General features: G+C 40.7%; 1 protein-coding gene across 1 annotated transcript; it reads left to right on the top strand.

Annotated features, from left to right (window-relative positions):
- Positions 1-22,626: 22,626 nt before the first annotated feature.
- Positions 22,627-65,110, top strand: LOC145389910 (neural-cadherin-like; the record flags this gene model as incomplete). The annotated part of the gene is given in 20 exon segments (XM_080265025.1): positions 22,627-22,749; positions 28,217-28,405; positions 28,702-29,018; positions 34,848-35,040; positions 36,290-36,451; positions 37,362-37,514; positions 37,516-37,578; positions 37,780-37,883; positions 38,597-38,758; positions 40,898-41,094; positions 42,670-42,859; positions 43,727-43,869; positions 44,592-44,687; positions 46,235-46,432; positions 58,146-58,367; positions 58,839-59,087; positions 60,078-60,243; positions 60,941-61,095; positions 64,050-64,117; positions 64,957-65,110. Coding segments are annotated over 20 exon segments (3,304 nt in total), but the record flags the coding sequence as incomplete, so codon positions are not given.
- Between the last annotated feature and the right edge of the window lie 6,979 nt (positions 65,111-72,089).

The raw sequence follows: 72,089 nt of genomic DNA, 5'->3' as shown, positions 1-72,089 counted from the left end.
AACGAACGAACGTCTCAGGCAAATTAAATAGGAAAGCAGTACTGCAGTGTCAAGGAGATAAAACTAAGGCCTAGTTCCTGCCACCACGTGTTGTCGTCGTCCTGGTTGCATTACACTCATCACACATATACACAATCATTCTTTACCTTCCTTCCTTTCCCCCCCTTTTCTATACGTCATTGTTGTTGTTGTTGCAGTGTCAAATCCAACCCTCCCCTTACCAATTCACGCCGATGTTGATCATCCAAGCCCGTGGATCATTCCTCACCCCTGTTCTCTAGCTGAGACAGACTCAGAATTCCCAAGATAGACTTTGGTCCTTTTAGGCTCGCCCAGTATTCTCTTCCCGGCAGCCGCAGCGGTAACATCTCTCCCGCTCGCTCCCGCTCTGCATAGACTCGGCGCTCATAGTAAAACGTGGATAGCGCAAGCTAAGACTTTCACTGCTGCTTTTCCCAGCACCTTACCGATTACGACTTTCCCATCATTCTGCAAGTCTGTCAGCCCGCTCACCTTGGCTGAAAATCTTTTTTACTACTTAAGACTACCTTTATTTCTTAGATTTTACTTTGGTCCTGTTAGGCTCGCCCAGTAGAGGCTCTGGTGTGGTACGAAGCCGAACCCCGAGGCCAGTGGCACGAGGGGACCCCGTTCTGGGGTGGTTATAGGAAGCACTGGACTGGGTATTTTCTTTAATAGGGTTAGGGATCAGGGGTACTCCTTTGACCTTGCAAGTGGTCACTCCCTTTAGAGGGGGGGGCGGTAGCACAGTGGTAGCGCGCTGGACTTGTAATCGGGGGATTGCAGGTTCGAGCCTCGCCCGGGCTGCCGTGCCGGGAGGGGTAGCTCCCTCCTGTAACCCTAGCGGGGCTATATAGTCCAATACAGGGCTTAGCTCGGGGGAACTCCAATTCTCCCATTTCCCTTTAGAGGGGGGGGAGTTTAGGTTACAAGCCCCAGATCACAGGTAGATTGGACCAACTAGGCGGCCTGTTAGTGGCCTATCAGGATTTTTTCCCCATGTTGAAAAATGGGTAAACTTAAAATCAAACACAGTAATCCCCAAGAAAATCAAGTTAAACTGAAATTGCTTGAAATAGTTGCTCCTCACAACATAAAAATAACAGGACTCCATGATTCAAAAGAATTCATCATCGCAACTACAGCCACAGAAGATGACACTAATAAGCTCCTGTCTCATCCTCTGAAAACATCTTTACAGGACAATGGCTTCACCCCAATCCTCCCTCCCGACCTAAAAGCTAAAAGGAGCATTATATGCACCAAAGTAGATGACATCATCTACTGCCACAGTGAAGAGGAGATTGAACATGAAGTCATTAAAGAAAACTCTTGGGCCAAAATCACCAAAATAACCAAATTTGGCAACAGAAACACTATGAAAATAGAATTTGATGATATCAAGATGGCAGAAAAAGCAATAGAAGGGCTGAAATTGTTCCATCTGTGCATCAGCAAAAATCAGATCCAGGCTGAGAAATATATACATATCATAATGTGTATGAAGTGCTATGAAATGGACACACATAACATCAACGAATGTCCTAAACCCAAAGATTTTAAAATCTGTTCTGAATGCTCCAGTCTTGATCACACTTGGAAGAAATGCAACTCCAACTTCAAAAAGTGTATTAACTGCGAAGGAGACCACCGCACTATGGCTATGAAATGCCCTAAAAGAAAAGAAATAGTAAAGAAAGCAATAAATACACCCCCCCCCTGCCACAGTACTACCAGGTCTAAGCTTTGCACAAGTAACAAAACCAAACCCTAACACCCCAACAGCTGCTATACAAAATGGATCTCCCAACGACAAGTTTGCAGACTACATGCTTCTTATCATGAATGCTCACATGCACGAGCTTGCAAACCCAGGCAGCTTTAATAAAATTCTGGGGGAAAGTTAAACACTTAATGGACTACCAATTGTCAAACTCCCTCCTAACCCCCCCCCCTCTAAAAAAATTATACAAGCCATTCTGCCATCTACAACTAAAAATAACCTGCTGAGTCATCCCTTTACACACAAACCATCCCTATCTCTGAAGAGAAAAACGAAGAGGCTATGGCGCTTGACACACATGAAGATGAATCCATCCCACATGGAAGTAATGACATCTCAAAATACCAAACAGACAGCGAATTAGACGAACACCTATGCTCCTCTGACGAAGACGAAACCGAAAATGACAAGGTAGAGGTCGTAGTCCTCCCCTCAGTTTGCAAGTCAAACAAAGAGTACAAACAAAGAGAACTAGCCAAAGCTATAAAAGAAAACAAAGCCTTATTCATACAAAATCACAACATACTGAATCCAGATTTAGCACTCAACCAACTAAGAATCACCTGTGAAAAACTAGAAACCTTCCAACATCTTATTCGGCCAGCTAACACCGAAGAAGAAAGACTTCTCCTTCGCCTAGGGGATCAGCACACAAAGGCTTCCCAACCCTCTCAGTCCAGACCCCAAAGACATAGACAATGAAAATCATTCAACATAACGTCCTTAATTGGCATGGTCGAAGTCTAGGTCTTAGCAATACCTACCGTAATTTAGATCCAGATATCATTCTTATAAATAGCCACGGCACTACCTCACCAAATTCACTCCGTATCCCTGGGTATAAAACACATAGTAAAAACTTTCTCAATCGCCCTATGGACGGCACAGCCATTGCACTGAAAAACAATTTACAATACAAAATCATAGACAATTTTATCTCAGATCTGATTGCAGTAGAGTTACAAACACACACTGGAAAAATCATTATTGCTACAGTATACCTCCCCCCTAGCCGCCCTTACCTCCCAACCCCCGATTTTATTAACTTATTCAGAAGAACCATCCCTGTATACCTCATTGGTGATCTTAACGCTAAACACCGCCTCCTGGGCAACAGAAACTCAAACGTCGTAGGAAGACAACTTCCAAGACTCATCCAAGACACCACAGTAAGACACATTGGTCCCAACTTTCCTACATTCCTCTCACACAACTCTACCTCCACCCCAGACATAGCTCTTTGCAACCTAACAGCTTATCACAACACCCATTTCTCTCCCGGCCCTCTCACCACTAGTGATCACATCCCCATAATCGCCACTATCTCCACTGCCCCAATAACCGTCCCCATTCCACCTCGACCTAACGGCCAACTGGAATGACTTTAAACAAGATATAACCACAACATTTACTAACTTTCATATCCCCGGTGATGGAACACTAGAGGAAATCGATCAATCTCTTGAAAGATGGTACTCCAACATAAATATTGCAATCAACAACAACATCCCTACAACCACACATAGAACAATCACTACTCCTAAACACAACAGAGACACACAGATCCTCATCAATCAATACAATGCATTAAGAACTCACTCCCAAACACATGGTTGGACACGAGATCACTTTAGACTATACAAACTACTTCAAACTCAACTACACACATCCCTTCTAACAGAACACAACACACATTGGGCAAACACTATTGCAAACACCGCCAATCGAAGTGGAGGAGCCTCTTCCACCTTCACCACCGCCTGCCGCCATCGCTCTCTCTTCTTCTCCCCCTCCACCTAAGGAGAAGAGGAAGAAACAAAAGAAGAAAGGGGGAAAGACCAAGAGCGACCCCTCCTCCGTTGCTCGCCGGATCGAGGCCCTCCTTCCACCACTCTCAGGGACTCGTGATCTCGATGCCCGCACGGATGCGGACCTAGAAGAGCTACTCTTCTGCCTCACGGATCCGATCAACGACGACGATACACTGCCTCTCGTCTACCAGACTCTGTATCAGAAGATCCGTGAGGCATACATCTCCAACTCCTTCTCTCCATCTGAGGAAGCCGCCATCCGTGAGGGCATCGGGTTTGATCCACCACGTGCTGCCCTGGTCAACTATATAGCCACCAGACTGCTCTCTTAACTGCTGAGCCACGCCTGATCCTGTCCTGCCTTGCTGCTTCGGCTTGCAGTTATTGTCACCGCTATGCTCTCTTTTGAGAGCTTTGTTTTTGCCATTCCTCTGACGGGCTCTCTGTTTGCCCGTGTCCTCACCTTATTGTGAGGCAAATATCACAACAACAACAACAAAAAAAGCTGCCCTCGTCAACTATATCGCCACCAGACTGCTCTCGTAACTGCTGAGCCACGCCTGATCTTGTCCTGCCTTGCTGCTTCGTCTTGCAGTTTTTGTCACCACTATGCTCTCGTTTGAGAGCTACTCTATGCCACTTCTCTGACGGGCTCTATGTTTGCCCGTGTCCTCACCATGTTGTGAGGTAAATATCACAACAACAACAACCGCCAATCTTTATAATGATCCCTCCACATTTTGGCGTCAAATAAAAATCCTCTCAGGAACTTCAACCCCCGACCCTCATTACGTATTAGATCATCTGGGAAACAGACAACACTCAGCCTCTGAAAAAGAAAGAACACATAGGCGACACTGGGAGTCCATCTTTCAAGAGATCGAAGAAGAACAGGACAACAACAGACACGACAATACGGTAAAAGAATTCCTTACCAACAACGTAGATAGATTAACACCGTACCACTCAGCTCACCCCGATAGATTAGACTCAAACACAATATTTACCACTCCTATCACGGCAGACGAAATTACCTCTATTATTAAGAACTTAAAAAAGACTTGCCCGGGAGAAAGTGGATATAATAAAACTATACTATCCAATCTCCCCAATATAGCCATTGAAAATTTAAAAAACATATTTAATGCAACCATCTCTGCAGGATATTTCCCCGACAAATTTAAAGAAGCCATCATAAAACTAATCCCAAAAAGAACAAGAACCCACATCTCGTAGAGAATTACAGACCCGTCTCTCTTTTAGAAGTCCCTGGAAAGGTACTAGAGAGAATAATTAATAAAAGGCTCAGATTACACCTTGAATCTGAGAATCTATATAATAAGAATCAATACGGTTTTCGACTACTAAGGGGCACCACTCAAGCAATTGCAATAGCATCAGAACATATAGCAATAAGTAAATCTAACAAAGGACAATGCCACATCATCCTTAGAGATGTAACAAAAGCCTTTGACAAGGTGTGGCATTTAGGCCTTAAATATAAACTACTGAATCTCAACCTCCCAACTATAACCGAAAAAATTCTCTGTGATTTTCTTGACGATAGGGAGGCTAAAATCAAAATAAATAATTATACAGGTACTAGCTTTGCTCTAGAAAGCGGGGTTCCTCAAGGGAGCGTACTCTCACCAACTCTCTACTCCATCTTCACCAGTGACTCCCCACAAGCAACTCATGGAATCAACATAAGCTACGCTGACGATATCTCCCAAATTGTTAACTATCCTGGACCATCTAGAAGGATCATGAATTCAAGAACTCAAAGCGAAGTCGAGAAAATTAATGAATATGAATCTAAATGGAGAATACAAACTAACATAAATAAATTTTCCATCATTCAACTTGCCAACACCAAAAAAGAACCTTTAATAATTAATGAAGAAATAACAGACTTCAAAGAAGAGGGTAAAATACTTGGTTTTAAACTTAACTCAAGAGGCTATCTTCCCAGTGTACAGGATAGAAAACAAAAAGCCACTGGAGCATTATCCCGCTTACTCAGATTCAAGAACATGCCTACAAAAGTCAAATCCCACCTTGTCAAAGCACTGATCCTCCCCATTCTAGAATATCCCCCCATTCCCACACACACCTTCAGCTATACCCAACTTAAAAAACTACTAATCTTACAAAACAAAGCCCTCAGATTTGCAACTAATCAGCAGTACCCTTACACACTTAACACGGAACAAATACACGCCATAACCAAAACCAAACCATTAAACATAATATTAGCCTACATAACCAAGCCAAAAAAAAGTTTGGAGTAAAATCGAGGAAATTAACCCCGAAACATACAACGCACTAACTTACAACATCAATGAGGAGAATCGCTCTTTTCATAAATGGTTCCCTAGTAGTTTAAAAACCATAATAAACAACCATGACCCTATACCAATTTACTAAACTCAACCAAAACCGATAAGTGACGCACTGATTTGTATCCAAACTACTCAATCTCACAATACAAAAAAAAAACACCTAATTACGACATAAACCCAAACAACCCAACCAAACCCTCAAAAAGCTAGCTAGCTAGCTCAATTCAAACATACACAACATATGAACGCACACGCACGCACACCCACGCACACGCACACACACGCTCACATCCACACGCACATACGCTCACACACAAACATACACAGTCAAAACCACTATATGTACTTACCAAACTAACACAATATACAAAACAAAGCACTTACCTAACTAACTCAATAAACAAAATAAAAGCAGTTACCTAACTAATACTATAAACAAAACAAAAGCACGGTGGCCAGCCCACCAACTGTCTACTCCCCCTTCCTTCCTCTTTCTTACTATCCCTTCCCCTGTTCTCTCTTCTTTCCTCCACCTTCCTATAAAAAAAAAAAAAAAAAAAAATGCGGCGGTGCCCCTCAGTATCGCTCTTGCAGGGGAGGGGTGTACATGTAAGTCAGTTAGATCCGTGGCGCCCAACTGTCTACCTGGACGCATCACTGTCCCATGCACCAGGCACCAGGTTCAGTTACCGCATGTCAGAGGGGGAAGGCAGACGTGTGATACCCAACTCCGCGGTGCCTGGCTGCATGGCCACAACATACCAGTGCCACATCAGCCTTGTTATGACAAGTGAGGAATTTACAGTGTGATCTCGCATCTAAGGAGTTCACATCTAACGACACCATTGGACCTCTACCCATATTCGTATCTAACGTGGAAGTTTCCGTCTAACGAAAAAAAATCCCGGGCGAGCGGTTCAAATCTGTCGCCACCTTGGTCTAGTGCGTGGACGGGAAAGATGTTAGCTTTGCTACAGAAACTAAACCAGGAGCTCAGTGAAACCTATGCCAAGAAAGTGAATGAAAGAAGATAAACAGTTACCGGTATCACCGAATATTTAAACAAACGCCATGAGCTTGGGGAAGTTGTGGCAAATCTCGATCGAAACGAAGGATAAGAGTGTGAGTGATGATGGAAATGAAGGATAAGACTGAGTGATGATGGAAATGAAGGATAAGAGACTGAGTGATGATGGAAATGAAGGATAAGACTGTAAGTGATGATGGAAATGAAGGATAAGAGTGTGAGTGATGATGGAAATGAAGGATAAGACTGAGTGATGATGGAAATGAAGGATAAGAGACTGAGTGATGATGGAAATGAAGGATAAGACTGTAAGTGATGATGGAAATGAAGGATAAGAGTGTGAGTGATGATGGAAATGAAGGATAAGACTGTGAGTGATGTCGATGAAAACACAGGGAATCTTCATGGTGACATTCATGATGACTTTTCTGGATTTGTTGGGAAGGAAAAGAATGCAGACAAAAAGATAACAAAACTCGGGGAGGCATCGCGAGAGGCAATGGAGAGCGAGAGGTGGGAGGAGGGTGGTTGTGCTGGTGGCGTAGGTGAGAAGGAGCGGCCCAGTAGCCTTCCTTCCCGCCTCGGATACCACCTTAAGCACCTCATTTATCACTCACAGGTGAGTTATCGATATTATTTCTTCTTTATTTTATATTTTATGTCACTATGTATGATTATATGACAAATTAACGACAATAACTTACATAATGAGTGAAAATAGGGTCAAAATAGGGGTTAGATCCAGTTTTTACCTATTATAATTTTCCCCATATGTTTATGTATCGGCATCTAATGAAGTCGCATGTAACGAGTGGTTTTTGGTACCTATTACACGTTAGATGCGAGATCTTATTATTCAGGGAGTTTCCAAACGCTGCTCTCTCTCATTAGGGCTGCTCCAACATCCACTGCCCTACCTTGTATCTCTTCTATAACCCCATCCATATACAGACTGAACAACCATGAGGACATGGCACATCCCTGTTTCAATCCAACATTCAAATAGAAAAATTCACTCAGTTCACTATCCACACGCACCGCATCCTTAGCACCCTCATAAATACCCTTCACGGCCTTCAGCAACTTTCCATTTTCTCCATATATTCTTAATACTTTCCACAATCCTTGTCTGTCCAGTTGTTGTTGTTGTTGTTGTGATATTTGCCTCACAACATGGTGAGGACACGGGCAAACATAGAGCCCGTCAGGGAAGTAGCAAAAAGTTGCTCTCAAAACGAGAGCATAGCGGTGACAAGACTGCAAGACGAGGCAGCAAAGGCAGGACAAGATCAAGCGTGGATCGGCAGTTACGAGAGCAGTCTGGTGGCTATATAGTTGACCAGGGCAGCACGTGGTGGGAAAAAAACATGCACTTTAGACAATGCAACCAGGACCAGAGCTCTCAGTAAGGCCGGGAGATAAAACTAAGGCCTAGTTCCTGCCGTTGTGTCGTCGCCCTGGTTGCATAACACTCATCACATACACAATCATTCTTTACCTTCCTTCCTTTCCCCCCCTTTTCTATACGTCATTATTATTATTATTATACGTGGTGGGTCAAACTCGATGCCCTCACGGATGGCGGCTTCCTCAGATGGAGAGAGGGAGTTGGAGATGTATGCCTCACGGATCTTCTGATACAGCGTCTGGTAGACGAGAGGCAATGTATCATCGTCGTTGATCGGATCCGTGAGGCAGAAGGGCAGCTCTTCTAGGTCCGCATCTGTGCGGGCATCGAGATCACGAGTGCCTGAGAGTGGTGGAAGGAGGGCCTCGATCCGGCGAGCAACGGTGGAAGGGTCGCTCCTGGCTTTTCCCCCCTTTCTTCTTTGGTTTCTTCTTCTTCTCCTTAGGTGGAGGAGGAGAAGAAGAGCGAGCGATGGCTGCTGGCGGTGGTGAAGGTGGAAGAGGCTCCTCCACTTCGTCAGGAGCAGATGGAGAAGGCAAGGAGGAGCGCTCTACTACGTCCAGATGTACTGAAGGGACTGGAGACGAGACACGCTCCTCCTCAGCTCCTGACGAAGGGAAGTGAACCTCCACGACAGTCTCCCCATGCTCGGTGTCCATGGCCTGTGACGGTTCCGGGTCGGTGATCGTAGTTTCGATGGTGGTGGCGCCAGTCGTCCGGTTGAGAGGGGCATCCAAACACAGCCGTTTTCGCGGTGTCGTGCGAGGTGGTGGTGGCTGCTGTCGCCGGGCCCTGACGCTCCTGACGAGGGGGGAGACGAGGATCGCGGGTGAAGCTTCGGGGAATAGCAAGGCGTGGAAGGCCGTTCTCCTCAAAGATTTGAGGAAGGAGAACAGCCAGAACCGCCTTGCTACCCCCACTGAAAGCTTCAGCCGTCGCGATACACATCGCAACGAGTGTGTTTGTGTTGCCAGAACTTCCAAGGATCCCTTGGCTGGCGTCTCTGGGCAGGGGGACGCCGCCGTGCACGGGCAGAGCCCTGCACAGCAACACCACCCGGCCCAGTGACGTCCTTAGCCTCGGGACCCTTGGAAGCCTGTACGACACGAAACTCCGCCGTCTCTCCCTCGCCAAGTGAGCGCTGGAAATGCCGTGGATTTGGTGCAACGATCTCAGAAACGTGTACGAAAACATCAGCGCCAGTGTCGCGGCGCTTGATGAAACCGTAACACGATCTCACGTTGAACCAATTCACGGTTCCCTGGATGGTAGTGGCTCCTGGCGGCACGGATCTGCTGTTGGATGCCCCCCTCAACGGGTCGCATGCACGAGCAGAGTCGCTGGAAGTCTCACGGAGCTCGGGCATAGTGACGACTGGCCAGGCCAAGCTATGCGAGAGGAGTCGTTGTCTGTCCACCCTGTCATATGCTTTCTTCAAATCCACGAAGGCCGTATACAATTTCTTTCCCTTCTCTAGAAATTTTTCCACTAAAGACCTAAGAATATCTGATCTACACAACCTCTTTCCTTCCTAAAACCTCCCTGTTCTTATATCCCTAACTCTGTCAGTATCTTACCACATACTTTTCTTGTTACGCTGAGACAAATGCCCTGTGATTACCACACACATCTTTTTCCCCTTTTCCCTGATCACAGAAGAATGTAGTACCGGAGCAGAATCAGAAATAAACCGGTAAGAAAGAGGTGTTGGTAAGCTTCATGACCGTACCAGAATACCGCCCCCATACTGCCTGCCAGCCTGCTCACGCTAAAGGTAATAGCATGTGTTTAGCCTAGAACTATATCACGTAATTCAGCTAAACAATTCATCACATTCGCTCGTGTGCCACGCTAAAATGTGGTGGTAGTAGTAGTACTACTACTAGTAGTAGTAGTTGTTGCCTAGGCAGTCTGGTCGAACAGCCCCGAGTCCCTAAGGAAGGCCACGGCTGAGACCGGGCTTTCCCACAGAGCTCTCAAGGAGTGTACAGTATGTTGTGTTGTTGGCGTAGGTGATTGTTTGCAATGCAGTCTTGCATAATGTGCTTAATAGTATGGGGTGCTGTGTTGCAGATTGTGAGCAGTGCAGTCTTGCATAATGTGCTTAATAGTATGGGGTGCTGTGTTGCAGATTGTGTGCAGTGCAGTCTTGCATAATGTGCTTAATGGTATGGGGTGCTGCGTTGCATCCTGGACAGGCATCAACGACGGAGTCATCCAGCCTTTTCTGGTAACTCAAGAGGGCTGGATGATGCCCACATCTCAGCCTGGCCAGGTGGACTCTGTCCTCACGAGGGAAATAGGATTCAGAAGGGTGGATATCAGGAGGCCGTGCATGCAGCTTTGTGTTGTCTTTAAGAACAAGGCCCTAAAAATAATCACAGGCTGCACAGCTACTACACCCACAGACCACCTACTGCACATCAAGAAACCAAAGTCTTCAAAGTCGAGGATCATCTAGACATGAGAGGCACACAAATTCTTGCCGCAGCCTCCACAAACCCACGCCATCCACTACACGATATGGCAGCACATCCACACACACATCAAGGAATATAAAAACAACACCCAGCACACGATATCATACACAAATACTGTCATCTCTCCCGCTTCAGACCAGCTTCCAGAAGCTAAAATATGATAAATAGCCTTGCTGGTACACACGACGATAGATAGGTGGCACCCATAAATATAAAGCATTGTTACAAACGTTTGGTGCTAGTTTGCGGTGTTAGGAGCGTAATGCTGTTTGGTAATGAGGCCTGGCAGTAAAGGGAGAGTATATTCGTAGACTCAGACTAACAGAAATGACAATGATTTGGTGGATGTGTAGTGTGTTCTTGAATGCGAGGCCTGAGGGGGCTAGGTTTATGAAGGAAGAGTTGAAAGGAAGGATGGGAGTGGATAGTAGGCCTACTGTTGTAATGAGGAGAGGTAGATTGAGATGGTTTGGGAGGAAGGATGGGGCTGGAGTGTATTGGTGTTGTGATGAGGAGTAGATTGAGATGGTTTGGGAGGAAGGATGGGGCTGGAGTGTATTGGTGCTGTGATGCAGAGAGGTAGTTTGAGATGGTTTGGGAGGAAGGATGGGACTGGAGTGTATTGGTGCTGTGATGAAGAGAGGTAGATTGAGATGGTTTGGGAGGAAGGATGGGGCTGGAGTGTATTGGTGTTGTGATGAGGAGTAGATTGAGATGGTTTGGGAGGAAGGATGGGGGCTGGAGTATATTGGTGCTGTGATGAAGAGAGGTAGATTGAGATGGTTTGGGAGGAAGGATGGGGCTGGAGTGTACTGGTGTTGTGATGAGGAGCGGTAGTTTGAGATGGTTTGGGAGGAAGGATGGGGGCTGGAGTGTATTGGTGCTGTGATGAAGAGAGGTAGATTGAGATGGTTTGGGAGGAAGGATGGGGCTGGAGTGTACTGGTGTTGTGATGAGGAGCGGTAGATTGAGATGGTTTGGGCATGTGGAGAGGCTGGAGGATGACAGCTGGGTGCGGAAAGTGAAAAGTGTAAAGGTCGGGGGCAGGCAGACCGAAAAAGACCTGGGACGAGGTCATAGAGGCTGCCAGAGATCGAGCAACGTGAAGAGCGTGGGTGACCAAGGCCGACACATGCAAGCATACTGGAGCCTTTATAAACGATACGGTATGAACGATACAATAAGAAATATCTCATGGAATTGATGGATTTAACCTAATTATACGTATAATTTGTGTGTTTTCATCTGACGGGACTGGGTAAACCGCCACACCTTTAATACTAAGTGGTGGTTGCAGGATATACGATGAGTAGTGGTTATGAGGGACGGGTGACTGTCCTTGATTACTATAGTCTATTTGATTGACTTGTGCACTTGAGATGTATGGGGCAAGTAGGGTGTTTTTGTTTCGCGACTGCAGATTGGCCGCAGATGATGTCACCGAAGTAAATGCATTCATGTATTGTAGTGCAACATGCGGACGTGGATGTACACCTTGGGTGGATATTATAGTGTAACATGCGGACGTAGGTGTACCCCTTTGGTAGATATTATAGTGCTACATGCGGACGTGGATGTACACCTTGGGTGGATAGTATAGTGCAACGTGCGGACGTAGATGTACACCGTGGTTGGATGCAGTGCAACTTCGGACGTGGGTGTAGGCCGTGGGTAGATATTTTGATTCAAACATCACTCATCGTTTTATAAAACTTTATAATCAAGTTTAATTTTCTTTGACAACAGCAAATACGAATGTATGTGAGCGAGGTGGACGGGGAGACCAAGAATGAGATGGAGGGATTGAGTGGCGAGAATGGAGAGTGAGAGACTAACTAGGAGTGTATGTGAATGTGGTGGAGGAGACCAGGGATGAGATTGTAAATATTTGCCCCACAACAGAGGTGGGGACACGGGCAAACATGAGAGCCCGTCAGAGAAATAGGCAGGAAAACTAAGCTCCCGAATGAGAGCAAAACACGGGCGACAGTGGCGGACGAGGAAGAGCGGTGATGGCAGGAGAAAGATCGTAAGGCAGCTGCTGAATAAAGGGTGTAAGGGGCAACTAGCGCGAGGACATTGATTCATCATCGACAGTCTTCTCCCAGCACTTGCAGCAGTAACATCTCTTCCCCAGTCCCCTGGTAGTCAAACTTGGAATCACATCTCCCAAGACTTTCGCGCTGCTATCTAGGCGAACTTGCAGTTAACTTCAGTCATATGCCTAACCCTATCAATGAGTATTCTACCATATATTTTACCAGTCACACTAAGAAGGCAAATACCCCTATGGTTACCACATACTTCTCTCTCCCCTTTTCCTTTGTATAAAGGAACAATTATACCTGATTTCCAGTCCTCTGGAACCCTTCCCTCTTCCCAAGCCAATCTACACAACTTGCATATCCATTCCACAACAATCTCACCCCCATACCTCAGCATTTCACCACACACTTCATCAATCCCTGGGGCTTTTCCCATCTTGATCTTCTTCATTGCTTCCACTACTTCCGCCCTACTGATCTCTTCCTCCCTCCTCTCATCTCTCCTTCTCCCAGCCATTCCCCAACCACTTATACTCGCACTGTTGTCACCCTCTACATTCAACAAATCCTCAAAGTGCTCCTTTCATCTCCTCACTGTAGTGGAAGGGTTAATGTAATGTGTGTGTGTGTGTGTGTGTGTGTGTGTGTGTGTGTGTGTGTGTGTGGGAGAGAGAAAGAGAGAGGTGGGGGAGTTGATGAAATGATGTGGAAAAATACTACGTGTCTTGTAATCACTCACCTGCATTGCCAAAATTCTGGTGTGCATCTCCCCCTGCCTTCGACCTCCATTTTTCTAACGCTGTGTGTCCAGGTACAGCATGGTCTTGACGTTGGCTTGCTTGTTTGACTATCTTGCGTTGGTGTTCAGCCTTTGGTTCCTTCTCTCTGAAAAATGAAATAGTGTTAGTATATTGTATTGCTAGCACTTACTGTTAGGAATTTGGCGGAGAGGAACACGCAGAGAACATCAGGAAAATGGTAATGAAAATAAAAAAGATAAGAAAACTGTATAAATAAATGAGGGAAACCTGTCATAGAGGTATCCAGGAAAAATGGCCTTGGGTTCATTCTTCCTTGCATTAAAAAAAATACACAGAAGTAATACAGACTCCTTCAATACTTCGTCTTAATTTAGTCCTTAATCTTAAAACTATGAGACCAAAGGAGAATTAAAGACCTCAGTTTTTCACGGTCACTAATGTAAGACTAGCAGGGATCAGATTTATTAGCCTGCATGCCACATTTTGAGTTCCTAATTAAGATATCATACAGGTAAAATCAACACATCAGTCTATCTATCTATCTATATACCTAGGCTGCTTCCCCCAAGGAAAGGGAGGTAGCCGAGACAGGACGACACACTCCCCATTTACTCATCCATCAGTACAGGTGCATAATATCAGTGATGGTTTTATGTGAAAATTCTTTACTTATTCAACATCATGACACCTTCGACACCTTCTTATTATCATTATTATTATTATTATTATTATTATTATTATTTAACTGGTACAACCTGATGATTATAATTGGCTCAGGTGTGAATTATGCAGGTAACTGGGTTGTCAACAGTCTCCTCTACTCCTGCCAGCGTCTAGAGATTTCTCCTAAGATGGGTGAAGCTCTACTGAAGGGAAGAGGCTGTGTGTGTGTGTGTGTGTGTGTGTGTGTGTGTGTGTGTGTGTGTGTGTGTGTGTGTGTGTTCTTCTTACCTAATTGTTCTTACCTAATTGTATCTTTACAGGAATGAGTCAAGCTCGTACTGTCCCGTGTCTTAAACCATATTTATCGTACATATCCTTAAATTTGTGAATTGTTTTGGCACACACTATTTCATTCGGTAGTGCATTCCATTGATCAATTGCTCTGTTTGGGAAACTGAATTTCCTTACGTCTTTATCACCTCTCTTCTTATGCAGTTTTTTGCAGTGTCCTCTTGCTGATGCTTCTCCATATGTTAAGTAATCATTTATGTCTATTTTCTTCTTCCCTGATATGCACTTATATAGCATTATCATGTCACCTCTTTTCCTTCTCTCCTGTAGTGTTGGTAGATTCAGTTTATTTAGTCTTTCTTCGTAGCTTAGATCCCTTAAGCTTGGTACCCATCTTGTAGCGGCCCTTTGAACTTTTTCAATCTTGTCTATGTGTTTTTTGAGATGAGGACTCCAGACTACTGATGCATATTCCAGGGTTGGTGTGTGTGTGTGTGTGTGTGTGTGTGTGTGTGTGTGGAGGTGTGGCTGTGTATGAAGGTGTGCCTGTGTATGGAGGTGTGGCTGTGTGTCTCTGTAGGATATTACACAAACCATCTCCATAACGTGGTGTCTAAATATGTATATCAACATTTCGTAAAGCCTCTTATTTCCTAAGTACAGAATCACCCACTGTCTATCAATAAAGATAATATATACTTACATATATTCACACCATATTACTTCTACCAATGACATACACACACTCTGACACATAAACATAACCAATACTTTACAATATTTCCACTTTCACAAACATCACACTCCCTACACACCCATCCCATTCCCAGATGTACTTTGCCAGCATGTGGTAGTTAATTCTGCCTTTCACTCTCCCTCATATTTCTCCACTTTCATATGCATCATCCCTCCTACGGACACCCATCTCCCACTGGCACCTCGTCAGCATGGAAGTTAATTCTGGCTATCACTCTCCCTCCGACTGTAAGGTCCGACCCTACACTGAACGTAGCATAGATTAATAAAGATATATATTCAAGGAAAAACTCCAGGATTATGTTAAGCTGAGAGAAGACCTTACAGAGCAACAGAAAAGAAAAATCATTTGACTCGCTACTATGGATGTATTTATATCTCGGTGCTCTTTCTTATATCTAAAACTAATCTCTGGAGGGGTGACCACAAACAAACCGCCTCCATGTTACCCTGTCATGCATCATCAGGCTGCCTCTCCTTCAACTCACACCAGCATCGTTCATATACCTCTCCACCGCATCCCTCCACCTCATTATTCTCGGTCTCCCACTACTCGTCTCTCCACCTAACTCACATACACTCTCTTATACTCCTTTCTCTCTAACTTGTCCTAATATTACTGTCTCTGTCTTCAGTTCTGAGCTGTAGCAATACGAATACCAGAATATGACGCGTAAAATAAATAAATAAATAACAAGCATCATGGTAGGTGGTGGTAGGTGGTGGCGACCATCATCCACTCACTTGATGTAATGCTGCCTACTTCTTCCTTAGTCTTTATCATTCTTTTTCTGTGCCTCCCCTCCTCTCTTCCTATTTCTCGCATCTTTCCTGTCACTTCTTATTGCTTTTCTTTCCTTTACAGGTGGCTTTACATTGAGTGACAAGCCAAATGGTTTCCTGTAAGCCAAGAAACCATTTACAACGCTGGGTGGTAACCATATAACCCAACCATACGTGCTCCCTACGTGTCAACAAGTGGGTTGGTGGAGGGTTAGTGCCCCTCCCCGTAAAACAAATAACTCAAAGTCAAATGGCCACCCATTACGGGATTATGGCGTCTGGCAATAGATAGATAGATAGATCATGGTAGGAACGTACGTAGAACCGTAGTACTGTATTATATTTTCCTGCCACTGAGCTACATGAAATAAGCTACAAAGGGACGAAAACCTGGGCCAAGTTAAGGTGGAAGAACTATAGGTAATCTCTCAGTCTTCATTGCACATGGCCAAACCATCTCAAGGTACCTCTCCCAACACCCTCCAGCGCATCCACATCAACACCACAGCGTATCTTTACTTTTTCAGATTAATACAGACGATTTGGCGCAGCGGCGAGAACTCGTAGCTATCAAAGAACGAATGAACAGTATCCTCGCTTACCCTTCTGTACCTCAAGAAGACGGGGAAGCTGTTTACACACTATAATCCTATCACTGAGTTAATATACACACAGCACCTGCGTACTACGCCTTTCTCGGTTAGAGGGTGACTGATGGGATTCGGAACTTCAAGGGTTCACAGAGTTCCAGTTAGAGACAGAAGACTCATTTCAATCATGCTCGGTAACATTTGCTTTACTGTATATTTCATTTTAACTATACTCTTTTCACTTATGTGTTATATACTTAAACATTATCATTATCTATACATTAACCACTTCACTCTGAGAACGTCTCTTTGCCTCTGTTCATATTACTGTCAGACGATTTTAATTATCTAGAGTAAAACCTGTCGAAAATGATCGCTTATAGCATCATCATCCATTAACCTCTACGTAAGATGCGCCTTTTTAATTATATCTGCCACCGAGTCTCAAGATATTAATATATATATATATTTTTTATTATGACATGCATATTAACATCTGACTGCCAGAATATATCTCAGCTGAATGAAATAATCTTAGTAAGTATTTAGGTGCGTTTACACTACCCATAAGATCCTCTCAGTATCCCACACATCATCTTGGCTCATCATCATCATCATCATCATCATCATCTTATCACCGTTATTATTAGATTACCCATCATATGACTACAACATGTGTGCCCATGCGTGTATTACTGCATGTGTATGCAGATATAAGATGTGTGAGTTAGAGAAAGAACAGAGGAATTAGTTGGAGAAGAACAGGGAGGCTTTAGGAAGGCAAGAGGTTGTGTAGATCAGGGCCGGTATTAATAAAAACTTCTAGGAGTACTTCTAAAATTATTACTAAATGTGGTTGTAGATGAGAGTTGCTTCTAAAAGTTCCTCCTAGGAGGACTCGTAGTAGTAATTTCGCTCCTACCATGAAGTGTTACCAGCACAAAGAATCTATCTATCTATCTATATACCTAGGCTGCTTCCCCCAAGGAAAGGGAGGTAGCCGAGACAGGACGACACACTCCCCATTTACTCATCCATTCAAACACAGTCATTCGCATCTTAGCCCCAAAGGGGAGAAGGGACAGATCCTCACCGCACCACACCACACATGGGTCAACTGCGCAGTGCAATCAGTGACATCCGCAGCAGGGCCCGACGGCAGAGCTGGTTTACCCCTGCCACATTATAATAGACCCATCCCTTTACTCGCACCTGACCTGACTAGCTGATCAGACCAAATGCGGGAAAATATCCCCTCAGGGCTGCGTCATCATATATTCATTCACAATTTCTCTCCATTTATTTCTGTCACGCACAGCCACTCTTCCTTGCTCAACAAACATCCCTCTCGCATCCAGCGCTCTGATCACACTGTCCATCCATCCTATTCGTGGTCTCCCTCTCAGCCTTACACCTCTCACATCAGATCTAGTTATCTTTTTCACCAATCGCTCATTATCCATCCTCTCCATATGCCCAAACCATCGCAACACCCTCTAATCAACTCTACCAGCCATCTCCCGAACAACTCCAGTTCTCCTTCGCACTTCATCATTTCGCACCCGATCCATACGCGTCACTCCACACATACTCCTCAGACACCTCATCTCCATTACATTCAAACTTTTCCTCTCTGCTACACCCATATTCCATGTTTCAGCCCCATATAACGCAATCGGTACCGCAACACCCTCATACAGCCTTCTCTTTACATCCATTCTAAGCGAACATCTAAACACTTTTTCGTTCCTCCCAGCACCTTTCCTACTTCATTTATTCTAAACTTCACTTCTGCATCTATTCTTCGATCCATAGCAACATGCGACCCTAAATATTTAAAACACTCCACCTCCTCAAGCAACTCACCATTCAAAACTATATTCATCCCCCTACCATCTACCAACCTCGTACACTTCATCACTTTACTCTTATTCTCATTTACTTTCAATTTCCTCCTTTCACACACCCTTCCAAACTCCTCTACCTACTGTCTTAATCTCTCCTCTGAATCAGCCACCAGTGCAATATCATCTGCAAACAGCAGCTGCTTAAGATTCCACTCTGCTTAATATATTTAATAAATTACCATTAGAAAGCCTTAGAGTATCAGTAAGTAGTTTAAAAATGAAAAACTACTTTTCATATATATATATAAACAACATCTATTTGATCATATATTATGGGAGCAGGGTAGTGAAATGGCGGGGGACAGGGCGACTTGGAGGCGATTTGTTTGTGGCCACCCCAAACGGGATTGAGGCGTCTGGCAATAGATAGATAGATAGATAGATAAAATGGATAAAATGTAAACACACATCATGTTGCTTTAAGCGACGTAAATAGAACTCACCCAGCGAAGCGTCGTCATGTGGAGTCCAGCATCCGATGTAACCAGTAGGAGCGAGGAGTGTTATGTACAGGATATTGAAAGCCAAAAGACTGTTACTGCTGTTCCCAGAAGTAAGACTGTTCAGCAACGACTAGAGAGTGTAAGAGGGAAGTGGAAAAAGGAAAGGGGTGATAAAGTGAAGGATAAGGAGGAAACTTAAGAGGATGCTGAGACCCCAGAAATTGTGATTGCTAGTGGCCTACCGTAGAGAAGAGAAGACATGGTGCGCAAGAGAAGGAGAGGGAAGGAGAGCACGACCATTCCTATGCAAGAAAAGAGGAAGATATCCATTAAAAAGAAGAGCCAGAGGAGAAAGAAGAGGATACCCAACAACCGGTAAGCTAAAGAGAAAGTTGTGTTGTTTGGAGACAGCATCCTGAAAGGAGTGAGCAGGGAGATCCATTTTTTAACAGATGGTTATTATAGAATTATGGACAGAACAGAGGGAGGAGCAGGCATAAATGATATTAAAGAGATTGTGAATGAGCATCTTAAGGAAATAGAGCCAGATGACTATGTTGTAGTGGAAGGGGGAGGTAATGGACTTATAGAAGTGCTGAGGGAGATAGATCAGATCAGATCAGATGATTGTCGTAGGTAATGCCTTTTCAATGGCACCTCCTGAACTCTATTCCTTTTCAATCATTCACTACGTTGTGTTTTGCTCCATTAATTTCTTTTTTCTTATTTCCCAGAGGTTATATAGGATACTTTTTTTCTGTTCAATGTTTATGTTACTAAATAAAAAATTTCCAGTTATTTCTTCTTTATTTTCAATGTAGGGTTTTTGTAACTCCACAGCATTCAATCTCTGTTCATTGTACACTGTGCACTCGAGCATACAATGTTCCAGATTTTCTTTTTCTGCACAGCATAATCTGCACTCTGTATTTCCATTTTCATGTCTCTTTCTATCGAATAATGGCAGGCAGTTTGTTCTTGCTCTATAGAAGATTGTTGATGCTGGTCTGTTATCATATACTTGTTCTTCTCTGATATTCTCTTTCCATTCTTTATATATCTTCAGGCTTGTTTTCCTAGATACTTCCTCCTTCCATTTCTGTGTGTCCCAATTCATTGTTTTCTCCTTTAGTCTGCTTTTTGTCATAATCATTAATTCTCTGTCAGCTATTCCTATTAATTCCTTGTACTTATTGGTTTCCTTCATCCAGTTCATATTCTGTATATTCATCATTTCTAGTATAGTTTTTAGTAATTCATTTTTGCCCTGAAGAATACCCCTGGTGTACTCTAATCTACCTGTGATTATTCTTCGTTTAACTAATGATGCTCCAATCTCTCCCCTTAGTGTGCAGTTTGCTGCATACTTGGGTGCTCCTAATATTTGTCTGTTTACTCCGTTCTCTATCCTTTGTAGCTTTTCAATTTCTGCTTCCGTGTAATTTATGATATTTGACCCATGAAGTATTGTAGGTACGGCTACATTTTTCCAGTAGGTTTGACCTATCATGACTTTATTACAACTCCTTGCTATTACCGAGTATGTAATATTTGCCATCTTTTGAGCTTTCTGTGCCATCATTTCCTTCTGTGTTATGAAGTAGTTTCTTTTGTTATCTATCTGTAATCCAAGGTACTTTATATTATCAGTTACTTTTATCCCTTCTATTTCATCTGGCTGGTTTTTCATATTATGGATGATGATATTACTTTTTGTTCTATTTATGTTTAGACCACATTCTTGACTATATTCTATTACTGTTTTTAGGCTGTCTTTTGCATCTTCTATCGAGTGTGCCATTAGCAGTCCATCATCAGCAAAGAATAGTACTCCTATTTTCAGTTTCTCATTGATGAATCCAATATTTTGCCCTTCCAATTTTTCTATTATCAGGTTGGTTATTAATTTGAATAATATTGTTGAACCTGTGCAGCCTTGTCTAATCCCGCTAGTTATGTCCATTTCTATTTCAGAATCACCTACTTTTATTTTTGTTTTGTCTTCTTTATATATGTTAACAATGGTATCTATTATCTTTGGGTGTACCTTGTATCGCATTAGTGCCTGTACTATTTTCTCTCTTTTAATTGAGTCAAATGCCTTTGAGTAATCAATGGATATTATTATAAGAGGTTTTCCCTTCTGGTAGCTATCCTCTATGCAGTATTGTAAGGTTAATAAGTTGTCTTCTATTTTAGCTCCCTTTGTGAAGCCTGCTTGTGTTTCTTTAGCCTCGTTATTTATGGTGATATGGCTATCCACAAAGTTTCCTATCAGTGACATACATATTTTGTACGAAATATTGGTCAACGCTATTGGTCTGAGCTGGTCTGATGTAGGTTTAGTTGTTTTCTCTATCGTTTTTGTATTTGACCATACCCATTCCTTAACTTCTGTCCCATCATCTATAATGTGCTGAAAGCAGTTTGTAAGGCTTTCTATACACTGCTCACTTTTTATCAGGACTTTGTAGAGTTCAGGCTTCTTTTGATCTGGTCCTGGGGCTTTTCTGTTTTTTAGCTTTTGTATGCAATGTTTTACTTGGTCTTGCGTAATATTTGGATATTCCATGGGTTTTATTTTGCTTTGTACTTTGCAGCACATGTCCATATGTTCTCTTATACTAGGAGGGAATTCATATGTTCTCTCTATATTGTGTCCTATTGGTATATCTATATTCATTACATTCAGATTACTTTCTAAGTCCAGCTTGTTAATGTATTCTTGCCTTGTGTCACTATTCCATGCTTCATTGATGTTGTTTTCATGCTTTTTATAGATTTTGTCCCAAAATTTTATTATTTCCTCACTAGCCTGTATATCATTTAGTTTGTTACCTTCTTTGCTGTATATTGCTAACTTGTCTAATTTTTTGTCTATACCTCTTAGTTTATTAACAGCCTCCCACAATTTTTTACCCTTTTCATTGCTTTCTTTTATTTCTTTTGTGAGCTTTTGTTCATGTTTAAACATCTCCTTTCTAATGAGGATTTGCACCTTCTGTTTTTGTTCCCTATAGAGCTCATATATTCTGTCTCTTTCATCCTGATTTTGTATGTTTCTTTTTTGCCTATTCAATCTTTTCCTCTCTTTTATTTCCTTTCTTATTTCATTGTTCATCCAAACAGGCTCCCTTATTTTATTTTCCCTTTCAATTACCTTTCTTCTATATCTTGTTTTTAGTGTTTCGCTGGCAGCTTCTTCTATTAATGTATTCATCTGTGTTATATTGAAAACTCTGACTTCATTAAGTTTTTCTTCCACTCTATTTGCATACTGTTGTAGTGATATCTCATCTGTCCTATAATACTCCACTGTTTCCCACTTTCCTTGTTTGTTGAAGTTTGTTGAAGGTGACATTTTAACTGTAAAGATTACTGACCTGAAAGAAGAATGGTGGGTGACGATAGTTTACGTGGGGGTGGAAGGAAAAGAAAACTATGAAGAAAATAAAAAGTTGTATGAAGTACTGCTGGAGATAAAGAAAGAAGTGGCAAACAGTAAGTGGATAATAATGGGGGACCTGAATGCCCATATTGGTTTAAATAATGAGAGGGTGAACAAGAACGGACAGATGGCATTGGACTTCACAGAAAAGACCCAGCTTAAGATAAAGAACTGGGAGCTGGAAGACCCAGTAACATGGAGTGACAGAGGTATAAAATCAGCAATTGATTATATAATAATAAGTCATGAGGTTGAGACATATGGGTGCAAGATATGGAAAAATGAGAATGTTGACATTTCTGACCATATAATGATTGCACCCTCTTAGCCCATCTTTCCACTCATGGCGGAAAACAGGAAAGACACGGAAGACCTTATGGAAATAGCTGACAGATTTGGGAGGGAATGGAACCTAAGATTCAGTGCAGGAAAATGCAAGGTGATGGAATTTAATAACAGGGAGAAGAACCAGTGGGTGATGGGGAACAACGTAATGGAAATAGTAGATAAATATACGTACTTAGGTATAGAAGTGAGTAAGGAAGGAATAGGAGGGGAGAAACAAAGAAAGATTAATGAAGGGAAAGCTCGGAAGATGGCAGGCATGATTATAAATGGAGGGTGTAGAGTGATTAACAAGTATAATGTGGGTAAGAGTCTGTGGAAAGGAATAGCAGTGCCTTTTGTCTCTATGGATCGGAAATAACAAACTACCAAGATGGAGATATCATGAAACTGGAAAAAGTACAAAACATAGTGGGTAGATGGGTCCTGGGGGCCCCAAGATGTACGGCAGTAGAAGCCATAAGGGGAGACATGGGCTGGAGCACATTCAAAGAAAGAATTGTGAAAGGAAAATTGGGGTTCACAAAGAAAATAGAAAAACTCAGTGTGGAAAGATGGGCTATGAGAATGCTGGAGGAAAGAGGGGCAAGATCATCATGGGGGAGAGAAATTAACAGATGGAAGAGGAGAGAAAACCTGGCAGAGGTTTGGAGTCATATAGAAGGCAAACAAATTAAGAAAAAGATTGAAGAGAACGGATTGAACAGATGGAAAGTGGGGTTAACAGGAAAGGTGACTCTGAAATGGTATAAAAGAAAGCAAAAACCAGAAGGGCTAAACTGGCATGTAGGAGACTGGGGAAGTAGACTGTTAGTTAAAGCTAGGACAGGTACTCTGGAAGTGAATGGTAGAAATAGAGAGGAACAGGACAAGAACTGCAAATTTTGTGAGGGGATAAAAGAAACAATAGAGCACCTAATTGTTGAATGCAACAACTACAAAGAGCAAAGGGAGAAGTTAATAGCATCAGTAGTAGCGGTGATAGGAATGGAGGAATGGCAGAGAAGACTTGAGGAAGAAGATGGGGGGATTTGTACAGTACTGGGACTATATGGGGATAAGGAAGAAACAGGGAGAATATTGAAGTTTGCTAAAATATTTCTAACACAATGTTGGAAGAAAAGGCAACAGCAAGAAGGACAGTAAATAAACATATAAAAAAGGTAACGAAAATTGAAGTGTGATCAAGAAAAGAGAAGAGGATAAGGAGCAAGAAGAGAAGGAGGACCTACGAAGCGATACAAAGCGACAGAGGTCACAAGAAGAAGAAGAAGAAGTGAGAACCTGTATTTTTACACAGGAAAAATACATAAAAACCTGAGAGTCCTGGGTTCGATTCCCGGCATATATATTGGTAATTTCTCTGCTCAAAACAACCGGACCGTGAGCCTGAGGCAAAGCGCTATTGTTTTTGGAAATTAAAGATGGAAGGAGAGGAGATAAGAGGTAGAGGGGAATTAATTTCTTTTTTTCAATACCACTTGTATTAAATAGGAGGTTCCCAAGTATACTATTTCCTCTATATATGGCTGTTGTAATTCTACCAGTTGTGTTCTTTCTTCCATATATCCTGTGCAGTCTAATAAAAAATGTATCAAGTCTTGTTTCTGCATTACACATTGGACAATTTGTCTCAGTTCCCTTGAATCTGTTTCTATTTGCTAAATTTAGTGTATTAGATCTGCATTTAAACAGGATTATGGAGGCTGGTGAATTATCATATATTTCATCTACTCCACCTATTTCTTTCTTCCATTTTTTATATACTTCTAAGCTTGATTTATTTTCCATGTCTTTTCCCCACCTTTTTGTGTCCTCATCATATATTTTCCTGGTTAGTTCATCTTTTGTTATATTTTTTAACCCTTCTGTATTTAGGTCAAGATCTTTTAGTGCCTTCTCACATTCCCTCATCCACTTACTCTTGCATTCCCTCAGCTCTTCTACAATTTCAATTAATAGTGCATTATTTCTTCTCTTTAAAATACCTTGGAGATATTGAAGCTTTGCCCTCTTTATTTTTGTTTCCATTAGTGATGCTCCTACTTTGCCCCTCAGGCAGCCTACTGCAGTGCTCATATTACCTCCCAGCATTGTTCTATACACCCCATGTTCTATTTTCTGTAGTTTGTCTATTTCTTCTTTATTAAAATCAATTACTCCTGCAGCATACAGAACTCCAGGGAGTGCTAGGCTCTTCCAGTAAGTTTTACCGATTAAAATTTTATTGCAGCTCCTAGCCATAACAGAGTAGGTTAAGTTTGCTAGTCTTTGTGCTTTCATAATGATGTTTTCTTTATGTCCTTTAAAGCAGTCTTTAGAGTCCACTACTGTTACCCCCAAATACTTAATTGAATTTACCACTTCTATACCCTCTATTTCTGTTGGTTTCTCCTTCATATTGAATATAATGAATTTACTTTTGGCTTTATTTATTTTTAGTCCACAGGTTTTATTAATATTTATTAACCTTCTAATGTTAGCTTTGGCCTCGTGTGCCTAACAGAAACACAAAAGAAAATTAGCAATATAATATTTAGTCAAAATATATGTGTTGTAGAAAATATGAGAGATTTAGAAGAAAAGAAGGGAGGGGGATAATGATTCTGTACAAGGGAAATCAAGGGATAGAAGTCAGTAATGTAAACACTAAAAATACTGATATGATACATGCTAAATGTTCAATAAGAGGTTGGGAGATGAAACTGATAGTGGTGTATTTTGCTGTACATGATAAGAATAGAAACAAAGCAATGAGGGAAGAAATAGAATCTATCATTGAGAGAAGTGAAGAGCCATTAATGATAGCAGGAGATTATAACGGGCATGTAGGGTTTAAAGGGGAACAAAGATTAGATGATAATGGAAGGATGATACTAGATTGGATGGACAAATATAGGCTTATAATGTTAAATGAAGATCAGAAATGTCTATCTATCCATCTGTCTATAGCCCGACGCCCTAATCCCGCAAAGGGTGGCTGCAGACAAAACCCCTCCAAGTTGCTCTGTCACCCACCATTTGACTACCCTCCCCCTCCCTCATGTACCTCTCAACTCCATCCCTCCACCTCATCCTCGGTCTACCTCTCCCTCCCTCCACCTCACCTACATACACCCTCTTAGTCAGTCTTTCATTCTCCATTCTCTTCACATGTCAGAAATGTACAGGAGAATTTACATGGTGTAGGGAAAAACTAAAAAGCACTATAGATTATACATTGGTCAATGATAAATTATATGATAAGTATATAAGTATGAACACTGACGAAGGTAAAGAGTTTTTTGATTTGTCAGATCATAATTTAATGGATATAAAAATAAAAGCAAAGAAACGAAAAACAATTCAGAAATACGGAATGGATAGTAAGAGAATATTACAAGTCAGATAATAAATCGATGAAAAAGTTTGAAGAAGAATTGGAAAAAAGAATAAAAAGAGAGAATATCAGAGACATAAAAGATTTAGAAGAAAGGATGAAAAACTCCCTGTACTGTTGTTTGCAGATGATACTGTGTTGTTGAGTGAAGACGAAGGGGAGCTGCAAGGCTTGGTGGATGAGTTTGGGAGAGTGTGTAAGAAACGGAATGTACAGGTGAATGTAGGGAAGAGTAAAGTGATGGTCTTTGAGAGAGGTGAAGTCAGTGAATGTACAGCGAGGTTGGATGGTGAGGAATTGGAAAATGTGAGTACGTTTAAGTACTTGGGTAGTGTGATGAGCAAGGATGGAGGTTTGGAGGGTGAAGTGCGTGGAAAGGTACAGCAGGGAAGAAAGGTTGCTGGTTCTTTGAAAGCAGTGATAAGAAATAGGGAAGTGAGCATGGAAGTGAAAAAGTTACTGCATGACAGTATTGTGATACCAACTCTAACGTACGGAAGTGAAGCTTGGACGTTGTTGGAAGGACACAAGTCAAGAGTGAGAGCAGTGGAAGTGAGTTATTTAAGAGGAGCCTGTGGAGTCACATGGAGAGACAGGCTGACGAATGAGGATATAAAGGAGCGTTGTTGTGTGGATGTGGATGTGGTAGGAAGCGTTGTGAAGAACACACTGAGGTGGTTTGGCCATGTGGAGAGGATGGAGGGTGAAAGACTGACGAAGAAATTGTATGTGAGTGAGGTGGAAAGGGGAAGAGGGAGGGGGAGGCCGAGGATGAGATGGAGTCATGGGGTGTAGAGGTATATGAGATATGGGGGTGTGAGTTGGGAGCAGGGCAGTGAGATGGCGGGGGACAGGGCGACTTGGAGACGATTTGTTTGTGGCCACCCCAAACGGGATTGAGGCGTCTGGCAATCTGTACTGTGATTCAATCAGCCATACAAGTCACAAGAGTTAGCAGTGATTATAATGACTTTGTAAATGGCAGAAACCCAACTTTGGTTGAAGTTCTTTATCTCTCATGTACATTAAGATCTTAGACTCATAGTGTCTTTCTCCAGGTTATTCATGTTGTCTCACTAGGAGCCATGTACTTTCAAACTAAGGAGAGCCACAACACCTTCCTTTTGCAAGTTTACCTTGTGTATTGTGCATTAGTATAATCATTTATGTTTGTCATGTGGAGTTTTGATATTAAAAAGGTATAGGATATAATAAAGAGGCAGTAAATTATTAAACCTTTTTTGGGCAGGGAACTCCTTCAGCAAGAATAATTCATGAGGTGATAGCCAGATTCCCTGTGAGGATTAATTGAGATAGTTTTATACCCAGGTGTTGGACAAGGATCTCCTTCACTTGAAAGATTGTTGGCAGTGACTAGAATTAAATATTTAAGTGTCATCCTGTCCCACAGTGGGTTAAGCTTCAATATGCAAAGTAAATGGCTAAGGAAGAGATGTTGGGGAGCTCCTAAGAGCCCCTGGTACCTCACATCGTCTTGCTATGCAGTCTTTGCAGTTAACTTTTACCATGCCTATGATGTGATTTTTTTTACTCTTTTTTTTTTTCATATCCGTGTACATATACATAACAGCCCATTCATTAAGACCCAGTGGCCTTCCCATAGCCCGGCAAACAGCATGACATACCTTTACATATCACAGTTTGGTAACACAAGGCTGATTTGGTATATGCTAGAGGTATCCCATGCAGTACTGATGTGATGGAATTAGCTGAGATCTGTTCATGAAATTTCATTAAGTTTTAATGTACACAAAGAAGAACTGTCTTTCCTACTGTATATTCAGATCTTCAAACTACAGTATTAGCAGTGACTGAACCTAACAAAGGCAGTTTTATTCGAATTAGAAAAAGGCTCATGTACTTAGAAGAGACAATACCTCTTCATAATACATCTAATTTTCATTGAGGGCAGGAGAGTGGGCATACACCTCTGCAAGATGTTGAGGCAGCCATCAACCATGTGGCAGGTGTGGGAGTGAGGGTGGTGTCCTTGGAGGCAGTGGCAGTCTTTCTGGGACGTGGCAGGAAGGGGTGGAGAATTTGGCTGGCTACACACTCGCGCCGTCCACTTGACCAGTTGCTCCTTCTCCACCGTAAAAAGGTAAAGACAAAGCATGTCATTATCATCATCATTGTTGTCATTTTATCATCAGCATCTGCATTAGCATCACTGTTGTCATCACCTATGCCATCATGATCATTGACATAATCATCATTACCCATATTATTATTAACTATACTGTATATGGTTTACTGTGCACACAGATAAATAAATAAGTAATTAAGTAAAAAATAGAGAAATAAATAATAAAACAAGAAAGCTCACATAATGAAGATGCTTTAAAATGAAAAAGACACATACAGTAATTGCACTGAAGGAGTTAACACCACCTACAGATCTCAGTTGACTCTGGAGTGGACATTGCCGAGGTGGGAGTAAACACCTGCGTCAAACCAGCACCAAAGCAAGACTCAGGTGAGGGACGTGTGTGGGTGGTGGATGCAAATAGGACGGCTCTGGTTACTCCTGTGCTCGTGACATCAAGAAGCACATGCGCTTGCCTCACCTCACATGTGCAACTGTCACCCCACCCTCAGGCCTCACCACCAGCTGAGGCACAGCCCAGTGTGGCAGCCATCACACACCCTGTTTCTTGCAGACCCAACCCCTGTCTTAATGGAGGACGCTGTATATTGCATAATAGATGTCCCAGGTACAATTTGCAAGATTTTTTTGTTTTCCCTTTCAGTCCAAGGATGTTAAAAACAGCAAGTGTCAGTACTGTTTTACTTCATTAGTCGTGTAGGAGCCTGAGACAAGGTTATCATAATCTATCTATCTATCTATCTATTGCCAGACGCCATAATCCCGTAAGGGGTGGCCATTAGACTGTTGAGTTAGTTGTTTTAAGGGGAGGGGCACTAACCCTCCGCCAACCCACTTATTGACACGTAGGGAGCACGTATGGTTTGGTTATATGGTTACCACCCAGCGTTGTAAATGGTTTCTTGGCATACAGGAAACCATTAGGCTTGTCACTCAATGTAAAGCTACCTGTAAGGGAAAGAAAAGCAATAAGAAGTGACAGGAAAGATGGGAGAAATAGGAAGAGAGGAGGGCAGGCACAGAAAAAGAAGGATAAATACTTCTTTAAATATTCTAGCACATACCTCTGTACCCTCTTTTTCTCTCTCTCTGGCCTCCCTATTATCACTTCCTAGCACACTGAACACAACTAAATTCTTCCTTCTCTTTTCCTTATCCTCTCTCTCTTCTAAATTTTCCATTACACTCTTAAGCACCTTCTCAGTAATATTAGTTACCAATTCTTTCATTTCTTTCTCCTTTTCCTCCCATCTTCCATAAATGGCACTCATCTTTTCCTGCAGCTCTATGTGCTTCTTCCACACCTCATCCAACTTCTCTTTCATCCCCACTGTACTTTCATCCTTTCCCTCTCTTTCATTCCAATCCTTCTTCATATATCATTCTCCTTCCCATCTCTTCCTGCTCCTCTCTCACTTTCTGTAGCTCTTCCTTCATAGCTTGGGTCTCTTCCCTCATTTCTTCACATTGGTCCATGTTAATTTTAACCCTGGGTTTGCAGGCATTACAAATAAACATCATACCTTTATACCCTCTTCTTGCATGTGACATACTTCCCTCCTTTTTTCTTCCTCTTCTTCACACCTTCTGCAAAGTTCCTTGTAATTCACTTTCCCAATAAATCCACATTTCTTGCAGTTCTTCTTCATTGCCCCTCTACCTCTTATCTCCTCTCCTTCCATCTTTAATTTCCAAAAACAATAGCGCTTTGCCTCAGTTCAGTTCAGTTCAGTTGAATGGCGGAAGTCTTGCCTTGGTATCGGCACTTCCTGATGCAGTCTTATTGTGGTCTTTTCGTGGTCTGGGTCTTTTTCTTATGGCATTGAGTCCTTTATTTTCTTTTCCCTTATTTTCCAAAATCTGTATAACATTGATTTATTTTCTTCTATGTTGCTGTTATCGAATAATAGTGTTCCAATAATATTCTCTTCATCTTGCTGGTACGGACGCTGTAATGCATGATGTTTTTCTCTTTCCTCGTTGTAGGCAGGGCAGTGTAGGATGTAGTGGTTCAGATCCTCGGTGTTGTATCCACACATAAAGCATTCTGTTGATTCATTTCGGAATCTTCTTCTGTCTCTCAGGTTCATGTTATTACTCCTACACCTGAAGAGAATGACTGATGCTCCCCTGTTGTCATATACTTTCTCTTGTCCACCCATCTCTTCTCTCCATTTACTATACATTCTCAGGCTCACTTCTTCTTGCATCTCTTGCTTCCAAACTTTTGTATCCCATGCTTGCACTTTCTTCTTTATCTCATCATTTGTCACATTGCTTCCTCTTATATCCAACATTCTTCCTCCCTCTATTAGTCCTTTTATCCATCCATTCTTTTTAACTTGCACACTCATCTCTCCCACAACTCTTTCAATCAGGTCATTCCCCTCCCCTCTCAAGATATACTGTAGATACTTCAGCTGACTTTCCATAATTCTTGCTCTCATACTTGATATTCCTATTTCTCCCCTTAAGGCTGCTTGTTGTGTATAGCTTGGGGCTCCTAATATCTTCCTACACACACTGTTCTCTATCCTCTGAAGTCTGTCTATCTCCTGCTTTGTGAAATCTACTACACTGGAGCCATACAGTATTGCTGGGAGGGCTACGCTCTTCCAGTATGTTTCCCGATTAACAGTCTCGAACAGCTCCTTGCAACTATGGAGTATGTCATGTTTGCCATTCTTACTGCCTTCTCTATCACTGACTCTTTCTGCGCTTTGAAGAAGTGTCTACTATCATTAATTGTAATTCCTAAGTATTTCAGCCTATCACTAACCTTTATACCAGCTATCTCCGTTGGTTTATCTTTCATATTGAATATTATGATATTACTTTTTTGTTTATTTATTTCTAGTCCGCATTCCCTGCCTGTTGTCATCACCTGTTCCACTACTCTTTCTGCATCTTCTACATTGCTTGCCAACAGCATCCCATCATCAGCAAAGAACAGAGATGTTAGTTTAAAAGCCTCATCTTTAAAGCCCCTATCTAGTTCTTCTAGTCTCTGAATTATTTTGAAGGTTATTAACTTGAATAAAGTGGTTGAACCTGTACAACCTTGCCTTATACCACTACTTACTGGTATCGTAAGGTCTTCTCCCTCATCCAACTTCACCTTGGTTTTGTCCCCCTTATATAGTTTTGTAATAATATCTATTGCTTTTTCACTTATCTTGTAATCCTTTAGTAACTTTACCATCAAGTCTCTTTTAACACTATCAAAAGCTTTGGCAAAATCAACTGATTTAACTATTAAAATTTTTCTATTCCTATATGTCTGTTCTATACAGTACCGGTACCTCAGAACAAGAATGTTGTTTTCTACTCTACCTCCTGTTGTAAAACCTACTTGAGTATCTTTTCCCCATCCATTTCTCTTTACGTGTTCTTCTATGCTCATACTCAATACTGCCATCATTAGTTTGTAACCTGTATTTGTTAGTGCTATAGGCCTGAACTCATGAACTTTAGGCTTCTTAGCTTTAGGTATCATGACTGTATTTGATTCCCTCCAACCTTCTGGTATGTCCGCTGTTTCCAGTGTTTGTTTCATTGTGTCGATTAATGTGCGTAATAATACATTACTTTCTAGGAAAACTTTGTAAAATTCTGGTTTTCTTCCATCTGGGCCTGCAGCTTTCTTTGTCTTCATTTTTCTTAGACAGTTTTTCACATTTTCCTCATTTATTATCTCCTCTTCCATATAGGACACATCACTTTTAATTTCTAATGCCATGTCTAAGTGCTCCCTAATTTCTTCTCTACATAGGCCTATATACTCCATGCCTCCATTTTCCTCACCTCCCCTTCTAACTACCTGGCACTGTTTCCCTCTCTCTATCCTCAATTTAATAACATCCCTGTCTCTAATATATTCCTGCCTTTTTTCTCCATTCCACTCCTCTCTAATGTTATTTAGGTATTTTCCATATACAGCCCTCCAGTATGTCTCAACTTCTTCTTTTACCCTTTCTCTGTCTAATTTCTTGTTACCTTCATCATATACATTGTCCAATAGACAGGTTCTGTTCTTTTCCTTCTCTCCTTTCAACATCCGTATATATTTCCATGTGTTCTTACCATTGCTTTTATCTTCTTTTATTTCCTTTGCCACCTTTTCTTCATGTATGCTCATCTCTTTTACGATTTTTAACTGTACTTTTTTCTTTTGTTCCATGTACAGGTTTCTCCATTTCTCCTGCTCTTCTCTATCAACTGCATTCCTACAATTCCTATTTAATCTTCGTCTTTCCTTAATCTCTTTTCTAATTTCTTCTGTGAACTACACTGGTTCTTCTTCCCTTTCTTGTTTCCCTATATTCTTCCTCTTATATTTACCTTTGAGAACACTCTTTGCGATATTAACCATCCTCTCTTCCAAATCCTTTATATTTTTCACCTTCTCACTTACAATATTTTCCTCTAATTCTATCTATCTATCTATCTGTTGCCAGACGCCTCAATCCCGTTTGGGGTGGCCACAAACAAATCGCCTCCAAGTTGCCCTGTCCCCCGCCATTTCACTGCCCTGCTTCCAACTCACACCCCCCTCTCTCATATACCTCTCTAATTCATCTCTATATTTCTTCAAAGATTCTTTATCTGATTTGCAGTAGTCTCTGCATACCCAGTCTTTCCTATCATAGGTTTTCCCTGCTTGTCTAACCCTAAGTTGAATTTCCATTAAATTATGGTCTGATATATCTATTTGCTCCTGCTCTTCATCTATCTTCATACTTACATATTTATCATAAAATTTATCTGAGACAAGTGCGTAATCTATCACACTTTTTTGGTTGTCCCTTGTCCATGTGTATTCTCCTTGACAATATATGTCATCATTAAGCATTATTAATTTATATTGCTCCATCCAATCTATGATCATTCTACCATTATCATCCATCCTTTGTTTTCCTTTCAATCCAACATGACCACTGAAGTCCCCTACTATCAACAGTGGCTCTCCTAGGCTATTTTCTAATATATTTTCTATTTCTGTTCTCATGGAGTGATTTCTCTGCTTATCGCTAACACTAAAATATACTACTATTATCTTTAATTCCCATCCTCTAATAATTCCTTTACATATAAAATGTCTCTATTTTTTGTATTTACTTTGTTGAAAGATATTTCTTTCTTATCTTGGTGCTGCATCATTATCTCTCAACCCTTTCTATCATTCGTCTCTCTCATTTCTTCTATGATATTTATTCTGTTACTGAAGCTTACATCTCTAATTTTCTTTTGTGTTTCAGTTAAACAGAGTATAGTTCTGCCATCTGCTAATGCTTCTGCCTCTTTAGCCTTTACCTTTGATAATCCTTGAATGTTAATCACCTTAATCACGATCATAATCCAGTAAATTTAAAGGTAGATTACCAGCCTACTTTCTATTGCGTGTGGAAGGTGGAGTCACCCATAATCCACTCATTTGATGTGCTGCCTATTTCTCCCTTCAACTTTATCATTACTTTTCTGTGTCTGCTTTCCTCTATACATATTTCTTCCCATCCATCCTGTTACCTCTTAATTTTTCTTTCACTTCAGGTAACTGTACACTGAATGACTAGTCTAATGGTTTCCTGTAACCCAGGAAACCATTTACAGTGCTGGGTGGTAACCATACAGCCATATAACCAAATAGTGGGGCCTACTATGATGCCTCCTATAACTGGGGTGGGTGGGATGCAAATGCAGTGTCCATCCAGGAACCAAACCTCCACTCTCATCCCTACACCATGCTGTGATGAAGTTCTTCTTAATGGAACATTGATTGGTAGCATGGGATGACCCTGCAGGGCCAGTTGCTTGCCTATGGTTGAGGGTTTACTTGGCCAGACAGACCAGGGTTACTTAACAACAACAACTTTCCTTTGTAACATTATCTGATGGAAAAGCATACAGTCACCTCTTGGGGTTCATACCTATGGAATGCCATCCTTCTGGTTCAAGTGTTCTAACTCCTCTCTAGTCATTCAGTACAGTGACACTTCTTCATATTATTATTTACTACCACCAGACAGTTATATTTACTGTAGAAGAAACTTTTCAGCCAGAGAGGTAAGATATCCTTTTTTAACTCCTACACTACAAGAGATCTGTCTTTACTAAACAGTAGTCATCTTGCATTAAATATGATAAAATTCATTGACAAAAATGTACTGAATGAGTTACTTCATCAGACCAGTGATATGTTATTTGTGTTATTTTTGTTACTTTCAGATAATTATATTTGCCTTAGGACACACTTTCTGAGCTGGAGGGGTTAAATATACCCTTCATTGACACTATTTACCATGGAACTCAGCCAGACTGAATGCAGTTGTCTGGAAGCAGCAAAAAAGTACTGTATTATAAAAAGATGTTACTCTGCAGAAAGGATAAATAGAGATTGTTTCTAGTATAATATTTTAGCTTCTTGCACATTCTCCAGATGCGTCTGCCCAGAGGGAACCAGCGGGTCGGCCTGTAAGCAGCTCAGTCGGAACTTTCGAGGTAAAGGGTGGGCGTGGGCAGTTCCTATCCAGCCTTGCACACATGCACACATCTCTGTTGAGTTCCGCACTGGTCGGGCCGATGGTCTGTTCCTGCATGCTGGACCAGCAGGGGAGGCAGACCACACTAATGCAGAAACAACACCCATTCAGGTGGGTAAACAGTAGTAACAACCAATTTTATATTGTATCATTCAAGGCACAGTATTGTACTTTGAAGGGGCCTAAGTGTAGGCTACCATTGTTCTACACAGGTTAGGCTGAAGTTATGTTATTGTATGCCGGATCAACACATGGGGTGGACCACAATGACACAGAAATACCCCCTATTTAAGTAGGTTTTTGTTGTTATATTTATGGCCTGATTTGGAGAATGGAAAAGGAGTCAGGGGTATTTAGGATAACCAGGCAGCTCCATCATCTGGGTCTGTTTGTGCCACCACATGAAGGTATCCATCTCCAATGCCTTCAGGTAATTAAGAAAGTGATAACAGCAAATCCCATATTACCTCATTCAGGATGCGGGGGTCCAAGGCATAGCTATGCTTGTGCAGTGCATTAAAGAAATATCAGTAATCTCTCAGCTTTCCAAATCCCACAACTAAGATCCAGGATCATCAGTACACTTTTCACCAATACTTGGTCACTTCTTCCATCCAATAATCTGAATTTAAAATGTCTCCTTCTCCAAGCATAATTTCTAGACAGAACATCTTTTTTGGGGATACGAAAGAATGTTCAGACAAATTATGAGTTCAAAAAAAAAACTTTAATAGGTGTTAAAGCAAAACTTTTTCAAAATATACACTGGCAGATCTTGTTACCACTTGCCTAGTTTACAAATACCTAACACACCTGTTGTGATACTGAGGTAAATGAATCTCTGAGTCCAGAAATTCAATTTTTTATTTGGGATTGATTATGAATTGTTCTGAGGCATAAGGAACTTGCATTTAACATCATTTGCATTGTCTCGGCGTATTTTGATCTGTACTTATTAATATTGTATTGTACAATTGTTACTTTTTTTTTTTTTTTTTTTTTTTTTTTTTAGGCCATTCAGTTCTTGTATTTAAATCTCAAGTGATATCTTGTGTTCATTTATTTCTTTCATTTTTATTTTTAATGAAGCAGCCGCACACATTATTTCAGTTCTAGACTTGTTTATGAAAGTAAAAATTTTTAAAAATGCTATTTGTATTGAGTCTGTCTTTTTTTGGAATTCTGAAATATTTGACAATGAGAAGTTGCTGAAGCACTTTTTGCATATTTTATCACTGCTTAATATCATCATTCAAATTTTTATTCACAAACTTCCTCCTACTCCTCCTCCTCTACATCATCATCATATCATCATCACCAGGAACTTCATTCCTTAAAGTAGTGCTTGCTACAGGAGGATGTTGTGAGTGTGCAGCTGGTGGGGGGACAGCCTCAGGTGTTACTGGACTCAGGCAGTGGACCCGTGTTCCTGGCAGGTCCACACCTTCCTTCACTGGCAGACTGGGAGTGGCACAGGCTGGATCTCATTTGGGGACCACAGGTAGGATATCGTAATGGCTTACCATACATTTAACAATCATAGATAGATAAGGTAGCAGGAAACTGAGTTAGGATGATGAATGAAAGATTTTGAAATACAGATGTGCAGTATATTACAGTAATCCCTTGATTATCTGACATAATAGAGCTAAATGCATGTCTGGGTAATGGTTCCATTGGGATAATGGACTTCTCCCCTGACCCCCTTTCGTACATAACCTAATTTTGGAAGCCAGTGTTAGGTCACTTCAGTACATCGTACAACACTTGTTCCTGGTGTTTAACACTACTCAGTCTGGTCGAACTGACCTAAAAATGCAGTGTGCACACAAAACATAATGGTAAAATGAAATAGAATCATGGAATAATAGAACAAGAGCATGGTACAGTATACTGTAGTAAGCTAGAAAAAAAAATCGTCAACACTCATGATTCGACCATCCCACATCAGTCTTACCCAGGATCTCCTGCTTCTAAAGAGTCAGCACTACCCTCTTCCGTTTCCTTGGTGAAGGGGCCATCATCACACACCCTAGGAAGAGGCATGCAAGGAACAACAATGCCTGAAGCAGGTAGGGAACAACCACAAAAACCAACATGTTCACTGCCAAAACAACTGTCTGGGAGGAGCTGTTTACTACACAATCGCCACCTAGCAACAATGATAGCACCACCAGGCTATTCCTGCCCAGTCAGATGCAAAAATGTTCGTGCAGCCATAATTTCCATCTGGATGCAAGCATTTTGTCTGGATATTATGGAAAAATGTACAAATAATGGTTTCTAACAGCCAGATCACAACATCCAGGAAATGGATTGTCAGGGTAATGGCCGTCCGGATAATCAAGAGATTACTGTATTTATTTATTTAGTTATTATTTGCTTATACAGTATTTATTTCTCATTTTCAGAAGGTAGAAATTGTTGTAGATCGATGTGAGGGTGGTGGAGAATGCAGAGTGGCTGGTCCACTGCCACCACAAGAACGCGCCTTGAGTGTGTCAGCGCCTCTGCAGGTGGGCGGCCTGGCTCACCCTCCCCCAGAACACCTCCAGCATGCATGGGCCAGCACGAGTCACAGATGCTGCATTCCTCGGCTGCATTAGGAACTTACGAGTCAATGGAGAGGTAACTGGTGCAGTCTGGTAATTTAGCTTTACAGATAACAATGGACTTAATGGCTAATTCAGTATTTGTACATCATTTATTCTGGATCGTACTCCACCCCATTACAGTATTTAGCAGTAAAAATGATGGTGATGATGTTGATGTGAGTGTGAGATGAATGTTTATAATCAGCAATGAATGGCAGTGTACTGTGTGTTTCAGCTGAGAGACCTTGGTGAAGGTGTGTTGGGTGAGGACAGTTCCCCAGGTTGCCCTGGCCAGGACGCCTGCACACTTGCTGGACACCCTTGTCAAAACAATGCTAGGTAAGTTATTCATAAATTAATTGAGTATGTATACCATCCATGAATTAACCATTAACCTCTTTGGCATATATATGGATAAGAAAGTCTACAGACATACTTTGAAAATTATGTGATTTCAGAATGAGCCTTTGCATTAGGGAACTTGAGGAGATTTGCTTTGGAAGACTTTGTAACTAGGAGTGCAGCCATAAGGTTAACAAGGTTGAAATTGGCAAGCCTGGAATACTGTATTGCCTTTCAGAGTGTATGATAATAATTTATGTTGGCTATGCATGTACTGTACAGTAGTAGGTAAATATGTGTATGTCCATTGTGCCAGACAGCACAAGGTACTATGTGTCTATGACGTGCAAGTAATCAGTAGGTAGTATTCTTTTCCCTGGGATATGGGAGTACGTTACAGTTTAGTCCTTGTTGTTTATTAATTATTCCAATATATCCCAGCTTTTTCCATACATTTGGTAATATAAATTGAAGGATACAAGCATATAAATTTTATAGATAACATGGAAGATTAATATATATATTTATTAAAATTACTGTGACTTGACAGCAAAGAGGAATGCAAAAATAGGGAACATATGGCAGAGATTCTTTCGTATACACAGCTGAAGACAGCTCACTGTCCCACCTTGTGATTATATAAGATTTGATACTGGCATTAGTGTAAAGTATAGTTTCATTGCTCCCTTCTAAATTTGTCTTTTCAACAGGTGTGTTGGTGTGGGTGGGAAGGGGTCATGTGAGTGTGAGTCAGGCTGGGCGGGTGAAACCTGCATGCACCACACTCAGCCTGTCTTTTTTGCACACAGCAGTTACGTCAAGATGGCACTCACCTCTGTTCCACCTCCACATACCACCTTCCTCCAGCTCAGGTGAGATCAACTGGCCTTTGGTCATAGTCCCTTCCTTACTAGAACTACACTTGATCATTACATACCCCCTCACACTTGCCCATATTCCCACACTCTTAACTTTATCACCTGGAACTACAGTACACTATATAGTCCATTCCAGATTAGAATGACAGTTACCCATATGGGTGATGTAGTTTGAGTGAGAAATATGAGTAAAATTCTGATATTGGAATGGACTGTGTTGTTGCCTCAGTCCTTGCTCATTGAGCAGTTGAGGAGCTTTTTTACTAGGTCCTTTTAATTTATGCAAAAATAAGAAAGCAGTGATTAAAACTCTAAAAATATTGTTCCATAAGGAGTCAGATATGTGATAGCCCTGTTTACTACACAACATAAGAAATCTTTTGACACTGAGGTGGTTTGGACATGTGGAGAGAATGGAGAATGAAAGACTGACTAAGAGGGTGTATGTAGGTGAGGTGGAGGGAGGGAGAGGGAGGGGTAGACCGAGGATGAGGTGGAGGGATGGAGTTGAGAGGTATATGAGGGAGGGGGGGTGAGTTGGGGGGAGGGTAGTCAAATGGTGGGTGACAGAGTGACTTGGAGGCGTTATGTCTGTGGCCACCCTTTGCGGGATTAGGGCGTCGGGCTATAGATAGATAGATAGATAGCTTATGTTGTTTTAGCCCGCTGCACCTTGCTTATAGGCAAGTTAAGGAGCCACAGCATAAGAACCCAGTTATTTGTGCAGAAAATATAAACAAAAGGTTCAAGCTCTACTAAAAATTGTTTCATCCATAACTTATCAAATGAAATGAAATCCTAAGAACTACACCAACCATTTGATTTATGCAGAAGTAGAACCCAAAGACTGAATCCTTTCAAAAAATAATCCTGTTAAAGAAAATGGAATTAAGAGAGCCTTTGTGTTTTAAAAAATAATCCATTCAGAGAAAGTAAAAGAAAAAAAAGGTCTGTTTTCTTTTTCTGTAACTCACAAGTGCCTGTAGGATAAAGCCAGTTCAATTCATGTCAGGTTAAAAAAATGAGTGAAATCTGTGTTATGTTCATCTTTATACATTTCTTTTCCTCACCAAGTCATTTGTTTCATGAAATTTCTTTTATTTCTCCCTCTCATGCTCTCATTTACCATATCCAGACATCTTTTTGGCCTTCCTTGCCTCCCCTTGTCCTCAGACTCACACATATATGCAATACCCTCCTCTCCTCCTAGTTCATAATCATTCTGTCTTTATGACTATACCATCAAAATGCTCATCTACCCACTGATCAATAGAAGGGCCATGCAGACAGTCTTCATTATTAAGTCACGGATGTGTTCCAGACTGTTACAACATTTTCCGTGTAGTTGGTGATGAAAATTGGGGAACCAGGGGAATTAAGATTTATAGGTTATAGTGGATTTTTGATTGACAAATTAGTTTTCCATCCATCCATCCATCATCCAATCCTACATTGCCCCATGAGGAGTGTAGGAGCCGGCAAGTTGGTCCTGACATTTAAGATGAGAGCGATGTTTTACCATTATTTACTGTAGACCCATTCAACCAGAGGAGATGCTTTATATTTTATTCTGACAAATACCTAGTGATTTATTCAGCTAAGGAGAGATGCCTTGGGGTGGAAGGGTTAGAAAAAGTCTCCATTATCCTGCTGCTGGATAATGTCAACTGTATTTTATTCTAGCCAGAAAATATGTTATTAATTTTTAAAGAGACATGTAAGGATGAAGAGGTTCTTACTGTATAATAACATGAAAAGAGGCAACATACAGCAAGGGGATATGGTAAAAATATTTTTTGTAAGGTTGTGGACATGGGAACAATAAAAGCAGAGGACTTTAAAAATGTTATTTACACAAGCAGGTCCTGTTATACAAGTATCTGCTATACAAGAAACCAGTGATATGAGAATGGGCAATTTAGACCCGATCTCAGTTATGCGAGCAGGGTCAGTTAGCCTAACCCTATTTTTCTCTTAATTTATGTACTCTGTTATATGAGTTTCACGATCCTTTTATTTTGTTTGATATACAAGTGTCTGCTCTTTTGCTATCCAAGCAGTCTTCCATCAACACATCCCACTCATTTAATGGGACCCAGCTGTATTGAGGACTCACTGTTATATATTTGTAAGGTTTCGTACGTGGGAACACTCTGGTCAGCTGGTGTGGGTGGGGTCACAACATGGGCGTGACCTGGCAGCGCTACACCTGGTCAGTGGGCGGGTGTGTCTGAAGCTGCTGCTACACCCTGCTGCACTCACACACCTCTGCCTCACCCAGGTCGTCCTTACTGATGGGCAGTGGCACACCATATACAGTATATCCGAAGGTACTGTGTAAGGTTTTAATTTCAAAATTATAATAATGTGGTATTAATAATAATGATAAATAATAATAATAATAATAACTAGGAAGCACTCAAAGAGCGCATACCTCCGCCAATGCATGATCCAGATTTGGATCCACCCCAAAATTTAATAAATTCTTCCTTGGCCCATGGCCCACCCTTCCACTAAACTTCATTGATATAATTGAGAACTTTTGGAGATACTGTCTGGACAGACAGACAAATGTAGGTGAATATACAACCTCCTTCAACTTCATTGGTGGCGGTAATAATAATAACTTTATCATCATTGTTATCCCCATGTTTTTTTCACTTAAAAATAGAATGAAGTAGGATGCTGATGCAAGAAAAGAAGAAATATGAAATTAGGAGAAGTACCAAAAGCATGCTTAGTGAAATGGGCCCGACATCCATAGAAAAATAATATTATTATATGAATAATATTAATGTTTTTGTGAGGGCAGAGTGTGTGAGTGAATAGTGATGATATAATGAAAACAGTGCCAACAACCAGAATAATGGTGTTACATTTGTGAGGATAGAGTTTGTGAGTGAACAGAGATGGAAGTGAACCAGAGTGACTAATTATGCTGATGATGATGATGATGCTGGCTATGTGGAGAGGATGTAAACTGAGAGACCAATGAGGAGAGTGTATGTGAGTGAAGGAGAGGGGAGGAGAGGGAAGGGGAAATGGAGGATGAGATGGAGGGATGAAGTGGAGAGGTATATGAGAAAGGGGGGTGTGGGCTGGGGGGAGGGCAGTGAAATGACAGGGGACAGGGCAACACAAGATTTTTTTTTTCAATATACTGTATCTCAAAGTTCTCCATACAACTGGTACTATACTACAAGTTAGGGAAAACTAGTAAAGCTCCTTTATAGGTAGCAGTGGATCTGTAATCAGTAATTTTTATATAATTTACTGATAGAAATCCAGTTAGAGAAAGTTGTGTACAAATGTGCCATGGTTTGATTGCAAGAGGCCAGAGGTTTTTCTTTAATTTGTAATGTTGTCAGGGATGTAGGATGGTTTCTTATGACTTAAATTAACTGGATTATGGAAGTGTAGTTATTAACCCTACCAAGCCCTGAACTCTGTGTGGCTTGCAATGGGGCAGCAAAAATGAGGCTGTTACTAATTATTTTTTACCTAATAAAGACTATTTATAACTAGGACTTACTGTCCAGATCTTTCTTTTGTAATATATGATGTTTGTCAGGCTGCCTCAGTGACCTGCAGGTGTCTTGAGTGCCCAGACGCATGTTCTCTCTGTCTCTTCCAAAAATTTAGATGTTTAAGTTCACTGATAATTAGCCCTTTTTCTTTCTTTTTTTTGTATCTCACTCATGGTATGTGTCCAAGTGTCTAGACATACAATAAGATCTCCTTAATCTCTTTTACAGTGTGGATCTGTTTGAACTGTGTCACACAGCCAAAGACCTCTTCTCTCTTGATGGAGCAGTATTATATCATGGTTGTATGACTAGATCCGTGTGTTTGGTAATTTGGACCTTCTTTTTTGTTATATATGTGTTCCTCCAATGATGTTTAAGGTTGCCTGGATGACCTACGAGTGTCTGGAGTGCCACTGCCCCTGCCACCTCTGGTTAACACATCAGCCCTAGCCCAAGCCACCATGTTCACTAGTGTGTCTGCTGGCTGTACTGCCCCACCAGCCTGCAGTAATGTCACCTGCCTCACCCCTTTCACCTGTATTGATGTCTGGTGGAGGCATGAATGTGGGTTAGTACAGTACTTTATCTCTCTTTATCTGCATGTCTCATTCTGTCCACATCTGTTAGTTTGTAATATATTCCACACTAAGAAATACACAGTGTGAGGAAATTAAGAGGAAGTTCCACATTAAGAAACAAACATTGTGGACAAATTAAGAGATTGCATGGCTATTGAGAATGTTAGTGGGGTAATGCACATGGACAGGTCAAAGTGGTTTGAACACATGGTGAGAATGTGTGAGAGCTATTGGATGGGAGAGCTGAATGTGGGAGGGATAGCCCCCATTGTTAGACCAAGGAAGATGTGGAATGAAACTGCATGAAAGGGCCTCATGCTTAGAGAACTTGACCAGAATTCTTTACGAACAATGAAAGAAAAGGTTGACTTTGGTGAACAAGGAACACTGGATTACAGAATGTATGAATGTACAATATTTCTTAGTCTGTCTGTCTGTCTGTGTCTCTTCACTAGCATGATACTGTTTATACTTTCATCCTCGCTCATAGGGTTATCAGACACCAGAAACCAAACCAGAGTGAATTAAGTATTGTATTACAGGAAAAAAATATGACAAAGCAAAATTATTCTAGAATATAATTAACTGTGAAGCTACATAACGTGGTGAATGTTTTTGGCGTATCCGATAGAGCCAGGATTCCGGGGGCTTGAATGATGAGTGAATGGAAGCGTGGCCCATTGGATTGGGCAATTTTGGGCTGTCTGGACATTGCTACTCCTCACCCTGCCTTTGGGTGGGAAAGGAGGTCCGGATGATGATGATGATGATGATGATGATGATGATATAATTAACTGCTGTGAAGATTTATATGTCCTGCAGAGTAATTAAAATAATTGTTAACCATGGACCTTCAGGTGCCTAGAGGGATCAGAGGTTACACGAGAGGGTGGGCACTGTGAAGACGTTGATGAGTGTCAGTGGTCACCCTGTCTTAATGGTGGAACCTGTGCCAATGCCAGCCCAGGGTATTTTTGCCACTGTCCTTCCTCCTACATTGGTGAGACCCAACATACATGCTGCTTATTGCTTTATTGCTGTGTGTCTCAAGTTTTGCCAACTTTCATGCTTCCCAGTCTTTTGACCAAAAGAGCTTGACCATGTTTATGTACATTTACGTAGAGTGAAGGAACGTTGTGGGGTAGATGTGGATGTGGTTGAGAAGAGTAGGAGAAATACACTGAGGTGGTTTGGACATGTGGAGAGAATGGAGAATGAAAGACTGACTAAGAGGGTGTATGTAGGTGAGGTAGAGGGAGGGATAGACCGAGGATGAGGTGGAGGGATGGAGTTGAGAGGTATATGAGGGAGGGGGGGTGAGTTGGGGGAGGGTAGTCAAATGGTGGGTGACAGAGTGACTTGGAGGCGTTTTGTCTGGAGGCACACTACCTTTGTGGGATTAGGGCGACTGGCTATAGATAGATAGATAGATAATTTGTGGTCAGTAAACTCTAAATAATATAATCCATGTGGCCAGTAAATATATAAAAAGACATGAATATATTTAAAATACAGTTTCTTATAATTTCATTAAATATTTCTTAATAAAAAAAAATCATGTTCTGATATGAAGCTGTATTTATACTGTATATGCAAAGAGAAAATTAATAGGTATTCAAAGGTATACCAAATTGTGAAGGAAGAGGTACTACAGGGTCCTTTAAGCTAATGATAACACAGCTGCTTCCCAAGAACAGAGGCAGTGACTGATGTGTATTGCAGGGCAGCACTGTGAGGCAAGGTCAGTGGTGGAACATGGCTTCACCCTCTCCCTGGCGACACTGGTGGCTTCACTGGTATGGTTCTTCATACTCTTAGGTCAGTACCAGGTTTAGTTGCTCATGAGTTACATTTTGTCATCATAATCAACAGTAACAATATTAGCATCTCACTCTCACAGTTATAAATATGGTTAGTAAGATTCATCATAATAATTGTCTTCATCATCATAACCTTTTTCTTGCTGTCACTAAAAGGGTGATTTGAATACCAGTAAGCATCATGATCCTTATCATCACCCTGTCTTCACTACAGTAGTGAGATGGATAGGCTTTAAATATGAATCATCATCATCATCATCAAATAGGTATTTTAGAATAAAGGGGATACAGTATTCTCAGACTGTGCATATTTTTAACCCTTTCATATCAGATGATACTAGCCCTTTCTTTTCCAGAGGTCTTCCTTAAGCAAAGCATAAATGATCTGCCAGTAGCAAGAATAATAGTTAAAAGATGTGCTTTTACTGGAGTGGTTAAGTTAGATTTATTTAAATTCCCCTATTATCAAAGGCCTTTCTCTCACCATCCACTGCTCTCGGGTGACTGTAGCCCTTTTCTCTCTTCCTTCCTTCTTCTCTTCCATCCTCTTCTGTCTTTCTTTCCTTCATTCCTTCCTCTTCAGTCTGTCTACAGGTGACTCTGCACTGAGTGACAAGCCAAATAGTTTCCTGTACTCTAGGAAACCATTTACTACACTGGTAACCTTATAACCAGTACCACATTATGGCTTCGGGTAGTTTAGTGGGTAATTAAGGCGCTCCAGTCTAATTGAGCCTGTAAAGATGTATAGCAGGGATGAGTGAGGATGGTCGCACTCATCTTAAAAGTCAGGACCAACTTGCCAAGCCCTGGGCTCCTACACTTCTCATGGGGCACCATAGGAATGGATGATGAATGATTGATGATGATCAAAGGCCTTGCTGAAGCTTCACTATTAAAAGTTTTCCTTAAAACTCAATAAATTAGCTGACTAAACCAGGCTTAAAATATAAAACACAAAACTGTACAAAAGGAAACAAGGGTCCAGCTGTCTAAAACTAGAACCTGCTGGTATTTTCAGACTTTCATTTATACGGCTGGTCAGCTCAGGAACTTCTTTCCTCAGTCTGTCCTTCCCATTGCCTGTGACCTCGTCTGTTACGTGTCCAGGTATCTCAGAATGAATGTATATTGATTTGGTTTCTTTTTTTCTATTATCCTTGGAAGAAACAAGTCTTGCAGGTTCTCAACTATTTGCTTTTTTTTATTCGTGGAAAGAAAAACAAGCAAAAAGCAAAACAGTATTATAATAGAAAAAAGTAAAGTTCACTTCCTTGGTCTCCTGTTTAACAAGTGTCATGGTAGTGATGTAGGCAGGGACATGCTTACTGTATGTCTTTCACTTCTCCCCCTAATGTATCCTGTCAAATCAAGAATCATATTTGGGCAGAGCAACATACGAAGCCTGTCTTAGTTTGGAAGTGTTAGTTAACGGAAGGAAGTGAGAAGTAGAAGTGCTGGAACATCAGGAGTAAAAGTGGTAGAATATCAGGTGAACATATTCATATAACCTCAGTTACACATGTCTGATCTCATGTATAACAGTGGTGGTGGTTGTGGTCTACGTAATCCAGCTGAGACGACGGCAACAAAAGTCGAGGGAGTTTAGTGAAAGTGATGGAACAGAGGAGAAGACAACAAGGGACTCCAGCAGACCCAGTGACACACAGTTGGAGGTGACAGAGTTGACATTGTTAGCAGGAGTCAGCACACCTTCCCACTCGGCACATAAAAAGGATGCAGGTTTATCAAGTAAGGCTGTTAAAGAGACTGAGAGAATGAATTTAGTTTATTAGTATGTGAGGGAAAGTGGTTTGGATTAATGGGAAAGTGCTTGAGGGAAGATGTATGGATTCATAAGAAAAGGAGAGACTGAGTATCCATATTTTTTTAATATAATCCTATTACCCCGCTGTATCCAAAAATAACTAGCTAAGGGCTAGGGAGCTTGCTTAATTGATGAGAATACAAGCCATGTGTACAGTAGCATGGCTCACCTCAGTTTGGGGATTCCTTCAGAAAAAGGATGGCATCATCATTTTGAACTGAGTGATTAAATCCTTCAGCATTTAGCTTCATGTATTGTTTTCACTTCACTCAGCTAGATATGAACTCAGGGGACTGGTGGTCAGCATCCCCTGAAAGGAGGATGGTGATCTGCTGCTGAGCACTTAACAAAATGCTCCTGTAGACAAGAATACAGGATAATTGATCAGGTAAATGAGAGAGCCTTCTTTAGTAGTGGACAGTGGTGTTTAGCACAGGAGGCATTTTAGCACCTGAGTCCTAGTGATGTGTTTTGCTGACCTTACACAACTCTTCTCTTACTGCTGTATGAATGGTGGCAGTTTGTTTGTGATCATAAACAAGGGAACATTGATATAGAAATAATCTATCTCTCTATTGCCAGACGCCATAATCCCGTAAGGGGTGGCTATTTGACTTTGAGTTATTTGTTTTCCAGGGAGGGGCACTAACCCTCCACCAACCCACTTGTTGACATGTAGGGAGCATGTATGGTTTGGTTATATGGTTACCACCCAGCGTTGTAAATGGTTTCTTGGCTTACAGGAAATCATTTGGCTTGTCACTCAATGTAAAGCCACCTGTAAAGGAAAGAAAAGCAATAAGAAGTGACAGGAAAGATGGGAGAAATAGGAAGAGAAGAGGGCAGGCACAGAAAAAGAATGATAAAGGCTATGGAGGAAGTAGGCAGCAATACATCAAGTGAGTGGATGATAGTCGCCACCACCTACCACGATACAGAAATAAACTGGTAAGAAAGGTGCCTGGGTGCTTCCCCAGCCAGTGGGATTATGACATTCTTTTATTTAGTCACACTTGTGTAGGAGCTGACTAGCGTGGGCCAGCTGGTCTATTGTCATATAGTACTGGTATTTCTTTGATGGGTGACGGGAGGTTGGGAAACTACAAAATATAAAGGTGGAACCGGCAAAGGCCTGCAGTAAGTGAATATGGAGGTAACTGGAGTGAGGTAAGTTGCTTAAAGAATTTAATAATGCTGACCCAAGAGTAGCCCCATACAGCAAGAGAATTGGGCACTACTTGAAAAGTATAACTGAAGAAGGTTTAAGGTGTTGCAAACACCATAATATGGTGTTCAATTGCTCTGTTTGGGAAACTGAATTTCCTTACGTCTTTATCACCTCTCTTCTTATGCAATTTTTTGCAGTGTCCTCTTGCTGATGCTTCTCCATACGTTAAGTAATCATTTATGTCTATTTTCTCCTTTCCTGATATGCATTTATATAGCATTATCATGTCACCTCTTTTCCTTCTCTCCTGTAGTGTTGGTAGATTCAGTTTATTTAGTCTTTCTTCTTAGTTTAGGTCCCTTAAGCTTGGTATCCATCTTGTAGCGGCCTTTTGAACTTTTTCAATCTTGTCTATGTGCTTTTTTAGATGAGGACTCCAGACTACTGATGCATATTCCAGTGTTGGTCTAATGAATGATGTTATTATCCTTCTCAGCATGTCTTCATTTATGTATGTGTGTGTGGTGTGTGTGTGTGTGTGTGTGTGTTCTTACCTAATTGTATCTTTACAGGAATGAGTCGTACTGTCCCGTGTCTTAAACCATTTTTATCGTACATATCCTTAAATTTATGAATTGTTTTGGCACACACTTTCATCCGGTAGTGAATTCCACTGACCAATTGCCCTATTTGGGAAACTAAATTTCCTTACGTCTTTATTGCCTCTCTTTTTATGCAGTTTTTGCAGTGTCCTCTTACTGCTGCATCCCCATAGGTTATATACTTATTTATGTCTATTTTCTCCTTCCCTGATATGCATTTATATAGTATACTGTATATGATATACAGTATAATCATGTCTTCTCTTTTCCTTCTCTTATAAAAAGAAGGAAAAGAGGAGACATGATTATACTGTATATTATATACAGTATACTATATAAATGCATATCAGGGTAGGAGAAAATAGACATAAATAAGTATATAACCTATGGGGATGCATCAGCAAGAGGACACTGCAAAAAACTGCATAAAAAGAGAGGCAATAAAGACGTAAGGAAATTTAGTTTCCCAAATAGGGCAATTGGTCAGTGGAATTCACTACCGGATGAAAGTGTGTGCCAAAACAATTCATAAATTTAAGGATATGTACGATAAAAATGGTTTAAGACACGGGACAGTACGACTCATTCCTGTAAAGATACAATTAGGTAAGAACACACACACACACACACACACGACCCGGTGAATTACACACACACACACACACACACACACACACACACACACACATACATAAATGAAGACATGCTGAGAAGGAGAGGTGATAAAGACGTAAGGAAATTCAGTTTCCCAAACAGAGCAATTGATCAATGGAATTGCACTACCGAATGAAATAGTGTTTGCCAAAACAATTCACAAATTTAAGAATATGTACGATAAATATAGTTTAAGACACGGGACAGTACGAGCTTGACTCATTCCTGTAAAGATACAATTAGGTAAGAACGAAGTTATACGTGTACACAGAACAGGCGAAACTTGGAATGTGACATCCGTAGACTTTTTTTCAGGCAGCAAAATTTATTAGCGAATATATAGCCGATCGAAAGTTAGGTTAGGTCACTTTGGGCAGGGTTTGGTCTGATTAGGTAATTTTTGGTTGGGTTGGCTTCAGTTCGACTAGATATAGACGGATTAGGTTAGATTGCTTTAGAATACGTCGGTTTTGATAGGTTTTGAGTTGGGTTTTATTTGGTTGGGTTAGGCTGGGTTAGGTTCGGTTGGATTAGGTCATTTTAGGCTTGACTGGTTGGGTTAGGTCGGGTATGGTATGGTTAAGTGAGACTGGGTAGGATTAGGTAGCGTTAGATGCGGTTAGGCTGTGTCAGAATTGGTTAGGTTAGGTATGAGGAGGTTAGGGGAGATTGTGAGGTTAAGTACAATTAGACTGGGTTAGGTGAGGTTAAGTTAGATTAAGTTGGGTTAATTTGGGTTGGATTAGGTCATTCGAGGTTAAGCAGGGTTCAGTTCGAGCAAATATGGATAGGTTAGTTGAGACTGGGCTAAAATAAATTGATTTATGCATTAGGTCTTTTGTTGGTCGGTCCTTCCAAAGTCAAACATCACAGGAGGTGAACGTGATTTTATGTGTGTGTGTGTGTGTGTGTGTGCTCGCTTCGTGTTTCGTCTATCTTATATATTTTGTGTGTGCCTTGTGTAACTAAATCTTTGTTTTTACGTTTGCCTTCTCGTGTGACTGAGGGTGGACTGCTTAAGAACAGCGTCCTTTATAGTTACGATTCCCTCTTCCTCAGTATAGCATATGTTTTTTGTTTATTTAGCTCTCTCTGGACGATTGTATAAGAGCTTCGTGGAAAATACTAGAACTAGAAAGATGGCAGTAGATACAGCCTTGTGTACCAGATATCCTGCCCAAGTTTCATTAGCAGATACGTTGCCCAAGTTGAATAAAGTCGTCTGAAGTAAGAATAAGCTTGAAGATACGTTGCTGTACTGAAAGTCGTTGGATATGCCTTGTTTTATGTCTTTTCGTATGTGGCTGCGAGATAACAGACTCAGGTTCAGTCTTTTATGGATACGAAAAGACATAAAACAAGGCATATCCAACGACTTTCAGTACAGCAACGTCTCTTCAAGCTTATTCTTACTTCAGACGACTTTATTCAACTTGGGCAAGATATCTGCTAATGAAACTTGGGCAGGATATCTGGTACACAAGGCTGTATCTACTGCCATCGTTCTAGTTCTAGTATTTTCCACAAAGCTCTTATACAATCGTCCAGAGAAAGCTAAATAAACTAAAAACATATGCTACACTGAGGAAGAGGCAGTCGTAATTCTCTTCCACGATTCTTATGTGAGTTAGAATTACACACACACACACACACACACACACACACACACACACACACACACACACACACACACACACACACACACACACACACACACAATACTCTCTAATGGATCTTGTTGGTGTGGAAACGTGTTTATGTAACTGGTGGTGTGGGAGGTTGCCGTGGTAACACACAGGACATCGCACCAGTCAAGCAAAGATTTTCTTAACAATATATTTTTGCATAAGGCTGGTTAATATCCTTTTATGCACACACACACACACACACACACACACACACACACACACACACACAAACTCAGACACAGATACCTCCACACGTAGCCCTATCTCGACCTACTGAACCCCAACCTCACCTCCACACACGTAGTTCCACCTCAACACTCGTAACCCCACCTCCATTCATTCGTACACTATTACATCTTTAAAAATGTCGATTCATATACATCATAAATATCCGTAAGTCGACACACTAAGTTCTATCTTTATATACATAGCCATACCTTCATATACTGTACATACTGTACAGCTATCCCTGAACACATAAGGACACACTGTCCCACACAGTACTGCACTTACACACATGCAGATCAACCTTAGACAAAGGCATATCTCCACACACACACACACACACACACACACACACACACACACCTCAAGGCTCAGTGTTGGCGCCAGTAATGTTCCTGATTTACGTAAATGATATGGTAGATGGAGTGAACAGTTATGCAGGTCTGTTTGCTGATGATGTAAAGATCTTGAAGAAGACAGAGGTTGAGGAGGATTGTAAAATACTGCAGGAGGATTTGAATAGGATACACAATTGGAGCCGGACGTGGGAAATGAAATTTAATGTAAAGCACTGAATTATTTTTTGGGTAATGAATTAATCACAAAAAGGAGAGAAGAGAAAGATTTGGGAGTGCTGGTCCAAGATAGGTTCTCACCAGAAAAGCACATTAACAAGATAGTTGGAGAGACTTATAAACTCTTGACTAACATAAGAGTAGCATTTCATTATATGGATGAGGAAATGATGAAAAAATTGATAGTGGTCATGATCCGCCCCAGGTTAGAATATGCAGCGGTAGTGTGGTCCCCACACAAAAAGAAAGATATAAACAAGATTGAGAGAATACAAAGAACAGCAACCAAGATGGTCCCCAGTCTGACAGACCTGTCATACAGAGAGAGGCTGGAAAAACTGGATTTGCCTTCGTTAGAGGAAAGGAGAAAGAGGGGAGACATGATTGCGGTGTTCAGGACCATGGTGGGAGTAGATAAAATTGACAAAGAAGATCTGTTTGTATGGGATAAGAGAGCAACAAGAGGACACGGAATGAAATTGAAAAAGTCAAGCTGCTTGAAGGATATCAAGAAATATAGCTTTCCTTACAGAAGTATAGACTTATGGAATAGCCTGGACAAAGATATCGTCCAGTCTAAAAACTTAAACGAGTTTAAAGCTAAATTCGACTTATTGAGAAACAGCGACGGAAACCCACGAGCATAGTACATTCCGTGTAAATCACAATTAGGTATATTAGGTAAATACTTAAATATTTGGAACGACTTAGACAAAGAGGTGGTGCATGAGAAAAACATTCATGTGTGTAAAGGTAGACTTGATGAATGTGGATATGGAGACAGGACAACACGAGCATTGCTCAATTCCTGTATACTACAAATAGGTAAATACACACACACACACACATTTACTAACATGCATACAAAAACCTCTATTCACACAGGCTTAATATGAACTCAGCCATCCCTCCACACTCAGTATCCCTGCCTGACGCAAACACAGGCTCTCCTGCGTACACACACGACTCAACACACACAGACAGACAGACAGACACACACACACACACACACACACACACACACACACACACACACACACACACACACAGATTTACTAACATGTATACAAAATCCTCTATTCACACAGGCTTAATATGAACTCAGCCATCCCTCCACACTCAGTATCCCTGCCTGACGCAAACACAGGCTCTCCTGCGTACACACACGACTCAACACACACAGACAGACAGACACACAGACAGACACACACACACACACACACACACACACACATTTACTAACATGCATACAAAAACCTCTATTCACACAGGCTTAATATGAACTCAGCCATCCCTCCACACTCAGTATCCCTGCCTGACGCAAACACAGGCTCTCCTGCGTACACACACGACTCAACACACACAGACAGACAGACAGACACACACACACACACACACACACACACACACACACACACACCTCAAGGCTCAGTGTTGGCGCCAGTAATGTTCCTATCTATCTATCTATTGCCAGACGCCTCAATCCCGTTTGGGGTGGCCACAAACAAATCGCCTCCAAGTCGCCCTGTCCCCCGCCATTTCATTGCCCTGCTCCCAACTCACACCCCCCTCTCTCATATACCTCTCCACCCCATCTCTCCATCTCATCCTCGGCCTCCCCCTCCCTCTTTCCCCCTCCACCTCACTCACATACACTCTCTTCGTCAGTCTTTCACCCTCCATCCTCTCCACATGGCCAAACCACCTCAGTGTGTTCCTCATAACGCTTCCTATCACATCCACATCAACACCACAACGCTCCTTTATATCCTCATTCGTCAGCCTGTCTCTCCATGTGACTCCACAGGCTCCTCTTAAATAACTCATTTCCACGGCTCTCACTCTTGACTTATGTTCCTGATTTACGTAAATGATATGGTAGATGGAGTGAACAGTTATGCAAGTCTGTTTGCTGATAATGTAAAGATCTTGAGGAAGATAGAGGTTGAGGAGGATTGTAAAATACTGGAGGAGGATTTGGATAGGATACACAATTGGAGCCGGACGTGGGAAATGAAATTTAATGTAAAGAAATGTAAAATATTGGAAATGGGTAAAAGTACCAGGAGACCATCACTGAATTATTTTTTGGGTAATGAATTAATCACAAAAAGGAGAGGAGAGAAAGATTTGGGAGTGCTGGTCCAAGATAGTTTGTCACCAGAAAAGCACATTAACAAGATAGTTGGAGAGACTTATAAACTCTTGACTAACATAAGAGTAGCATTTCATTATATGGATGAGGAAATGATGAAAAAATTGATAGTGGCCATGATCCGCCCCAGGTTAGAATATGCAGCGGTAGTGTGGTCCCCACACAAAAAGAAAGATATAAACAAGATTGAGAGAATACAAAGAACAGCAACCAAGATGGTCCCCAGTCTGACAGACCTGTCATACAGAGAGAGGCTGGAAAAACTGGATTTGCCTTCGTTTGAGGAAAGGAGAAAGAGGGGAGACATGATTGCGGTGTTCAGGACCATGGTGGGAGTAGATAAAATTGACAAAGAAGATCTGTTTGTATGGGATAAGAGAGCAACAAGAGGACACGGAATGAAATTGAAAAAGTCAAGCTGCTTGAAGGATATCAAGAAATATAGCTTTCCTTACAGAAGTATAGACTTATGGAATAGCCTGGACAAAGAGATCGTCCAGTCTAAAAACTTAAACGAGTTTAAAGCTAAATTCGACTTATTGAGAAACAGCGACGGAAACCCACGAGCATAGTACATTCCGTGTATATCACAATTAGGTATATTAGGTAAATACTTAAATATTTGGAACGACTTAGACAAAGAGGTGGTGCATGAGAAAAACATTCATGTGTGTAAAGGTAGACTTGATAAATGTGGATATGGAGACAGGACAACACGAGCATTGCTCAATTCCTGTATACTACAAATAGGTAAATACACACACACACACACACACACACACATTTACTAACATGCATACAAAACCTCTATTCACACAGGCTTAATATGAACTCAGCCATCCCTCCACACTCAGTATCCCTGCCTGACGCAAACACAGGCTCTCCTGCGTACACACACGACTCAACACACACAGACAGACAGACAGACACACACACACACACACACACACACACACACACACACACACACATTTACTAACATGCATACAAAAACCTCTATTCACACAGGCTTAATATGAACTCAGCCATCCCTCCACACTCAGTATCCCTGCCTGACGCAAACACAGGCTCTCCTGCGTACACACACGACTCAACACACACAGACAGACAGACAGACGGACAGACAGACACACACACACACACACACACACACACACACACACACCTCAAGGCTCAGTGTTGGCGCCAGTAATGTTCCTGATTTACGTAAATGATATGGTAGATGGAGTGAACAGTTATGCAAGTCTGTTTGCTGATGATGTAAAGATCTTGAGGAAGACAGAGGTTGAGGAGGATTGTAAAATACTGCAGGAGGATTTGAATAGGATACACAATTGGAGGCGGACGTGGGAACTGAAATTTAATGTAAAGAAATGTAAAATATTGGAAATGGGTAAAAGTACCAGGAGACCATCACTAAATTATTTTTTGGGTAATGAATTAATCACAAAAAGGAGAGGAGAGAAAGATTTGGGAGTGCTGGTCCAAGATAGTTTGTCACCAGAAAAGCACATTAACAAGATAGTTGGAGAGACTTATAAACTCTTGACTAACATAAGAGTAGCATTTCATTATATGGATGAGGAAATGATGAAAAAATTGATAGTGGCCATGATCCGCCCCAGGTTAGAATATGCAGCGGTAGTGTGGTCCCCACACAAAAAGAAAGATATAAACAAGATTGAGAGAATACAAAGAACAGCAACCAAGATGGTCCCCAGTCTGACAGACCTGTCATACAGAGAGAGGTTGGAAAAACTGGATTTGCCTTCGTTAGAGGAAAGGAGAAAGAGGGGAGACATGATTGCGGTGTTCAGGACCATGGTGGGAGTAGATAAAATTGACAAAGAAGATCTGTTTGTATGGGATAAGAGAGCAACAAGAGGACATGGAATGAAATTGAAAAAGTCAAGCTGCTTGAAGGATATCAAGAAATATAGCTTTCCTTACAGAAGTATAGACTTTTGGAATAGCCTGGACAAAGAGATCGTCCAATCTAAAAACTTAAACGAGTTTAAAGCTAAATTCGACTTATTGAGAAACAGCGACGGAAACCCACGAGCATAGTACATTCCGTGTATATCACAATTAGGTATATTAGGTAAATACTTAAATATTTGGAACGACTTAGACAAAGAGGTGGTGCATGAGAAAAACATTCATGTGTGTAAAGGTAGACTTGATAAATGTGGATATGGAGACAGGACAACACGAGCATTGCTCAATTCCTGTATACTACAAATAGGTAAATACAAATAGGTAAATACACACACACACACACACACACACACACACACACATTTACTAACATGCATACAAAAACCTCTATTCACACAGGCTTAATATGAACTCTGCCATCCCTCCACACTCAGTATCCCTGCCTGACGCAAACCCAGGCTCTCCTGCGTACACACACGACTCAACACACACAGACAGACAGACAGACGGACAGACAGACAGACAGACAGACACACACACACACACACACACACACACACACACACACACACACACACACACCTCAAGGCTCAGTGTTGGCGCCAGTAAAGTTCCTGATTTACGTAAATGATATGGTAGATGGAGTGAACAGTTATGCAAGTCTGTTTGCTGATGATGTAAAGATCTTGAGGAAGATAGAGGTTGAGGAGGATTGTAAAATACTGCAGGAGGATTTGGATAGGATACACAATTGGAGCCGGACGTGGGAAATGAAATTTAATGTAAAGAAATGTAAAATATTGGAAATGGGTAAAAGTACCAGGAGACCATCACTAAATTATTTTTTGGGTAATGAATTAATCACAAAAAGGAGAGAAGAGAAAGATTTGGGAGTGCTGGTCCAAGATAGTTTGTCACCAGAAAAGCACATTAACAAGATAGTTGGAGAGACTTATAAACTCTTGACTAACATAAGAGTAGCATTTCATTATATGGATGAGGAAATGAAAAAATTAATAGTGGCCATGATCCGCCCCAGGTTAGAATATGCAGCGGTAGTGTGGTCCCCACACAAAAAGAAAGATATAAACAAGATTGAGAGAATACAAAGAACAGCAGCCAAGATGGTCCCCAGTCTGACAGACCTGTCATACAGAGAGAGGTTGGAAAAACTGGATTTGCCTTCGTTAGAGGAAAGGAGAAAGAGGGGAGACATGATTGCGGTGTTCAGGACCATGGTGGGAGTAGATAAAATTGACAAAGAAGATCTGTTTGTATGGGATAAGAGAGCAACAAGAGGACACGGAATGAAATTGAAAAAGTCAAGCTGCTTGAAGGAGATCAAGAAATATAGCTTTCCTTACAGAAGTATAGACTTATGGAATAGCCTGGACAAAGAGATCGTCCAGTCTAAAAACTTAAACGAGTTTAAAGCTAAATTCGACTTATTGAGAAACAGCGACGGAAACCCACGAGCATAGTACATTCCGTGTATATCACAATTAGGTATATTAGGTAAATACTTAAATATTTGGAACGACTTAGACAAAGAGGTGGTGCATGAGAAAAACATTCATGTGTGTAAAGGTAGACTTGATAAATGTGGATATGGAAACAGGACAACACGAGCATTGCTCAATTCCTGTATACTACAAATAGGTAAATACACACACACACACACACACACACACAAAGTTTACGTGTACACAGAACAGGCGAGACTTGGAATGTGACATCCGTATACTTTCAGGCAGCAAAATTTCTTGGCGAGTTTATGGCCGATCGAAAGTTAGGTTAGGTCACTTTGGGCAGGGTTTGGTCTGATTAGGTAATTTTTGGTTGGGTTGGCTTCAGTTTGACTAGATATAGACGGATTAGGTTAGATTGCTTTAGAATACGTCGGTTTTGATAGGTAGGGTAGGGTTAGATACGGTTAGGCTGCTTCAAAATAGGTTAAGTATGGGATAAATGATTTTCATAAGTTTTATCAGGATTTCTTAACCATTGTTATGAGGTCAGGTCGGGCTAGGATAGGCCTAGGCTATTTTTTTCATTAATTTTAGGCCTAGCCTAGTTTTTTTTAGGCCTAGATACAGTATAGGCATGCAGCTTGTATTCAAGTAAATTGATACATAAAGTTAATAATAACCATAACATTAAGGTTTGTCCTGTTTTTATTAAGGGTAGGCCAAAGGATTATGGCCGACTTACAGAATTCTTATTATATATAATATGTTATTGTTTGGTAATATTTTACTTTGTACTATCATCCCCTATACTTTTACAAGGTTTATTTATTGACTTATTTTCTATTATTTATTTTTTGGTAATTCCTATTCTGTGCTAAAGGGTAATTTATCTTTTTTTTTTTTTATTTTTTTATTATTATTATTAAACTAGCCTGTCTAGCCAAGGACATTGGCCTAGCCTATTCCAGTTCTGTTAATTTTTCACAAAAAGCCAAATGACTTACCTGCCATTCTGCCACTGTGCACACACTCACATTTTTTTACCACATACCATAATATGATTTTACTAAGAGCTTGGTGTCACTCATCCACAGGTCAGGAGCATTGTGACCATATGGATAGATTTATGTGAAGAATCTTCAGAAAATTATCAGCAATGTCTATTACTTCATACTTCAAGCCTGTTGGTTCACATGGGAAGCAACCGGAACCAAATTCATCTTCTGATAAGAAAGAAAAAGAACCGGAGAAAAACAAGACTGGTGGAGATGGATCAGGACCAAGTGAAATCAAAATTCCTTCAGATTTAGGGGAGGCTGATCATGAACCAGTACAGCCTAAGATTGCTTCTTTTAATCCAAAGCAGTATGGTAATAGTAAGAGAGACTTCTCAGCATCCTGGTATAATGGATGCACATGGCTTGAGTATTCAGTAGAAGAGGGGGCAGCATTTTGTTTTCCCTGTAGACATTTTAAAAGTTCTTCTAAAGACCGTACATTTACTAAAGAGGGTTACTCAAACTGGCGCCATGCATTAGACAAACACAAAGGTTTCCAAAAACACGAAAATTCTCAAACTCATGTAGAAGCTGTGGTTATATGGCAGGAGAGAAAAATGCGCATAGAGAAGAACCAGAGTGTCAGTACAATGGTAAATGAAAAGCAGTTGGGGAAAAGCAGGTACTGTATTAAATCAGTGGTAGAGGTAATTCAGTTTTTATGTGTGAATGAGCTACCTATGCGTGGAGATGGTAAGAGTGGAGCAGGGTGTCTCGATACAAGTAGTGAGTCTCAAGGTGAGCCATCTGGTCTTTTTATGAAGTTATTTCAGTATACATTGTCTAAAGATAAGAAGCTCTCAGAGATTATTCAAATGATTCCTAAGAATGCCTCCTATACTTCTGCTAGGATTCAGAATGAGATAATAGACATTATGAAAGACACTGTCATAGAGAATGTTGTTAATGATATCAAGGAGGCTGACATACCATTTTTTAGCATTAAGTCTGATGGAACTCGTGACCCTACCAACACAGAAAATATATCTGTAGTTGTAAGATATGTAAAGGGTGGTAAAGTAAATGAGAGTCTAATTGGTATGCCAACAACAGATGATTTTGATGCAGAAAGCCTGGCCTCATTAATACTTAAAACACTAAATGAATGTGGACTTGATTGCAGTAATATATTATCTCAGTGTTATGATGGAGCATCTGTGATGTCAGGTCAGCATGGAGGTGTTCAAAAAAAGCTACAAGAAAAACTTCAGAAGGAAATCCCATATGTACATTATTTCAATCACCAACTGCACTTGGTTGTGGTACATTCAGTTGAAATGCAGAATGATGTAAAATTGTTTTTTTCCATTTGCAATAGACTGTACAACTTTCTACATCGTTCAGAACTAGACAGGATTTATGATGGAACAAAACTCAAACGACTTTTGGAACAGAGATGGTCAGGTCATTTAGATACTGTGTCTGCTATCTTAGAAAACCATGAAAGGATAGTGAATGCACTTGAATCTTGTGAAGAAAATGGATGTAATGCTGTAATTTGTATTGAGGCAACAGGTTTATTGAAGCAGATCAGAAGTAGGAAGTATATGTTCATTGCATATTGTGTTCAGACAGTCTTGAGTTTAATTAAACCTGCTGATAAGCTCCTACAATCAAGTGATTGTGATTTGATGACTGGAACTAGACTAATTGAATCTGTGGTCTGCAGTGTAAAAGACATGAGAAATGATGTAAAAATTTTTGAGGGAATCATTACAAAACTTGCAGATCATTATCTCTCTGAACCTGAATATGTACATAAGGTTCCAAAGTGGAGCCGCAAACTGCCTGCACATTTGTCAAAAGATTCAGTTGTTGAGGCCAGTGTAGGACATTCAGAAGATCCTAGCAATGCAGAAAGTGAAGCAACACTTTTCAGGCAGATTTATTGCAGCATTGTAGATAACTGCCTTGGGGAGCTTGATGCTAGATTTGGTGAATGCAGTAGTGCAGTGACTGCTGCAATCTCATGCCTTTGGCCAGAACCCAGTGTGAGTTTCTTAGATCCTAAAAAAATTGCCCCATTAGCTTATCTCATAGGTCTTAATTCTGACTCATCTCTGCTCCAAAGTGAATGTCAAGTGGCAAGGACCTTTATTGAAAAAGAGTTTGATGACAAAGTACACAAAACTCTAAACGACTTGTGCTTGCTTCTTCATCCTTATAGAAAAGGATTCAGTGAAGTCTACCAATTGTATGCAGCTGCTCTCACATTTGGCTCTAGTAATGCTGTATGTGAAAAATCCTTTTCAACACTCTCACGTGTACTAACACCTTACAGACGATCTATGACCCATAAAAGAAAAAGTAACCTACTCTCATTTCTCACTGAATACACTCAGAAAATTAATATGGATGAATTTCTCCATACATTTGCTGCAAGAAGCAGGAAGATCCAATTGTATTAAGAGCAGCAGCAGATTTGAAGTCTAAGACATTTTCCTTTCTCTTTTCCTTTATTAAAATGATGAGCTATGGTGTTTGGACATATAATTATTACTTCAAAGTTTAGTTCATATGAAGTGATGAAATTACCAACACACTGTAAATTTATGCAAAATTTCATTAATTTTCCTAACAATCAAATCTTATGAGTTCTTATCTAAAGCAGAAACCAATGTTTATATTACTTGGACTTTTGTTTGTAGAGACCTGGAAAGCGTCAGTAAATGCAACCCTATTTTTTTATTCCATGTCTTCCTGTGTGTGCGACTGTGTGTGGTGTTTTTCTGGAGTACGCTTGTTGTTTTCCCTAAATTTTTCAGTATGGTACCCTAACCCAGGGCTCTTGCACCTCATTAGGGATAATTTGGAGCTGGTTGTGCCATTTATCAGTAACAGTTTTCCAGTCTTCAACATGACCATTATTTTTTCCACCACTCATCCCACAGCTCACCCAGCATTGCCAAGCCTTTCCACGTTGGCCACCTGTGCTCCACCATCAACGGCACATCCTGGCCTGCCTCCACTCAGCCCTGGGCCACCATGTCACCTGCATCAACCACCTGGGTGACTGGGCCACACAGTTTGGTCTCCTCCAATATGGGTAAGACTCAGGCACAACTATACTCCTTCAGTACATCTTTTGTCTTGCATCTTTCATGCAGTTTTATTCAGGTCAGGGGAGACTTTTGGACTGGGCAGGTTATTAACTTGTTCAGGACCAGAGGGCTTTTCCAGACTGTATATATATTTTTTTTTTAATGCAAGAACAAACCAAAAGCCAGAAGCCTGCAAGAGTGTAAGAGTGTTCCCTCCAAGAGAGAGAGAGAGAGAAAGAGAAAAAAAAAAACAAGTTAACAGAGAGCCAAAATCAAGATCCATTTGTTTCAAGATGCTTGGACAAACTGTGTTTGAAAGACTGGAGGTCATAGGCAGTAGGAAATACAGACAGAGGAAGATACTTCCAGAGTTGTGAGGTCATAGCTAGAATAATAGAAATATGATGGAGAATGAATTGGTGATGTGGGTTGGATAAGGAGAGGGGCTCTGAGGTGATGTATAGGCTACATGTGGACAGAGTGCTGGAAGGTAGAGTGAGAAGGAGAGCATGAACCCCTGCCACACTGATTGCTTGTAAGATAGGTTACCTCCTCTGAATCATTGTTTTATAGCCAGTGTAAACTGTACCTCATACCAGACTTGCAGCTGGGCCCGTGCACACCTTCATTGTACCTTATATGAAGTTTGTAGTTTAGCAAGGGTTAATCCCTTTCAGTATGGTGATAGGATTTTTTTTATAGATGATTTACAGTTCTGTATGTCTATCTGTCTATCTATCAATAGCCCAATGCCCTAATCCCAGAAAGGATGGTCCCATATGAAATGCCTCCAAGTTGCTCTGTCACCCACCATTTGACTGCCCTCCCCCCTAGCTCACTCCCCCCTCCCTTATATACCTCTCAACTTCATCCCTCCACCTCATCCTTGGTCTCTCCCTCCCTCCATCACACCTGCATACACTCTCTTAGTCATTCACTCTCCATTCTCTCCACATGTCCAAAGCACCTCAGTGTATTTCTTAGTGTAGTATGGTGATAGGATTTTTTAGAGATGTTTTACAATTTTGTATGTGCTTCCACATTTAAGGCAGCTAGTTCATAGTGCATTTTTCTTCATGTATATTATATCTTTTATTTCTTTTAATGCAAGGAAGTAGGAACCAAAGGCTTGAAGTGGGCAAAATTGTTCCCTCCAAGAAAAATGAAAACAAGATACCAGTAATAGACCAATTCAAGATGCCTTCATTATATACTAAATTTCATTCTAGTTTACTCCACCTACCATTAGACAAAACTGGTACTGATGTAAAGTAGTAGCATTTCTCTATAGTATTGTACATTCATATAATTTCCCTTAAAACAAGACAGTGCATCTGGTATGCTTCCAACTTTTTGTTTTTTTTACTGATGTATTCATAAGTGAGATGTATAAATATCCCCACCATGTTATATTTCAGAAATGATGCACAAAACTTGAGAGTGACCTGGAGGAAGATGCCATCAGGAAGCTGTACAGTGTTATGTTTGGGCCAACCAGCAGGCCAAGGCAGACCTCCTGGTTGAGGTACGGGAGGTGATAATGCTGAACCGGGTGCAGTCAGTGTCAGGTCTGTCATGTCAGTTTGTTTAGCAGCTCGTCACATCATCTGTACGGTACCAGTCTATATTTAACTCTCTCATGGCTGTGGATGTCTAGTATTCTATCCCTCATCCCATACCACTCTTATAATCAATTTCTTTTGATTCCGTTTTAGTTCCTTGCTGCAGCCATTTAGTTTTTACTGGTTTTCACTTTTCTCGTTGCAGTACAATATTGACTTGGTGAAATATTATTAGCCCATTTAATATGTTGAAGTGGTAGGGGCGACCATCATCCACTCACTTGATGTAGTGCTGACTACTTCTTCCATAGCCTTTATCATTCTTTTTCTGTGCCTGCCCTCCTCTCTTCCTATTTCTCCCATCTTTCCTGTCACTTCTCATTGCTTTTCTTTCCTTTATAGATGGCTTTACATTGAGTGACAAGCCAAATGGTTTCCTGTAAGCCAAGAAACCATTTACAACGCTGGGTGGTAACCATATAACCAAACCATACGTGCTCCCTACATGTCAACAAGTGGGTTGGTGGAGGGTTAGTGCCCCTCCCCATGAAACAAATAACTCAAAGTCAAATGGCCACCTTCTTATGGGATTATGACGTCTGGCAATAGATAGATAGATAGAATATGTTGACCTCCATCTTTTTGTACTCCTGTTTCTGTTTGATGGTTTGATTCAGTTTAGGAGTGATATTGCAGGCTGGAGGGATTGAACATATCCTTTGTTAACTGTTTCACTCCTAAAGATTTTTTAAGGTGACCAAAACCATACCATAGTTGCATGAGTGAACTGAAAGACAATATCAGCATATTGAAGTTCTTATTTGTCTGTCTGTCTATCTATCTATCTATCTGTCTGTCTATAGCCAGATGCCACAATCCAGTAAGGGGTGGCTTTTTGTCTTTGAGCTCATTGTTTTACGGGGAGGGGCACTAACCCTCTGCCAACCCACTTGTTGACACGTGGGGAAAACATATAGGTTAGTTATATGGTTACCACCCAGCGTTGTAAATGGTTTCCTTGCTTACAGGGAACCATTAGGCTTGTTACTCAGTGTAAAGCCACCTGAAAAGGAAAGAAGAGTAATAAAAAGTGACAAGAAGGATGGAAGAAATAGGAAGAGAGAAGTACAGTCACAGAAAAAGAATGATAAGGGTGAAGAAGTAGGCAGCATTACATCAAGTGAGTGGATGGTGGTAAGAAACAGGAAGAGAGGAGGACAGACACAGAGAAAGAATGACAAAGGTAAAAGAAGAAGGCTGCACTACACCACGGGAGTGGATGATGGTGAGAAATAGGAAGAGAGGAGGGCAGACACAGACAAAGAATGATGAAGGTGAAGGAGTTAATGGTGATGAAATGAGTAATCAGATGAACTAAAGTGCTTCTGTTCCTGCAGATACAAGGGCCAGTGTGAGGACAAGTGATGATGACATGGCTGAGAAGGTGGCTCTCTCCTACATCATCGTAAAACAAAAAAAAAAAAGGAATACAAAAAGGTAATACAAAAATATCGAGTACAAAAAGGTAATCACAGCAGGTTAGTACACACAGCTCTCAAGGAGTGTATGTGTCTGCAGGTTAATACTGGCTTAACAAAGTAACTCAGACTGTTGGTCTCCATTTAATACTGGGGAACAGTGGTGTCAAAAAGTTATATCAGTTGTGCCAGTGCTTCGGTTGTTTCCCATGCTATTAAAGTTAACATGTCCAGTGAAGTTATGGCGTGAAAGCATCTGGGTAATTTCTGCCCTACCCTGTCACTACTCAGCTTCATTGTGGCTTCAGATATCATCAAGAGGATTAGTGGGAACTGCCAGGGACTGGGGAACTGAGGCCTAGTACATCATGAAATTTAGATGAATTCAGTAGGTGAGATAGTAAGGAATATGTACATAGTCAGGGAATGGTGGTGGTGGAGTCTGCTGTACTCAGATATACATTAGCCTTTAACCATGACTGTACACTTCACAAGAAAATTTAGAGTGAAGTTATGCTGGGTTAATTGACTTTGTTGCTTTTGTAGTGAATGTTTTTGTTTTACTACAGTATACAGTGGAAGAAAAAAAAAATCTTCATTAGTGTCTGAAGTATGACTCAAGCCTTATTTTATTGTTACCACCAGACAATTGTGTTTAGCTTGAGGGAAACCTGATGGAGTGGAAGAGTTTAAACCTGATGGAGTGGAAGAGTTTAATGGTTGCTGCTTAACACACATCATCTGCCTCAATGTTGATTGTGTAGGCATTTACTATAGTCGTAAATTTGTTCAGGTCATAAGTTTGATATTACCATTGGACTTGCAGAGACACAGAGACATGGGAGTGAAGCTGCAGTACGTCCACTGTCGCCTGGTGAGCCTGGAGAGGGAGTGTGGCCTGGTGCTTAACCCTCATCTCACCCCCACCCCCACCCTCCTCACAGACACCCCAGTGGCATTGCCTGTACAAGACTTGGCAGGTTAGCATTAGAAATAGATAACCTAGACTTACCTAACATATCCTATCCAGTCCAAACATTAGCTAACCTAATCTCACCTTTATAACCCTATCCCACTCTATGCTAACCTGTTGAATCTAATCTGGTCCATCCTACCCTAATGTAACCCAGAGCTTCCTGATCTATTGTAACCCAGATCATGTATGTTTTAATATTATGTACCCTCATAACCTCATCTGACATATATGAATCTAACCTAAGCATTATCCTAACATTAATTCTTACAGAAAATGGGGTGGGAAGGATCCAGATGCAAGAAAATAGAGTAATGAAAGTAGAACTGTCAACAAAAACAAAGTAAATATGTTTTCTTACCATAAAAGCTTTCCTGAGTTGCCTAACAGTACTTTAAATATTGCATGAACAGTTCCTCTGCTAGGGATAAAACCAAATTGTCTCTTATTAATGTTAAGTCTCCTTGCTCATGCAGGCCAAAATTTTCTCCTACAGCTACCTCGATTAAGAGCATCACCCTTCCCCTCGTAAACATGCACAGTATCACTGCTACATCACCAGATGCTTTCAGCATTTCATCTGCCACACCATACACACCCACAGTTTTCCCTGTTACCATTTTACCAGTTGCCTGTGTTTTAGAATGTATAATTTCCTTGTTTAATGAGGCTGTTTAGTTGACTATGCATTTTCTACGATGATGATGATGATGATGATGATGATGTTTGTTAAATACTTACTGAAGGCAGCTGGTTTCTTCTTTGTTCCAGATAGCAATTTGATATGCCAGGTTGCTGAGCCGAAGAACATTACATATATATACATATATATATATATATATATATATATATTTTCTTATTTTTATTGGTACAGTAATATCCCTCTGAGGCAGACTTCTGTTAAGGCAGCCAGTTAAAGTGAGATGGATAAGGGTGACATTGCCTGAAAGACAAGGCAGCAACTTCAGCCTGCAGTTCACCAGTTTCACATTTCAGATAAACCTGGTGCTACCAGTGCTACTGTACTGTTGCTGATTGAATATAACATTGTGTCAGCTTATTAAATAGTGAAGAGTGAATCAGTCTGCAAGTAAACCTCAAAATTTTGGTGCCATATGATAAATTGTTACATGATGGACAACCTCTTGAGATGGACACTTTCCCCTTAATTAGTCTGCCATAGAGGGGTCTTACTATATGTTTTCATGTATTTCTGTATTTTTCTGTATTTATATTGGTGTATATTTACCATTATTACACTTCTGGATGAGTAATGAGAACCATATGTATTCCAGTTAATGTGCTTCTGTGTATGATTTGATTTGTATATGCACTGTTATAACTTTCACAGCTGAGAAGTGCAGTATATACAGTAATACTTAAAGTGTGCAGCAGATGTTTTATAGTATTAGTATTTCATAATATTAATTGTATAGAAGGGGACAAGAGTTCAGTTGCATCTACTATTCAACTGCATCTGTTTCACTATTCAGCTGCATCTACTTCTCACCTACAACATGTTTGCTATAGTACTTTTGATACTTTCATCCCTTTGTATCAGAGAGACATTTCTTGGCAGTGAAATAAACCAAGCCTCTCTCTGCTTAGCAATATTAGCCAGCAAAGGAAAGTGAGAAGTAGAAGGGGTGAAATATTAAGGCAGAGAAACATACCAAGCCTAAGATTATTAGTCAACAGAAAAGAGGATGTGGAAGGGGTGAAATACAAGGTACACTTTTGTATCTGTGGGCAGAGGAGTGTACCAAGCCTCTTTCAGCATAGGAATATTAGTCAGCAGAAAAAAATGAGAAGCATAAGAGGTGAGAGATTGGATGAACTTTGGTGTTTATAGGCTGGGAAATTTGCCAAGTCTCTCTCAGCTTAGGAATATTAGCCAGCAGTAGAAAATTGGAAGTAGAAGAGGTGAAATGGCTGAACTTTTGTCCCCGAATATACATTGAAATAGCATTCCTTTGATAATGGACTGTATGGAGCATCAGTGGGTTGTGTGAATGAAAAGACATTGCACTGTACATAGAGCACGGCTGATAGTGTGATATATGCATAACTACAGTAAGTAAATACAGTATAGCAGTGTGTGTGTAATCGTAAAAGCTGAATATATTGCAAAAGCCAAATGCTGTGTATCGATGTATGGCATGTGTAACTGCAAAAGCTAAATATAGAGATGTATGCATAACTACGAAAACAAAGTATAGTGATATATTCGTAATCATGAGAGCCAAAGTTGTCTTGCACTTCCAATTCATACCTCGAGATGAGAGTGTAAGGAAGCCAGAATTAGCTTGAGTTTAAATATACTTACAAAGATATTGAATGTTTTTTATGTAATAGTGACGTGTTTGAAAGGAGGAGGAGAGAAAGAGCTAGGTGGATTATATAGGGAACTAGGACCAAAAACAGGGTAGGGGGTCAGTATGGGAGAGTATAAGGGTAAGGGAGGAAAAAGAAGATGGTGGAGGATTAGGGTGGGAGGGCATTTATTAAATACATCAAAAAGAGCCATTAGGTAAAAAAAGTAAATATATAAATAAATAATAGAAATGCTGAGCTGTGCAGGCATGGAACACTACTATACAAAATTTATGTATGTATATATGTATGACCCAAAACAGTTTTTGGTAAATATACAGTACTGTATAAGGAAGGTTGATTAAAAAACAAGGTTGAAGATTTTGTATTTAAGATTGACCAAGAAGGACAAAATGGTGAAGTAAAGGGGATGGGAAAGTACAAGAAAGAGTATATAAGGGAGGGTGGTGCATCTCAGGATTGGGGGTTGTTACAGAATGTGGTGAAAGTTTTTGGCGTATCAGATAGAGCCAGGAATCCGGGGGCTTGAGTGATGAGTGAAGCATGGCCCACTGGACTGGGCAGACTTGAGCTGCCTGGAAATTGCTACTCCTCACCCTGCCCTGGGGTGGGAAAGGAGGTCTGGATGATGATGATAATGATAAAGAGTTAAGACAAATGTGATGGTGATACTTTTGTTTCTCTCAGCACAGGCAGGATAAATACGAAGCAGACAATAGATAGCTGAATACAGGGGGCAGTTTATATAAGTCTAGAATTGGAGATATAAAAAGATAAGAGATATAAAGATTTGAAGGTCAAGTACTTCTTCCCAGTTTATTTGTAGTTGCGATGGTTAAATTCTGGTAGTGAACAAACTCTGGTACCTGAGCCGTTGTTAGTTGGAATATTGCATGTTATCCATTCGGTGTCCTTAGTATTAGGCTTTCCATTTATTTTCATTGTTTTTTTTTAGTATTCCATTTTTTTTAGTCGTTTAGTACAGTACAACTTCATTTTATACTCATGTAAATTTTTCAGATGTTGCGCCCCCTACCCCTTTATTTCTTTGGTGGTATTTAATTTGTGACGTGCTATCAGTAATTCTGCCAGCTTCAATTTTTTCTCTTTCCTTGTCTGAGCCTTATCTCACTTCCTCTTTAGGCAGGAAAAAAGGGTCAGAATGATGATGATGTTATCGGGAAAATTTTTATATTTTGTAGATTGTGTCAGTCAGTGATCTTAATATGTTGTGATTTTTTATCGTTTCATGTATGTATATTTTTACGCCCACATCGAGGAAGGAAACACAGAACCAGTATTTGCTCTGTAAGCCAATACATTCCGTGTGAAGTACCAGTTTGCATGGTACATCAACATTTCTCAGTATACAGTGAGTCTCCATTATAAGCTGCTGTTATTTTTAGTTATGGAATTAAGTGCACGGTAAACTGTTGAAAAAAAATAAAGCCTCCTATGCTAAATTTTCTATAAGACTGATTTGCCATAGTCAGGCAGTTAACTCTACCAGTTGTATGGAAGAAAGGTGTAATATTTTGGATCAAACTTCTGCTATTGAAAATTTCTTGTTGTTTGTATATCATATCGCTTTCCAACCAGACCAAGAGTAATAGAAGTACATACATTCCTCACATAACATATACATTGTGTGTCCATTTTGTAATTTGTACTAGCTGTAACCAGATGATGTTACTTGGTCTGGGAAAGCCAGCAATACCTCATTTACATTAACCTGGCCCAGATTTTCATCCTTCTTCACTTTATTTCACACAGCACAGTAGCAGAAGAGAAAATTGCTATGGCTCTACATCCTTTCTGTAGCACTCCTTCATTATTAGCACCATATACTAGTGGTAATCTATTGCCACAACTTAGTATGCAAGGTGGAGAGATACCAGTGTTAGGCCAGGTTAGAGTAGAAAGGGTATAGTTGAGAAGAAGTTAAAGCAAACCGTATTTAACCCCCTCTAACTGAGATATCTTTTCTAACATGATTATAAAATTCTGGTTAGAGTAAGGCTAACATGAAATAGATTATATTATATTGAAGAGGTGAAGGTACGAGAACATAGTGATTTTTGGTAAGCGAAAACCCATCAAGCCAAGAAACTATTTACAATGCTGGGTGGTAACCATATAACCAACCCATACGTGCTCCCTACGTGTCAGCAAGTGGGTTGGTGGAGGGTTAGTGCCCCTCCTTGTGAAACAAATAACTCAGAGTCAAATGGCCACCCCTTATGGGATTATGGCATCTGGCAATAGATAGATAGATAGATAGATTAGTGCAGTGTTAAGATGTGTCATTGGTGAAATAGCATCAGATTCAGTTAGTCATTATGCCATGCTTCCTCTTAAATGCATGCCCATACCGAGACTGGTCATGGTATACTCTGTTCCATATAAAGTGGCGGAGAAGCTACGCCCAAGTCCTAGTCGAACGCAGGTGACCGTACAGAGGGATAAAAGTGACCTCACCTGACTCTTTCTCCAGCCTACTCTCCTGGGAGAGAGAGAGAGAGAGATTTGAACTGTTTATTGTCTAATCTTCAAATATAGCAATAATATATTTTCTGACCTAATATTAATTAATCCTACATCCAATCCAAACATGAATTTGTGTAACTTGAAGGCATTATTACGAGTTCTATCCTGATTAGCAAACCTAAGAAAATCACCAATTCATGGCGGTGAAACGTTATAATTATGAAAATATCAGTCATATGATTTGCTGAAAATAACTTCTATCAAGATAGAGTTTTATATAAAAAAAAAAAAGGTGAAATACGCATTACCCTCTCTCTCTCTCTCCCTTCTAATGTGTGTGTGTGTGTGTGATTAATAGGAAAAGGGAAAGTTTCTCCCTCTCCCTCCCCACCTTCTCTCTTTGTTCTTTCCTCCTTCCCTCCCTCTCTCTCTCTCTCTCTCTCTCTCTCTTGTATAATATTAAACAAATTATGTTCAGTATATGGCTTATATTTATATTTACAACTCTTATTTACAATAAGTATACACAAGACACCTCACACAACACTTGTTTATTCATCTTCATCGCTGCTGGACTCGTTCAATATATTGATAACAAAATTTTCTACCATGTGGTTTACAGCAGTGTCATTTCTCATAAATTCTTCTTTTTTGTGTGTGTGTGTGCCGCACATTTCTGCCAGTTTTCTGCTGTTACTTTTTCTATCGCATTTCTCGTCAGCTCTTCGATCACTCATAATTTTTGAGAAGAATTTGAGTTTCTCTTCCTCACATCATCGTTGACCTGAGCCCAAATCAGCTCTATGGGGTTGAGCTGGCAATGATAAGGAGGAAGTCGCAGCACCTGGTGAACAGGATTATTGACGATTTCATCAGTTTCAAACAATTGCTTGTCTTTGTTTTTTTTCACTTGGTGTAGCAGCTCAGCCTTAGTGTGCAGAGGGTTATGAGGGAGGTTGTTATCAAGAAGCCACTTTATAATTTCTTGTTTTCGTAAGCTGTGTGTTTGTGCTTTATTTATGATTTTGCAGTGGTATGATGCGTTGTCCATTATTATAAGTGACCTGGCGGGATGTTGGGAAGCATCATCAAGGGCGTTCCAGGAAATGCTGCATGTGACCTCAAGGCAAAAGCTCCACCCATCCTGACCTGAGGCCAAACGCACACCTGAACCAGTACGGGTGAGCAGGTGCTTCACTCATGCATTCCCTCCTTCCTCTTCTTTGTTACCATTCATCTCAAGCAATACTCACCCAAGAGTTCCAGCATGCTCCACATATTTTCATAAGAACTGTCGATAGAGAATATACCTTATATGCGCGTGTGTGGGAGCATGTATGTGTGTGTGTGTGTGTTCTTACCTAATTGTATCTTTACAGGAATGAGTCAAGCTCGTACTGTCCCGTGTCTTAAACCATATTTATCGTACATATCCTTAAATTTGTGAATTGTTTTGGCACACACTATTTCATTCGGTAGTGCATTCCATTGATCAGTTGCTCTGTTTGGGAAACTGAATTTCCTTACGTCTTTATCACCTCTCTTCTTATGCAGTTTTTTGCAGTGTCCTCTTGCTGATGCTTCTCCATATGTTAAGTTATCATTTATGTCTATTTTCTCCTTCCCTGATATGCACTTATATAGCATTATCATGTCACCTCTTTTCCTTCTCTCCTGTAGTGTTGGTAGATTCAGTTTATTTAGTCTTTCTTCGTAGCTTAGGTCCCTTAAGATTGGTATCCATCTTGTAGCGGCCCTTTGAACTTTTTCAATCTTGTCTATATGCTTTTTGAGATGAGGACTCCAGACTACTGATGCATATTCCAGGGTTGGTGTGTGTGTGTGTGTGTGTGTGTGTGTGTGTGATGAATGGGAAATTTTGAAACCGGTCTTAAATAGTTTTTAAATATTAATACAACAATCAAGTTGCTAAAAGTAACGTATAAGAACATACTGTAAGAAGAGAGAAAAACTGCAGTAGACCTTTTGGTCCATGCTAGGCAGCTACAACAGGAATAAGACTAATCTATGAGAATAATACAAGGATAGCACAGAAGAAGGCTCTCCACAGAAAATACACACACACACACACACATGCACCTACACCTACACACGCACACACACACACACACACACTCTCTCTCTCTCTCTCTCTCTCTCTCTCT

The sequence above is a fragment of the Coenobita brevimanus genome, unplaced genomic scaffold, assembly GCF_032717465.1.
Source record: "Coenobita brevimanus isolate Jiangsu-jjx unplaced genomic scaffold, ASM3271746v2 jjx.HiC_scaffold_2596, whole genome shotgun sequence".
Lineage (NCBI taxonomy): Eukaryota > Metazoa > Arthropoda > Malacostraca > Decapoda > Coenobitidae > Coenobita > Coenobita brevimanus.
This window is presented reverse-complemented; position numbering and strand designations above follow the sequence as displayed.